General features: G+C 39.5%; 3 protein-coding genes across 10 annotated transcripts; 1 reads left to right on the plus strand and 2 right to left on the minus strand.

The window, feature by feature from the left end:
- Window positions 1–15,024: 15,024 nt before the first annotated feature.
- GCNT3 (glucosaminyl (N-acetyl) transferase 3, mucin type) lies at window positions 15,025–16,884 on the plus strand. The gene has a single exon (XM_005521742.2). It carries the CDS (start codon window positions 15,025–15,027, stop codon window positions 16,300–16,302), a length of 1,278 nt encoding a protein of 425 aa, XP_005521799.1. The 3' UTR covers window positions 16,303–16,884.
- A 5,566-nt stretch (window positions 16,885–22,450) lies between these two features.
- Window positions 22,451–26,954, minus strand: GTF2A2 (general transcription factor IIA subunit 2). The gene is made up of 5 exons (XM_088063130.1): window positions 26,932–26,954; window positions 26,396–26,529; window positions 25,804–25,908; window positions 24,394–24,520; window positions 22,451–22,759 (listed from the first exon to the last, which is right to left on the minus strand). Exons 2-5 carry the CDS (start codon window positions 26,465–26,467, stop codon window positions 22,734–22,736), a joined length of 330 nt encoding a protein of 109 aa, XP_087919256.1. The 5' UTR covers window positions 26,468–26,529; window positions 26,932–26,954; the 3' UTR covers window positions 22,451–22,733.
- A 2,690-nt stretch (window positions 26,955–29,644) lies between these two features.
- On the minus strand, window positions 29,645–44,687 carry BNIP2 (BCL2 interacting protein 2). 8 transcript variants are annotated; one of them, XM_088063024.1, is made up of 13 exons: window positions 44,589–44,671; window positions 42,958–43,027; window positions 41,352–41,489; window positions 40,799–40,929; window positions 40,049–40,116; window positions 39,149–39,316; window positions 37,151–37,327; window positions 36,394–36,496; window positions 36,145–36,276; window positions 35,433–35,519; window positions 35,205–35,303; window positions 33,775–33,810; window positions 29,645–31,850 (listed from the first exon to the last, which is right to left on the minus strand). In XM_088063024.1, the coding sequence occupies exons 4-13, from the start codon at window positions 40,846–40,848 to the stop codon at window positions 31,802–31,804; spliced, it is 969 nt and encodes a 322-aa protein (XP_087919150.1). In that variant the 5' UTR covers window positions 40,849–40,929; window positions 41,352–41,489; window positions 42,958–43,027; window positions 44,589–44,671; the 3' UTR covers window positions 29,645–31,801. The 8 variants fall into 8 exon arrangements, with proteins under 8 accessions (XP_087919150.1, XP_014106737.1, XP_087919149.1 ...); XM_014251262.2 differs by having other exon boundaries at window positions 39,149–39,322; XM_088063023.1 differs by having other exon boundaries at window positions 39,149–39,322; window positions 42,958–43,090; window positions 44,589–44,631.
- Between the last annotated feature and the right edge of the window lie 21,455 nt (window positions 44,688–66,142).

Here is a 66,142-nt window from a genome sequence, read left to right on the forward strand (position 1 = left end):
AACGAGTGCAGCCTACAGGCTAAAAACCTAGAAAGAATACAAGAAATCCAGGGTGGGTTTTGTTTTGTTCTTAAAAAAGCTCCCAATATCTAAGCTGATTCCCTGAGTGGCAGGAGCTAGATAATGCATTGCTTCCTCTTGGCTGACTGCTCCTCAGAATCTCTCCAGAGCAGATGTAAGGCACATCAACAGTTTTACATGGAAAAAATATGCAATGCCACTGTCATGCTCTCTGTATTCAGTGGATATTCTTACTCTTCAGAATACCAATACAGCTTCTCTTAAAAGTCATACTTTTAAAGAGAATATTTAACCTTTTGAACAAAGAAGAAATATTATTTTGTGCACAAACTAGTCTTGGTTTCTCTTCTCTGAAAGCTAAGTCTTCTGCAGCTAAGAGCATTTTGTTTAAGAAGATAAACCCAAGAGTTATGTTATCTACAAGAAATATATAAACACATGTTAAGGAGGAATATAACATTAGGCTTCTTAGAGGAAAGATGATGTTTTATATTCACTTTTACACAGCTACTTGCTCTTAATTATACATGCAGCTGGAATTTAAAATAGAAAGTTAGATTATCTGCTTTTATCTTAGACGACTGAGAGGCTTTTTAAAAATGGTACCACTAGATGGTGCAAGAGTTTAAATAATTCATAAATCTACAGCTAGTCCCCTGCCTCTTCTCCAGCAACAGCAGGAGACATCTTAGCACTGCCAAACAAACAGAGCTTCTGTGATTTCTACTTGGCAAAATTGTTGACTTTGGCCCTAGAGGCAGTAACACACTCCCTTCTTTGGCATCTCTTTCAAAGAGCGGGAAATACTTGGCCATCTGAGGAAAAACTGGTAATGAAATGGCTGTGACCTCCTTAAGGCTCTGGGACTTGGGGGGAGGAAGGAGGTGACCAACCATTGCAGATCAGGGTGGTGAGAATGCTGCTCTCGATCTTGAGAAAAGGCAAATTCAGCTCCCTCCTCTGCTGGACTAGCTCAGCAAACCCAAAAAACAAGTCTCAGCCTCACTGCACTTCAGTTCTCATCTGGAAATAAGTTCATAGGATAGGTAACACTAGGAGTAAGTCATGTAGACAAGTCAAATTTTCTATCAGCCAGTAGACGTCAAAGAGACTATTTAATTATTCAGGCATGCAAGATAACACATGGAAAGCACACGCCTTCATTGCACAGGAAAGAAACCTCCACCCAGCCATGGCTACCCACCATGTGAACCTAAAACACCCCCCAAAAGCAAACAAAGAAAAACCTGCTGAGTAACATACACCTACAGGGAGATTGTGACCAATACGTTAATAACTAAGACCTGAAAACCAAGATAACTGAGAAGATTCTTCTCATTCTGAATACATTCATGGGATAGAATTTCCCCAGGAGATGGCAGGACTTGTGGCTTTCATTATAGGAAAGAACATTTCTTGGATATATAATATGCATTTAACTGTTAAACCTTTTACTGTTCTAAATAAAACTCCACACAATCAGTCAAGTCTGTAACTCTTTACCAGATTGGCAAAGAGAAATTGAACTGACAGTCTCAGAAAGCTAAGACAGGATTTATCAGGAACCAAATTGCCCAAAAGGGATACCAAGAGTGCCCTTTTCCCCTTGCACTGCACTGAACAGGATTGCACAGGAAATATGTCAACAATATAAAAACAAACATGAACACAGCTGTTAAGAGATAGACTGGAAGACCTACAATAATCCAGTAATAGCCTGGTTGTTCATGGAGGAAAATGAAGATCAATAATCCAGTTACAGTCAAATTTTCCTCACGCACCATATAAATTCTTTATACAATGGAATAAGGCAGATATATAGTTATTAAATAGCTTCAACATCGATGTAGCCTCTTTTGGTTGATACTATTCCCACAGGAAATAGAAGAAAATCCCTTTACTTGAGGATGAGCAGAAACCACAAATCAATACTGAGATCACATCTGCACTGCAAGGCCTTTCCCAGCACTGTAGCACTGTGAGGCCTGTATCACCACACCCACAGAGCTGCTGGCCTGTACTGAAGGCACTTCATCCTGAAATGAATGATTATGTCACCTCCTTAAGTGCCATAGGGAGAGCTGACCCAACCACATACTTCCATGCTGGAGGGTTTGCTAAGATAGAGTCTAAACTTGCCAGACCAAGTCTAAACTTAAATCCCCACAAATGCAATTACTCACTATTGTTACTGAGGTGCCACCTTCAATGTCTTCATCTCAGGGTACTGTCTAGGGCACCCCCCTGGCTCAGAAAACTTCACTTGCTCTGAGGTGGAGGATGAAGCCATTTCAGCAAGATCTGTCCTTTGCAAGGTGGTAGATACTCCTCACATCTAAACTGGATGAGAATCCTGTTCTATTCACTCCCTTTTCCATTCCTAACAAAGCTCTTCCACCTGGTTGCAAATTTGGCTTCCAGCCTCTTTGTTCTAATGCTGCTGCAGACAGGGCCACTACACAGAGTAGGGGACAGGTTGGAGAGACACAAGGAACAGAGGCCTCCAAGCCCACTCTGAATCCCAGCATCAGCTAGCCCCAAAATCTACTGTGGGAAAGTCATCTTAGTTATCCTGTGAGCACAACTGCTGGCAGCTCTTTTTTTCAGGTCAAGCTATTCTTTTCATTATCAGCCTCCAAGTGACAGAATTTTCAGCTTAATTTCTCACCACAGGATGATGCTTGTGGCCATTCTAGACAGCAGCAGATATACAGTGTGACCCAGCCTTGCAACCTAAGAGAAGCTGTTTCAGAAAACATTTCATGACAGACTCCAGGTCAACCCACAAGGGTTGACAGCACATTGAAGCAAATAGAGGCCAGGCTCTTGCACTTGTGCTTTTCCTGGATCCTCCCATCCTCAGAACAAACACAGGACAGCAGGAAAAAATTCTGTCAGATAAGCCACTCTTGAGAAATCTTCTGGCTAGTATGCAGCTGTCACAAAAGCAAACAAGGAAACACCAGACAAGACCCAGTTTCCACACCAGTATGTGCTGAAAAGAACAGTGACAAACCGCACAAGAAGGGGAAATGGCCCCAAGCTGCACCAGGAGAGGTTTAGACAGTGACAACCAAAAGTGTTGTCAAGCACAAGAACAGGGTCCCCAGGAAAGTAGTTGAGTGACCAGCCCTGGAGAGAAAAGATTAAATTTGTACAGTAAAAATGTAGATGTGGCACTTAAGGATGTGGTTGAGTGGTGGACTGAACAGTGCTGGGCTGACAGTTGGACCTAGTGGTCTCAAAGGTCTTTTCCAAGATAAACAATTCTATGATTCCACAAAAGAGACTACACCGGGTTCTGCAGGAGGCAGAGATTTTCAAAGCATGTATTGTATATTCAGTGCTCTGATTAAGTTCACAGGTCCTAGTCAGGGAAGACACTAACTGCACATTTTTCAGCAGATCTTTTATATTTACAGACTTGATCCCTCTGGGTGCCCAGGAATATTCATGAACCAAAATGCCAATCTAAATTAGGAAAATTATCTTTATGATTAAGGCTTAAGTACTCACATGGCACCTCATACTGTAAAAGAGATTACACTGAGAAAATATTTAACTTAGGAAAAGCCCTATGAGACATGGAAGATCAGTTCCACAAATGGAGTACAAAAATGAAGATAAAAAAATTACATTACATTGTTTTTCACCAGAGCAAAGTCTAAAAATTAAAATGAATCTCATTCCCAGGCTAGCACTCTGAACATCCTTGTCTTCTCTGAGGCAGAAACACTCTCTTTTCTTTTAGTTTACTTTATTTCTTTCTTTTTAGGCACAGTAATAGCGCTGGAAGAGTACTGAAATATATGCACAGATTCTATCCAAACTGCACCTTTTCTTGAAGTATTAAATTCTGTGAAATGTGTAGGCTTATTGAAAAATGGCATTACCAAAATTTATCTCATTAACTAGGATAAAGCAAGGTCAGACAACATGGCTAAAAAAATAACCTGAAAAGCATTTTATCTTTTAACTGAAAAATATGCAACTTTTAGATTGTCTAAAAGTTCAGATTTCAGCTACATACAGGCACACTTGTGTTTTACTGGTCTCTAATGTGGACTGTTATCAAATTAGACATCAGAAGAGACAACTGAAAGTCTTATCTCTCTCTCTCACACAAACACACTTTTTTCTTTTTAATCCTTAAAACTTAAAAGTTTTCTATTTTCTAATAAAAAGCACCACAAAGTATAGAAAAAGACATGGAAAGAACTGAAAGAATGCATAATTTGTCTGGAAAACTATTTCATTTTAGTTATTCTAGTAACTTTAGAAGAATTATTTTCCAAGTGTAGGCATAAACTGATGAGCTCCCACTAAAAGAATTTCTAGTGTATTCCTTTCTGGAGCTTAGTTAAATTCTTGTGAATGAAAGCATGAGGACTGCAGAGAAAAGACAGCCTGTTGTCTCTGTCACTGAAATGATCTGATAGAGAGAGATAAATTGAAATCTTGGCTTTTCTGATGTGACTGCTCTCATTACAGTCATCCTGCTGGCAGTGACAAGGGACCTTGGAGCAAGCAGAGCCATCCCTCATTCAACCACAGGTGAGTGGGCTCATTGCATGCAGAGAGGTGCTAAACTAAAAGACCTGGTGTTCTTTAGGAAGGAGACATTGAGTTATTCTTGCACTGCTAAGCAGGCACTTGCCCGAGAACACTGTATTCACATATTTTAAAAACATTAAGCTCTTTCTGTAGTGATTTATGATTCTGCAAGGTGACAAAAACTAATTAACTTTGCTCATTTCATAAAATGAATTAGAAATCTACAGAAGAAAAGATAGCTGGTGTTGCTCGAACAACACGTATACAGCAAACAATAGCTTTGAACTTCAAAAGATAAAGTTAGATTACTTTGTGATTTGATTCAAAAACAGTGCTGCACAAACCAAATAGAACCACACAGAACCTGTAATGTTTGAGGAGGGTTTTGACACAGAATTGTTCCTTCTTTCTAACCAGCAGTACAGTCTTGGTGGTTATTTTAGTCACGTTTTATTCATTCTTCCCCTTGAGAAAAACAACTTCCATTTTCTTTTGCTTCCAATTTAATTTAATTTAATTTAAAAATTAAATTTAAATTCCCATTAAAATTCACATTCTCTGTGTCAGTAGGATAGAGATTTGGACAGATGAGAGTATGTGTGTATAGGAAACAGTCATTTCTAGCTGAGGGAGACTCTTCAAGGGTATACTAAAGGTAACAGGCAATGTGCTCTACATACCTTCAGTGTCAGAGGCAGTGTCTAGCTCCAACATTCACTGGGAGACAGAACAGGATTTGTTACTAAGGATGAAAGTTCTCCCTCACAATGCCTTCATGTGCATTTTTGCTTTGTTGACTGCTCAACTCATCACTGGAAACCACCATGAAGCTACGAAGAAACACAGGGCTAGCTCACATTTAACTAATAAGATACATACAGCTTTTTCACCATAAAAGAATGTAATTCTATCAACTATCACATGTGACACTTCTCAGAAGAGGCATATTACCTTTATATGTACACAACATAAAAAACAATTTGCTTGAAGTTCAGAATTAGTAACTGGCAGAATGTTTCACACTCATTATTTGAATCATCTGCTGGAAACAATAGAAGAAGTTGAACTCTACCCACGGTTGAACACCAGGGCTAGTCAATGGAATGTAGCCAGTTCCCTGAGCTGTAAATTAACTTCAGTTTAGTTAGAAACACAGGTTGACAGTGGAACAGTATTAGAGGTAGATCCTGAAATTTACTGGATTTGCCAGATCCTCTCTGTCAGCTGGCAGACAGAAGGTGTTGCTGATACAGCCGTTAATCTGGCAAGGCTGTGTCTACTTCAAGTGTTTGTCTAATTTAGTCCCACTATTGGGGCATTCAGCTGGTATTGAGGGTTACAGAGTCCAGCACTGGCCAATGACTCTGCCAATGTTTCATGGATTCTGAAGTTGGAAAGAATAGCAAACAATGCTGAGATGACTCTGAAATACAGAGAAATGGCTTTTTACAAGTATGACATGCTTCTAGTGTTCCTTTTGAGGTGATTTGAAAACAGAGTTGCTTGAGTTTGGTTGTTTTTCAGTTGTTTTTTTTCTTTTCCTGATGACTTGTATCCTCCCTTCAGTTTTACTCACCTTGCACTAAAAATGCTGGAGTTGCAAAGTGGGACTTGTGCACTTTGCGGGTATTATTTACATCTGCAATTGTAACTTGGCACTCCGTCTAGAAGGCTTTTGGTCGCACAGGCAGTTTTAAGCACACAAAGCAATAGTAGCAAACAAAATTGATGGCCTGCAGATAATCCCAAATTAATCATTAATGGAAGCTCCAAACACAGCTGAAAACCAAAACAACAAGCAATTTACACCAATTCTCTCATGGAGGAAGGAAAGAAAAATGGACTTCTACCATCATCCTAGGAAAAATAGGAAAATCTTTTGTTCTGTCTTACTTAGAAAACTCTATAGACTACCAAATATTTAGCATTTGTTCAGGGTTTTTAGTACCTTGTTTCAAACAAGAATTTTTCTAAGCCACTTTTCAGCTCACCACACCTTTTTTGGAGGCAATAGAACCATGGAATGATTTAGGTTCAAAGGGACCTTAAAGATCAATCAGTTCTAACCCCCCTGCCATGGGGAGTTGGAGCTAGACAACTAGTAATTGCCCAGCTCTCCACATGCAGCACTATTGCCTTCCTCTCATGTGTCTTCTCCAATTAATGCCTCTCCTTATCTTAATTTAGGTCTAATCCCTGAATTCCAATTTCATTTTAAAATATATTTGCCTGTTCCTTCAAAAAATGAGAGTCACTAATATTCAATGAAAAACCTCATGCCTCAGGCTATTAATTGATAGAATAAAGGTAAAAAAGAGAACATGGAGCCTTTCTGCTCCTTTTTCCTAGTGTTCATTCAGCTGTTTGCTCACGAAAACTCTGCTACCAATTCCAGTCGTAAAAGCTCTTTTCTTTTTCTCTTCTCAGAAACTCAATTGTTTGTTGCATATTGCCCAGACTCTTTTGGGGTTTTTCTGCAGTCACAGCTGCAAGTTTTCCTGATTGCTGCTTACCTAGAGATCAACCACTATCTCCTCTATGAAAGTATACAAGGTTATCAAGTGTCATTAGCAGGTGACAAATTCAAAGCCACAAATTCAAAACATTTCCTAACATGCTCATGTGTGAAACTGCACACAGCCCATCCTCCCTCACAACCACCCAGCATTCATAACTTTAAAAACATTATCAATATGGTCATCATGAGTGAGAAAGAGCATCAACATCACCTATTGTTCTCTACCAATATGAGGTGAAAACACACGTCAAAATCCTGTGATTCCTTAAGGACTAGAGGGATGCACCATGATAAAACCTTTTCATTTGGCCACACACAATCTTTTCTGAACACAGTATGTGGTTTTTTTACATTTTTATCTCTTATTGGCAAGCATTTCCTTTACCATTACATTTGGTCACTTCTGGTGCTTCAAAAGCAGGAGAGTCAGTTCTCACTGCCCGGTAAAATCTGTGTCACTTGTGTTCCTGTTAGAGCCAAGCATAATTTCAACATGCTTTACACAGACGACAAAATAATGGCAAAACTACCCAGATACAAAGACAGTAGCTCATATCCTCGTGTGTATGAAGGTTTTGCCTCTTTTTTGGCCAAGAGAGTTTAGTCTGTGATATATATTTTTTATTCAAATGAACACAACCACAAACACCACATTTCCTGGCCCATTTTTTTGCCTCATGTTAAATATTCACACTAGTGAGTATATATGTGTTTGTCAAATCTCAGCAGTAAAAAGACACAGCCATATTGCTAGTCAGATTTATGGTTCCAGTTACACTGACAGTCTTGTAAGAAAAAATATAAATACATGCTTTTAAAAAAGGAAACAACAAGCTACCAAGCTATTGATTACCAATACTCTGCATTTCCCCCTGTCTGTTAGCTTTAGCAATGGTGGCTAACACCTTGTGGCAGCAGCAGGTGGACAATGCCATCTGTATTGTAGGGACTCTGTCCCACACTGGCACAGCACAGGGCATCCTGCCACAGTGTCAGTCAGGATTTTCACATCAGTGCTGGTATCTCACCATTTTAAATGTGGAACAGTGTAACCCTTTTGGCTGTATTATTTCCAAGTAATTTCCAGGAGATCATGAACCATAACCTTCCTGAAATAAAGGAACATTTGTGCTCTTAAAGAACACCTTGTTTCAGTATGTAGTGTATTGTTTGCTGAAATATACCTTTGCAAAGGGTATTTTTGGCATTCTTTTTTGGGCTTTGTTTTTGTAAGTCTGCTTGGGGAAGACAGGAGGGAAGAACAGTTCCAACTTGCCAGCGCGGTGGAACCCAGCCTTTACTGTTCCACAATTAGTCAAATACACATTTTGCAAACATTCTAATTTTTTATGCATTAGCATGTGGCAAAATCTTTCTAGGCTAACCTTTTTTACATATAAACCTCAGGAGTCTGGTATGGTTTTAGTGACAATTCCAGTGTTTGTTCTCTGAAACAACCTGCAAAATTTCATCTAAATTGTGACTAAGAAAAACAGCCTGAATAATTTTTTAACTGAAAATATATTTCATAGTACCATAACTCTTCTGTAAGCTGCCTAATAACTAGAGATGCAAATATTCAAATAGTTATTTTTATTTCATAGCCATAAAGACATTGGCTCTATGACTTTCAATTGACCACACTGAGGAGCACGACCTTCAGTCAGCTAAATCAGTATTTCAGTCTTTGGACAGTAAATGCTCTTCAAAAATCAGCTCCTTCTTTGGCCCTCTCTGCATGGTCAGGACACACTAGCGCATAGTATGTGCCAGAAAAAAGATGCAATTGCTCTCTGCTGCGTCAGCACTGCTTGCACAAAACTCTTCCAGAATACAGGTCCGCATACTGAGGCACGTACTAGCTATAGGTGGGATGCTCAAATACCTCAGTGGTTCTAGACATCAGTTGTTTACCTGCTGTAGAGAAAGCTTCTTGTTTGCTTCTGCTAACTTTTTCCCAGGAGGTAGTTTACAGCAGTGTGAAAACATCCACAGACAGACAAGCTGTGGAGACAAGTTATAAGCATGGAAAGAATGAAGCAATAAGCAGTAAAAACCTAAAGGATTTTCTCTGACGTAAGTGCAGCTAATGTTTCCTCTGGCTTTGTATAAGGAAGCAGAAGTGTCAAGTGTATAGGAGAATTTTAAAGGGTGAAAAATATGAGGCAAATAGATCACCTGAAATAAGAAAAAAATGGTACTACACTCCCCACAACTGCATTTTCCCCTACAAAATAATTTCATATTGACTTTTGCTGTGAACATATGGCAGAAAAAGCAGGGCACTCAAACTATTATGAAATGCTTGGGTTTTTTTGCAGAATTGCAGCCAGAACAAGGGCAGCACACTGCAGGAACCTGAGACAGAACTAAACAGCCCACAACAACAGTTCTAGAGTTCTAGAGTTCTAGTTCTAAGTTCTAGAGTGACAATCACCTTCCCCCCACTGATTCTTTCTGTGACTTCCCTTATAATGCACTCTATGAGTGTGAAGGTATCAATCTCCAAGAATTGAAGGAAAATTTACTGAACTCATCAACTGGATAAAGTCACAGCCCAAAGTATTATTAGCCAGCTGTGGGATAGTCAAGGGCAACTAGACCAGATGTAGGTCTAAACATATTCAGATATTTCTGGGCAGCCACAGAGACATGAAAGCAACAATCTCCATTACAGAGACTTTGGACATGATCTGTGTGTCAGCCCTCACCTTGTGCATGTATCTGTGTATCGTGGCAGACACTCCACTTGTGATCAAGTAGAGCTGCACAGAACATTGATCAATTGATAAAAGTTCTACCACAGAACAGAAACACCTAAAGTTCAGAATACTATTTGGACAGCTGAAAACAAGGCAAAAAATAAAACGAAGATGCTTTTAAGGATAAAAGATAGAAACCTTTCTCAGTAACATTTGTGTCTATTTCATGAAGTCCCTTATCCCTTAAGAAACAATTTCTTCAATAGGATAGTTATAATGGGGTTTTCATTGTGGGAAATGTACAAAATTAAATTCATTCCTTTTGGTTCATTATTCCTATAGCCCCAAACTCCTCTATCATCTATCATCTATCATCATCATCAAAAAGAGTTTTGTTTTCTGTTTTGTTTATATTTCCCATGATGTATGAAGCAATCCTTTTCTAGAAACAATGAAGCATGAGCTAATGTATTTATGATCCCCAGTACCACTGTGTTTTCTTTGTGTTACATCCTTCAAGAAAAAAACAGGTTTTCTTCCCCCAGGACACAGTCCAGTTTACAGTGTTGGGCACCACAGTCAGAAATAGTGCCAGTTTTAAGAGTGGTTTAAAGGAAATTATTTTAAACATCCTTACCAGTGTCATCCTATTTATTTGTCTGTCTCTTCAGCAACCTGTATAAGGTGAGTAATGCCTTATCCCCCTATTTTGCTTTATTATACAAAATGTAATTGAGGAAACTCATTATACCTTATGGCAGTGTTCAGTTGTTGTGTAAAATTTCAAGTAAGCAATACTATCCTATAGACTATATGTCAATCATGGTTGTCTACTTTGGCTTTCTTCTAAATCATACTCAGTTATGCTCTTCAGTCTAACAGTTTTGCCTTGGATAAAAGCAGGAATCCTCTGACTTCAGTAAAAGTGCACCAGAGGTCCAGAAAGGGCGGAGCAATGAGTTTGCAACTGTAAGGTGGATAGCATCAGGCAGTGCTCAGTTAAATAACAGGAACTGGTATACATGCTACAAAAATTATTGTGGCTTGATATTTTACTTACTGCTTTTTACTGCTGCCTTTTGATGTCCTTTCTGAATCAGGTTCAGAGGTACTGGCATGTTGTGCTTTCAAACTCTTTGTCACAAGCCAGCAATGAAGTAGAACTCTGAAAGGAAAATTAACATCCAACAGTTTCTTCAAAGATGAACTTGACCTCTAACTTGTCATCAAACTGACCCAAAATTCTGCTAGTGGGGATGCAATCTCAGCAGCTTATAAAGATACAGCTTGAACTGTTAGACAGTACAGGACCATGACACATAATTCAGTTTAAATTAAGTGGAAGCAAAGAGAAGCTAAAATATATAATCAGAAATTTTTCAATTTCAAAAAGCAGAACCTGCACAAGACCATGTTCATTATGTTAAAGTTTTACAGAGAAAGTGTACGTATACAATATACTTATATTTGCATAAGGTTTATTTATTTTGAAACCTCAGTACTTCCCTGTTCACTTCCTACCTTTGCTTTGTTCACTTTCCCACTCTGGAGTATGTGCCAAATACTCCATATAAAAAGAACACTGAACTTAGGGTCTCTGAAGATAAATAATTAGAAAGCTATAACAAAGTTTTCCAAATATTTGTCAGTAATTTTAAAACTATAAATCTCAGAACTATAAGCCAAATACAATCCTGTTATTTTAGATAAGTATCACAATACCACCAGAGACAGTAAAAATAAAAACCTGAACAAGATGTTTCTAAGAAGTAGAAGTAATTTCTTCTAAATTTGTCACAGTTCAAATGAAAAATTGATTTAAAAAAGAACAGTTCTTTTAAAAAGAGCCATTACTACTTGACACAAATAAGAACATTCCTTATGTGAACACAAATGAAAAAGTGGAATACAGTGGTTCACAACAGTATTATATGTTACTACAAGATGTGTCCTTGACAGCAAATTACATACAAAGTATACCTAGGAAAAAGTTTGCTTAAATAGCCGTCAGTGAGAGTATCACTAATTTTGCTTAATAATACTTTATTACATAACCAAAAATTAAAGAAAGATCAGAGCCAGCCCTAAGTATTTTTAGGTGTGGGCCTGCAAGATATTTTTATAGGCCTCATGCAGTGTTAGGTATTTCTCACATAACTAATCCAAATAACTCTGGAGAGAGGCAGCAAGCTGATTCACCATGGGTTTAGGTTACCTATTACCTATAAACCTGGATATTCATCTGCTCGGCTCTGACACGTTGCCTATACCACAAATCAGGCAGTGACAAGTGGGTATTCAAGTGGCAATCCAGGTTCCCCACTTTCAGCAATAGTCATTCAATCAGAATGAAGCAAAACCCCGGGTTTTTCACGCAGAGGGTGTTTTGGCACTGGAACAGGCTCCTGAGGGCGGTGGTCACAGCACCAGCCTGTCAGAGTTCAAGAAATGTTTGGACAATGCTCTCATGATGTGACTCTTGGGGTGTCCTGTGCAGGGCCAGGAGTTGGACTCGATGATCCTGACAGGTCCCTTCCAACCCAGTGTATTATGATTATACACACTTTCCTTGGCAAAAAAGTCAGTTCTGCTTTGAAGTTTCAATTTCTGTCTGTAAATCATTCCATGTAGTGTCTATAAAATTACACAATGTAATGTTCCACTGCATGCCTTCAAATATGAGAGGAATCGCTGGAGGCTTTCAAGGTGCAATTGGACAAGGTGTTTATAATTTTATTTGTGCTCCCTTTCCCATGAGCCTTTGGCCCAGATTGTTGTGTGAGATCCCTTCTAACCTGGGCTGTTCTATGATTCCATGGTCTTACAGATGTGAAACACACTAGTGGACACTGGGAAGACTAGAGCCATTAGCCTTTCTATGCAAATATGTAGCCAAATGAGGGTGGGAGAGTGTGAATAAGGGGAAGATAAAAGCCAGAAGGATATCCTATTCAACCATTTCCTTATTGATGTCACTCCCTTATCACTCACCTCACTCTCTCCCTGCCATTAGTCTAAGAGGTTCTTACACTGGGCTAACATGGCAATCATTTTGTAAGGAGACAGAGGGGTCTCTGTGGTAAGAGGCCTGAAGCTGTCCCATGTCAGACATAAAAAGCTGAGCCAATCTTGCAGGCACCAAGGTACTGACCTTGGAGGTCAAGAGGAGGGTGGGAGGGTGGGGCAGCTGGTGTGCCTAAAGGGAATCTGCTAAGAGGAGCCACTGTAGGACACATATCCTGGAGGCCATTCTGTGTATCCCGTAGCCTAGGATAGGACCCACATTGGAACAGTTCACAAAGGAAAATGCACTGCTTTCTGATTAGATTTATGCCCCATGCACATACTTCTGTCAAGTTAAGGCTCAGCTATCTAGATGACACATGAAAACCAAACAGCTATGAGACACAATGGTCAAATAACAGTCATTGTGCTGTTAATACAAAATTCCTCCTGTAGACACAAACATTCTGGATAACAAAAAACTTAGCTGTGAGCTAGTAATGCCTGCAAAGCAGTTAAGCCAACACATCACCATGCATACTATGGCTCTGAATGAATGAGCAGGAAATAAGGCTTTCTTCTGAAAACTGAGAAATACAGAAAAGCAGTGGAATGATTCGGAAAACAATGGCCTGAAAGCTTAGAAGTGGTATGATAGCTTCCAGGTGGAATCCTTCAAAATCCCTGCAAGATGGTCTGTAATAGGGAGGGAGGGAGGGAAGGAACTCAGAAACCCTCCCCAGACATATCAACCAAAACAAAAAAAACCCCAACAAAAATGCTTAACACCCAAACCATTTATGACCAAGAACCTAAAACTGAAATTCTTAGCCAACCCCCCCAGATTTTTTTGTAGCATATGCAAGCCTGGTCTCAGATGTCTCTTTCACTAAGTTCACAAAACTTACTACTTCCATATATTTCTTAAATTTCTTTAAATATCCACAACACCCATCTTAAAAATTTTGGCTCATCATTGAAACCGTTGAAACTGTTCCTTTTTTATAAACATGGTACCACATACTATGTTTGGTTCAAACCACAAAGTAGCTCAGGATGACTGCAAAGCTTAGGGAGCACTATTTTGCTCATCACAACACAAGGAGTGTTTTATCACATGCAGTAACTCCTCTCTTTCTTTTATGTGATACTGCCTTGGCCAGCATGTTGCTGCAAATATTCTCTCACTTTCTCCTTTAAGCACACACTTTGTGGCAAATTATTTATAAACCATAGCCTCTACCTTTACCCTCTGCTTCCCTTGTGGAAGCAGAGATTCAACTTTGTCCAGTTATCTTTTGCAGTAATCAAAAAAACTCAAAGTACTCAAGGACAACAAGAAGCTTGTGGAAATTTGCCTTCCAGATTACAGCCCTATCACTACCACTTCCTTGACTTATAAACTGCAATAATCATATAAGGAAAATCACGCTATGTAAAGCCAGTGTCCACAAAGGAGACAGAGGAGTCCTGCAACTTCATTCCAATAAAGGGAGAGAGCCTATTGGAGTGCACACCCGCGGGGTTTTTTCTCTCGAGGTTTTAGAGGAGGCAGCCTCCTTTCATCCTAAACTGCTGGCCGCATGATGCCCTCTTCCTTCCCCACTTGGCTGAGGCACTAGGAAGCTACAGCCTTCCCGAACCGCTTACCTCATATTCCCGCTTGAACCTGTCATTTTACCCCAGAGTTTAGAAGTTCAGACTTGTGCAGACCCTTGTCTGTTTCGGGAGTCAGACAGTCAGGGTTCTGCAACAAACCTGCTGCCTGAAGTTAGTAGAGACATTAGGGTTAAAACCCACATCTCCACCCATCGAATTTTTCGTAAAGACGTTAGCACACATCTTCCCTAACGATCAGAACACTGGAAAAGCAGGTTATACGCCAAAGTAATCTAGTAAAGTCTTTCTAAAAAACTTTATGTGCATTACATAGAGTGGAATTCTAGAGGTATTTTCCTTGCATTACATGCTGGACAGGGTTTAAGATGAAATATCATGTTTTAAATAGACACAGGAGATACAGAACCACCCCCAGTGTTGATAAAACCAAACAGAGCCACGCCACGGGGAGGGAGGGGACTGTTGTTCACCTGCGGTCACACCGGGATCGCCCGGGCACTGCTTCCTCACCTCGCAGAGGCAGCAGGTGCCTCGCTGCCGGGCTGCTCCGGGCTCGGGCCCGCTGAAGGCAGCGCAGCCGGGAGGAGAGGGCAGAAGCACGGCGGGATGCAGTGCTGGGAGCGAGCCCCGGCGGCGCGGCGGCGCTGGGTGCTGCTGCTCGGGCCGCTGGCGCTGCTCGCCGCCGCCCTGGGGCTGCGCGGCACCGCCCGCCCCGACCCCGCCGACCCCTCCCGCCTCCACCGGGCGCTGGAGCTGTCCCCCAGCCGCAGCATCAACTGCTCGGGGGTCGTCCGCGGGGACCAGAAAGCCATCCGGGAGGCGCAGCTCAACAACCTCGAAGTGGCGAACAGAAAGGCTTCACCGACGCCCGGCGAATACCTGAACATTACGAGGGACTGCAGAGCCTTCAAGAAGACCCGGCGCTACATCGAGTTTCCCCTCAGCCAGGAGGAGAAGGAGTTCCCCATCGCCTACTCCATGGTCATCCACAACAAAATCGACATGTTTGAGCGGCTCCTGCGGTCCGTCTACTCCCCCCAGAATGTCTACTGTGTCCATGTGGACAGCAAATCCCCGGCCGCCTTCCAGGAGGCCGTGCGGGCCATTGCTGCCTGCTTCCCCAACGTCTTCGTGGCCAGCCGCCTGGAGAGCGTGGTCTATGCCGCCTGGTCCCGGCTGCAGGCCGACCTCAACTGCATGCAGGACCTGCTGCAGAGCCCCGTGCCGTGGCGATACCTCATCAACACTTGCGGCACCGACTTCCCCATCAAGACCAATGGCGAGATAGTCCGGGCGCTGCAGCTGCTGCAGGGCCATAACAACGTGGAGTCGGAGAAGCCCTCAGCCGCCAAGCAGCAGCGCTGGCAGTACCACCACGAGGTGGGGGAGACCATCTCTCGCACTGCCCAGAAGAAACTGCCGCCGCCCCACAGCTACCCCATGTTCACGGGCAGCGCGTACAACGCGGTCACACGGGACTTTGTGCAGTACGTCTTCGAGAACCCCACGGCACAAAAGTTCCTCGAGTGGTCCAAGGACAGCTACAGCCCCGACGAGCACGTCTGGGCCACCCTGAACCGCATGCCGGGCGTGCCGGGGGGCACTCCCCCCAGCGACAAGTTCCAGCTCTCGGACATGAACGCCCTTCCCCGCCTGGTCAAGTGGGAGTACCTGGAGGGGGACATCAGCAAGGGCGCGGCCTACCCGCCCTGCACCGGCCGCCACCAGCGCGCCATCTGCATCTACGGGGTGGGCGACGTGCCCTGGATGCTGCAGCAGCACCATCTCTTGGCCAACAAGTTCGACCCCGAGGTGGACGATGCGGCCCTCCAGTGTCTCGAGGAGCACCTGCGCCACAAGGCCCTGTACGGCCGGGGGCTCTGAGGGGGAGCCGCCGAGACTCTGGCCAGCACCTGTTGCCTTCCGCGGGCGGGTCTAGCCCACGGCGCCTCGGGGACAGCGGGAGAGGATCCCCTGGGCCCCTGAGGGGCCCACGTCTCGGCGCGGCCCCGAGGAGAAGCCCCATTGGCGGGCGCGGGGCTGCGGCCCCGCCGAGGCCCGGACGGACGGACAGACGGACGGGCCGGACCGGTGTGGAAGGGCGGGAGGCTCAGCCCGGCCCGGCCCGCGGGGTCCCCTCAGAGGGCGCAGGAGCGCCGCTCTCCCCCGGACCGGCTGGAGGAAGCGGGCGGGGCGTTTCACAGTCCCTGCCTGGGTCTATCGGCAAAGGTGAGCCCAGACGCTTGTAGACGGGCAGGGCCGGGTCACGGTGGCTGCAGGTCCGGCTAGGGGCAGAGCTGAAACCATGAGTAATTTGCTTTTCCACAGAGCACCGCCCATTCCTGGCACCCTCAGCGCTGCTCAGCTGAACATCTGGCTGCTGCTTTTGCCTCACTTTAAACTTCGGCTCCATCAGAAGCCGTTAGTCAAAAGTCAACCTTCAATAAAATCCAAGATACTAAAATACATAGCGCTTCGGTGTTTTATATCCCCTGAGGAGAATGGTTTGTGCTCCTGGGCAAAGCATTAGATCAGTTAACCCTTTGTGCATCCACTTTGTCTGAAACACAGACAGAAGGATGCACACAAAGGCGTGTAAACCTACATTTTCTAAGATCTACATCCTTCTTCCCACCAACCTCCCCTCCCCCCCCCCAAAGGATATTTTGGTGATATTTCATTACTGTAATTACCATATCCAGTAATGCACAATGAACAAGCCAATCACCCAACACACTGTTTTTTTAAGTTTCTAGAAGCTGAAAGGAAGACCTGCACACTTCTGTATTTCATCCATGTGTTTTTCTCACCTTCTCATAATAAAGCTAGCCACTTCCCATGGATCCAACAACTTTTCACTACCTGTAATGCTGAGGGATTAATGCCATTGACTTTATTTAAAAAAAAATCAATCTATTAAAGTAACTTCCTTCTAAGTACTGCAAATTTAAGGTCTACAGTGGAGAATTAGCATTATTCAGAACATCTGAAGCAATTCCATAACTCCAGGGTACACTTAGATGAAGTTATGACTACAGTCACACTGATCTTTCAAACGTTGATTTAAGTAGGATGAGAAGATGAAGTAACTGTCTTGAAAAGGTATGTCACTGCAATTTTGTTAGACACTTTAAAGTGAACTTGGTTGTAAAATAGTGATTTTTAAAATGCTATGGTGATTTTACAGACAACAGCTCCAAGTACTGGCAAGGAAAGCTCTCAAACATAAATACCCAGTGTATCATTGGGCATGTGTTTATGCAAAAGAGCAAATAAATAGGATTAGTGATCCTGGAGAGAGCTGTTTCCAACTTAAGTAAGCAGACATTTGCTTGAGCTTAAAGCCTTATGGTAACCTGATGGTAAGATACAACTTTTTAAAATGGTTTCAGTAGCAAATTCAACATAAAATAGAAATTATCTCCATGTCTTGTACATTATTTTAAAATAAAACTTCTCTGATGACTTAGGGTAAGAACTCAAGTCTCCCACCATAGAAAACTGCATCAAACCACTGCTGTCTAACCTGATTTTGCTTGTTAGAACTCTTTCACTTACTTTAAATTTATATGTATTAGTTCAAAATGGCAAACTAGTGCCAAGGGGTTCTTTGGGGGGGCTGGGATATGTTCAAGTTTCTGGACTGAAACAGGCAGAGAAGTGTCACTCTATTGGGAACGGCGAGAAGAACAACACAGACTCTATTGTGTGTTGAACAGGAGAGCAAAGTTTATTATTCTTGATCTTCTTTTATACACATGTTCGAGAAAGTCTGAGAGGTAAAACTCTCACTGCTCATTAAAGCAACACATCACCAGCATTGGTTAAGTGGAACACCACCCCTTGACTGTTTTCCTAAACACCACCTGCAGATTGCTGTCCTTTATCAAGGACTGTTTGGATTCCTTCTCCTGCTTTCTCAGGCCAGAGTGAGAAGCCTGTGACTTAGTTTCACACAGGCTCTGTTCCCTTCTTTTTGCATTTAATATCCACATTTTTCTAACTGTGTCAAAGTGTTGTCTTTTTCCCTTGGAAAATTGAGGAAAAGTGTGCATATTCATGGAGACAAAAAAAAATCCCATAATTAACAAGAAATTGCATCAAAACCAAATCCATCCCTGAAATAAATGTCTGTAAAAACAAAATAATTTATTTCTCAAAGAACAAATGTATTGGGGGGGGGCTGGAAGGAATCCTAGCTTGAAACAGTGAAAGATTCTTGAATGAGGGACCTGTTATTTTGCAAATATACCTGTACAGAAAGATACATACTTACAAGTTATAGACTTGTCAATAGTAATTTTTATCCCCTTTACTTTGTAAATATGTTTAACTTCTTCAGCTCTTTCTTCTCTCAGAAACATGAAGTATTGCTTGTACACACTATAACAACAGTGTTTCATCTGTTCTTGTCACACACTAAAATGTTACAGATGGAGAGAGAGACAAGGATTTAGATTGGGGGTGGAAAGTGCCACTTCAAATCTGTTCCATGGTAAGCCTTTTAGCAAAGTCAAAGTATTTTTTCTTTTAATGTTACTCACTGCAATCTTTGCCCTTCCTGGTTAAACCTGAACACGGAGAATCTAAGCATTAATCCAGATTTGAAAGAGCTTGCCCATAGAATATAAAGGCATCATGTGAAGCCAGCATACCAGAAAACAGCTTGGTGACTCAGTAGGAGGGACAGCAGTTATCTAGCAACACAATCGGTTCAGAGGTCACTGCTTTGGATGAAAACGACTGTTCTGGTGTTATTACCTGCAGAAGTAAACAGCTAGCAAACCTTGACATCCAATTTTCTTGATCCAAAGGAAATTTCCTGTTTCTGATGGTGTTACTACCCAGAATTCCTCTCAGATGATTTGGTTGCAAAAACAAAGGCTATCTTGTGCAAATTTATTTTCAAATCACTTCTTTTAGTAGTGACCTAACTTCTTCTGAAAGAATCAGCCTACTCCCAAATGCTTAAGGTGAACAAAGACAAAACGATTCTTACAAAGGAATGTTCTCAGCATATCCTCTTTCAAAGACATTAGAAATGGCATGAGTGTAGTCATACATCAAAGCAGCAATATGTCTCTGACATTGGAAATAGCAGTAAAAACTACCACTCAACTCTAATACAGAACTTTGCCTTCCAGAGATCTCAAAAGATCTTAGAAATAAGATAGCTGGTCTCTTAGAGCTGGCAACAGAGCACAGAGAAATCTTGTAATTTGCCACAGTTGCAGAACCAAAAAGAGAAGGAACTCAGAATAGAGTAGGACCAGCTCTAGCCCGAAGTAGCACAATCACATCAGATAATAGGACCACCTTCAAAAATAGATTAAACCCCATAGGTAATTCATCAGAAAAATCATGGGCTGTCCGGTTGGAAGTCATATCAGAAATATTAACTTTTTGTAGTAAAAAATCTACTTCTGACACTTCTGTCTACAATCATTAACTCACAACTTGAACTGTAAATGAGCCAGCAGTTGTTTAAGGAGGAAATATGCTGCAAATTTACCTTTCAAGAAGTGCACGGGAAGAAGATGAAATTATAATTCTGGAATTTAATAACAGATTTTTCTGTTTTAAACCTGGCTAAAAATGATGTTTTATTTCCCAGTGGTTTTCACTTTATTTTTACAAGAACAATGTGGCTTATTACATAACCCGTCCATAACAGCTTTTTAGCTTTAGTTAGGAGGGTCTATTTCCTTCTTGCTTTGCATTTGATACTTTATACGATCATCTCTGAGATACCCTTTAATAAAGAGATGGGTCAAAGACAATGAATTTGTAGGAAAACAGGTAACAAATTCTAAAGAAACAAAAAGTAAACATGAACTATATGAACGCAGTACCTATGAAATATTTGCAGTAAATATAAAAATTTATTTTGAGTAATTTTTTTTTTTTTAACCGAGTAAAACTAATTCATGGAGCAGGGTTAGGATGTTATTTTTCTTCTGACTGCAACAGCAGTTCCCATAAAATGTCTTGAAGGATGTGTTCTTTCAGCACAAGATGCAAACCAAAATATTAATATCTGGAAATTACAACCTCCTAGTCCATAATGGCTAATCCTAATAAAGACCACCATTTAGGTTATAGTGAAGAAAAAGTTCATGTCTCCCAGTATAGTCTTACTGAAGTGCTTTGTAACATGCTTCTACTTTCTTCCCCACCACAAAATTTTAGACTACAGAAAAGCAAACCCAGGTCAGTAGGACCTTGACTGAAATCCTACCCCCTAAGCTGCCAAGATCCTTAAACACAAGTATCTGTGCTTTGAGTAACTCTCCTCTACCTCACTGTGCCTAGTCATCATGCAAAGGTACATAATGATCCTGATTAAACTTGTCTTCTGGAAATTCATCATAAATTCTTCCTGCTCTGCACTTTAATTTCTGCCTCTCTGATAACATTTGAATTCAGGTATTGACATCCCTGACTAAGCAAACAGCTTGCATCAGATAACATCCTGGTTTGCACACCTATAGAATCGACAAAATCCTTTTTCTTGGAAACCATGTTTAAACAGGCAGTCATCCACAGCCAGTTCTGCACTGTATTTATTCTTTCCTTCACTTTCTTTACGTTAATTTACTTTCTAAATAGAAGCATCCATTCCAGTTCAATGTCAAATTGCACAGGTATATTTTACTTTCTCTCTGCTGCTGAGAAGTGGGAACAATTGTGATATTCCTAAAGAAATATAAAATAAATGAAAAAGTCTGGAACACTACAGGCAAAGAAGACCCAAGTAGGCAGCAGCAAGTGTGCTGATGCTCGAGCAAGTGAAATGACGTGTCTTCCACTGGAAATTACAATAGCTTAGTATAGCAGAAGTGCAGTTGATGCTTTTAACTGTAAATTCAATCTTCCAAGACCACCAAGTACATTAATCACATTAACTGGGCAGGATTAGGTGAAATTCAAACACAAAAAATAGCAAGTAGCAACAAAGTTATAGAGAGCAAAGCAACAAAAAGAAGAAAGAACATTGGCACCAGACTGCCTTAACTTCCCTTTGCTCCCTGCTCCTTCAGTGAACTGAAACAACCTCCACAGAAGCAGCAGATCCAGGACCTGGACAAACACCATCCCAGAAATGTGGTTAAAGCCTGGAGCAGCAGGACAAGGGGGAATGACTTCAAACTGAGAGAGGGTAGGTTTAGATAATAGGAAGAAATTCTTCCCTGTGATGGTGATGAGACACTAGAACAAGTTTCCCAGAGACGCTGAGGCTGCCCCGACCCTGGAAGTGCTCAAGGCCAAGTTGGATGGGGCTTGGAGCAACCTGAGATAGGGGAAAATGTCCCTGCCCATGTCAGGGGCTGGAACGAGACCATGCTTAAGGTCCCTTCCAACCATGGTCATTCTATGATTCTAATGCACACTTAATTGGAACAAAATACAAGATACAACTATTTGCATTAGGAGAGTCCAAAGGCTACAGAGAACTCAGAATGTGGAAGTCTGCCTAGAGACAGGAAGAGATTACAAGTACTTGGAGGTAGGAAGCGCAAATTTTTATGCTTGTATGGCTTGAAATTCAGTTTACCACATGATTTTTAGAGAACAAAAAAAAATTAAACCTGGAAGATTGAGTCTGATGTAGAACAAGAGAAAACATGGCACAGATAGACATTTGCATCCCTTATGCAAAAACAGACACTTATTGTGCAGTTGAAATAAAAGCAACTTGTCTCTTCTTTTGGTTTCAAACATGGTTACTTACCAATCTGCAGGGTGCAGCAAAGGGCACGTAGCAGAGCTATTTATAGACAAAAAGATGCAGTCACAAACACACAAACGTGCTGCCCAGCAAGAGCTGCCAGGCTTTCACTGATGTCCTCATCCATCATTCTGTAACAGCCATTTCTTGCAATACTTAAAAGTGCAACCACACTCAGAACTCTGTAACTGAAAGACTTTTTCATTTACAGCATTTCTCTAAACACACTTAGAAAATTTTGGGAAAATATGGAATGTTAATGCTAGTTTCTAAACAAAGTTTTCCAATGATCACTCTTTCAAAAGTTTTTAAATAAAAGTTTATTACAGAAATTGTTTTAAACAAAAAAAGGACAACAGTATCTCTTGTAATTAAAAAAAAGGTAACATTGTATTCATGCCCTATAAGGTGAAATGAAGAAATGCTACAGGTATTTCTTCCCCTGTCATTCTGTGATGCTGTCTAGTATGGATTAACTCACATCTGCATCTCAAGAATTGTGTAAGATCAGTCCCTTTCCATGCTGCTTCTCTCCAGAAAGTGCTGCATATCAACAGAAAATATTGCAGACAAACCACAGGTCTATTCATTCTGCAGTATTGGAACCAGTGTCTAGGAAAGAAAACAGAGAACCAAGAGCATTCTCTAATACCTTCCCCAAGTTCTAAAGCATTCCCCGAGCATTTCAGAACATGTTCTGTACCTACCCGATTCCCTCTACTGCTCTCAATGCCATGCATGAACTGTTTGTGCTGTTTCACTTCACTTAGCAACACTGAGAAGAACCAGCACAAAACTCCAGGGTTGTGCATGCAGACACATTAAAAATGCTAAAAGCTTAGCTCTAACATGCAATGATACACAAACACTTCATTGCAGTCAGCCACAAGCAGATCTGGCTATCATTTACTAAGGAGAAAGGTTTTTGCACATCCAGCAGCACAAGCCCCAACTCTGATGGAGTGTGGGCTATAGCTTATCGTGCACTTTGAAACAGATGCAAAAATGAGCATGGTCTTCATAAAGCAACTGAGACCAATTCTCCATTCTGACCTTTTGTCAGAATCACCAATTAACACCAGTGCAATTTTTGATACACTATCATTACTGCTTTCCTGTTTTTAGAGCTGTGGAAAAAGTATGTAACTCAAATCTGGAGAACGACAAGCCAGTGTTTAGTACTGCTCCTTCAAAAAGTCAGCTTCTCATGGGAAAAAAAAAGGTTGTAATGTTAATAGCAACTTCAAGTCATCCAGCTGTTTAAATTTTATCTGCACAATTTATCAAGAATGAAAATGATTAATACTTGGAAAGTAAGGTTTCCTCCACTAGCTATAATAAGCACACAAAAAACAAGCAGTAAGATTATATGCTTGGCTAATACCAGAAGTTGAGAAAACAATAAATTCTGTCAATTCTTTAGAACTACAACTTGAAGTGACTATTGTAAGCATGCCAGGGTCAGCAAGCCATGAAGAACCTATTTCAGAGGTCTATGGTGCATTAAAATAAAGCCTTTTCCATGCTCAGTTCCTGCTTTTAGCATCTCTCTCTGAGGATGAAACAAGTGGCAGCATTTCACACAGCTTTAGCAATACTCTGTCACATTGATGGCTTTAAAAGTTATAAAGCAGCTTGCCACAAAGTCACTGAATTACTTTTTCCAGGAAAGAATATCAAGGGACATGGGCAAAAGTAATCCAGTCAAGCAGACATGGATTGTAAACTCCCACAAGCAATGTACATACAGAGGATCTGTTAGGCAACAAGTCAGTCTTATGACTTGCAAATGCCCGCATGCTTTTCATGAGTTTGTGTCCCCAGCTATCAAATTCAGAGAATGACTGCTTAGACACTTTTCTCAGACAATTCCTTGCTCAGACAGTTGAAGCACTCTTCAGATTCAGTAACACATGGTGCTAACCTAACAAATAGATTAGCACTAGAAAACTCACCACACAAAAAATAAAGATTACTTCTGGCTTTCTAATTGCTCTCGTTGTTATGTACTTCCCAACAACAGGTGCACAGTAGTCCCTAACATGGTTCTGCCTCAGTGCTTATGAGTCAGGGAAGCATTTAGCTGGCTTTTGTTTCATCTCTCATCAGATGTAAAAGGGAATGCAGAGCCCTACCTCTGTCTAAGTCATACAGTCAATCTGGCTTTAGTAAGACATTTGATCAAAGCTTTCTATAAACTATCAAGTCTCACATCTCAGCCTATTTATATCATATTTCATACTTACTTTTGCCATCACATGCTACAATTTTCACTTTATCCACTTTCACAAGTTCGGTGACCTCCCTAAATTCCACGTCATTCAGTACAAACGTCCATACATTGTCACAGAACCTGTATGTGTTCAGAGACCCCTATAAAAAAACAAGAGACATTTGCTATAGGACGCATCTCAAAAGCAACAGAAAACACGATGAGTATCTACTGAACTATGTCCCTTCTTGAATAGATGTGCTACAAGCCAACAGTGGACCTGAATGCATACAAACTGGCAAGCAAGCAATTCTGAGGAAAACTGGAGTTTAAATGCCCTCCAGTGGCTGAAATTCTCAAGACCATGGAGTGACATTACAGGATATCCAAGGGGAGGCTCCTCAGGTAGGCAAAGTTGTTTTACAATTTTTCTAATGTATACAAAGGATCAGTAGCAAAAAACATTTCTTAAAATACTGGGTCATAATAAAAATCAGATACAGCAGTGATCACAAGATGTGAATTCTGCAATTGCTTAAACAAAGTGGCAGCTGGCAGCCTAAATAAAAAATCATGACAAATATATAACATAAAGGGGTATCCCTGCTATTTGATGTATTACTGAGGATGTCAATATGGAAAACTTCTGACCTGCAATTTTACGTATTTTAAATTTACATTCTTGAACTTAGAACTTAAGCTCCAAGTAACATTTTTTAAATTTATCCACTAAACACATACTAAACTTTTTTTTATACCATGTCATATATACAAAACAACTTAAGAAAAATTATGCTATTTTTAACATCTCTATATTGTTTAAAAATCTAGTCTCTTAGGAACCCACATCATGAATGTGTTCTACATAGACTGTAGAGAAGTATTATGACAAAAGTTAACAGAAATCTGGGTTTTGTGTTTTTTTTCTTAACATTACATTCAAGTTAACATTTAACTTGCTGGCTATCTAACATCAATTAGGATGGCTGATTTGGAACACCCCCCAACTTATTTTTCTATGATACCTACAGAAAATAGCTACAAAATGATCCAGTGAAAGGGTAGATCTAAAACTCTCTAGTCTCTCTTCACATTACTCATGTGGCTGAAAATCTGGCCTCATCTCACTTTTGCTAGGGACAGCTGCGAGAAGCAAAAGACTCCCTCCTCATCTGCAAGACACTGAGGATGGCAATGTTATCCATCAAAAAAGCATTTCCCTCTTCCCTGTTTTCATCATCTGCTTTTTGCATTCATTCCAAAGATCCCTGGCAGAACAAGGTAACAAGCCTTACAGCTTCATACAGAATATACACGTGAACAGTCATCAGTAGAGCCAAAATGAACCCTTGAAAGTTCTTGCTTATCACACAGCTTTTAATGACATTGTGCATCAACACTTATGCAAACACTTATGTAAAACTTTAAGATATCATTTCCTTACCCTGAAATTGACTCTGTTCCTGACTCGCTGTGCCAGTGCTGAATTTATAGCTTTATCAAACTGAAGTAGCACCTGAAGGGCCAACTGAGGAGTGATTTGCTGTGACTAAAGTAGTTGGAAGAAAAAAATAAAAGTTTTGAGTTGTTTCAAAGTAAGCTCAAACATGCAGTATAAGTTAAAAACATTAAAGCAAAGTTCATTCAATGAAGCAGATCTCTAGAAGAACAATCTACAAAAAATTATGTTCCTGTATTTATTTCCATTTTTGTACTTCAATTCTGTACTATACAAAGACCTTTTATAATAAATATTTGCTGTAAATAACCAGAAGAACAACAGATTGACTGCAATGTTCCACCTTACCTGGCTGTTCATTTACTGAGCCACATGAGATTATGCCATTTACACGAAACACTTCCTTTTACCCAGAACGTAAAGAAAAAACCATCACAAGCGAATGGAATACCAAACCCTTACGTTTTCAATCAGTAAGTTTCCCAAACCTTGGCCGTAAGTACCCTGATACAGGAACGACAAAGCCATTTAGATAAAAATTGCTGTCTTTATTAAGCTACTCGCCCAGGCCCCCAACCTGTATGAGCTCATCCAGGCTCTCCTGAAGGCTGTTCCCCAGCGTGGTGTTCCTATACAGCTGATACGCCATGGTTTACCGGGAAGGCTGGACACGTCCTGCTCATCCGCGGCTGCGCGCCCGTGCTGTCCTCGCTCTCATTGAAAACAAACAAAGGGAACAATAAAACCCCCTCCGCCCCGCAGCCGAACCCGTCGGGCACACGCACGGCAGGGCACGCACGGTCTGAGGCCTCCCCGCAACACCGCGCGACACTCGGGCGCGCTCCCGGCCGCGGGGCCGCACGACGGACAGCCCGGCCCGGCTCCGGGAGCCGGCCCGGCCGGCGCTATTCCGGCGGGAGCCGGGCACTGCAAGGCCCCGCCAAGCCCCGGCCCCGGCCCCGGCCCCCGCCCCCGCCCCGGGCCCGGCCCCCGCCCCCGCCCCGGCCCCCGCCCCGCGCCCCGCCCCCGGCCCCGGCCCCGGCCCCGGCCCCGGGCCCGGGGAAGCTGCCCCGGCCCCGGCGCTCCCCAGCCCGCGCCGCCATGGCTCCTCACCGCGCGCGGCCGGAAGCGCGGCACCGCCCCGCCCGCCGCGGCCCGGAAGCGGAACGGCCGCAGGGCCCGGCCCAGGGGGGCCCCGCCCGCGCCGCGGGCACCCTCACACCGCGGGCACCCTCACACCGCGGGCAGCCTCGCACACACCGCGGGTACCCTCACACCGCGGGCAGCCTCGCAGACACCGCGGGTACCCTCACACCGCGGGCAGCCTCGCACACACCGCGGGCACTCTCGCACACACCGCGGGCACACTCACACTGCGGGTACACTCAAACCGCGGGCACACTCAGAGGTAGGTTAAGAGTCTTCTACTTCCATCTTTTCTGTTAAAGGGACAAAGGAAAACAGTCACATCTGCGAAGAGTGTTACTAGCCCAGTTAGGCCAGTTCTATTGTCTGTGACTCTGCAACCTGTGCTTTTGCATTAGTGCAGCTTTACTTTGTTAAACACGGCATGTTTCCCGTTATCAAAGATAATAAACCTTACAGACACTAATTGACAGCGTAATCATTCTATCATAACCCTTCAATCTACCATTCAACCATTAGAGCACCTTACTGCTCAGGTCTTTTTTTTTTAAATTAAAAAGGTTTTGTTACATTATTAAGAAACATTGCAGAACCGCAGAGCCACTGGTAAACTAAACATCTGTCCTTTATGAATATTTATTTGTAATTATTAACCTGGAATTCCGTGCTACCAGTATTAACTAGCAGTTGAGCAAGCTAGAGTAAGGAACATGGTAAGATAAGGACTTTTGGAAAACACTCCGATGACTTCTCTTCAGATAATTTTTAATACTTTCATGTTTTTATATTTTTATTTTATATTTTTAATATAAAAAAAACATGTAGATCAGAGTAATCTGGGCAGTTCAAGCTGCAAAACTGAAAAAAAAAAATCTTGTTCAGCAAAGGATAGATTTAATTTCACTGATCCCATTCATGCTCGAAGGGAATGATGAAAAACTAACACGACTGCACCCTCTTCACAAATGCCCTTTTTTCATGTTAGTTTAATATGGGTAATTAGATGTGATAAAAGAAACAGTGTAGTTCAACTTAGAATTTTGAAGCTAGGAAAGCTGCAAGATATGTCTTTCAGAATATGAATATTTAAATATTCCTTACATTTCAGAGTATTACTCTCAATCCAGGTGTCCTTAAAAAGTATAATTAAAGCACTTGTTTCAAGTGTCTCTGACAAGCAGTCAGTGGAACAAATCCTCTAGGGAATGACCTCCATCCACAAGGACTGAGTAATAACTTTGACTGCAAGATTTGTAAGGCTTCTGTGGTTACAAAAAACATGCAAACTGTTATTTCTATCCTCTCCATTCCTCATATGAGGCTTTTGAGGGAGACTGGAATGACCTGAGAATTCAAATAATTTCCAAAGACAACAGCTTTTGAGAAGACATGCATTTAAACCATCTTTCTAGATACTAAATACTGTATAAATCTGTAGGATACACTGACAAAAATTTGACACTGAAAGACGTTTTTAACCAAGAAACTTTATACCTTGTGACAGATTTAGTTAATAAAGTGCCTGCTCACAATGTAGTTCAATATTTTTCAGTCGACTACAGATTTTTCAGCAGACAGCATCAGTGAAGCTGATGTGACCAGGCACCAAGGACACCTTTTCTCCTCCCCATGACACATTTTGAAGCCATTTCATAAAAGATTTCATTGCTACCACATGTGATCTAACCTTGAAGTATGACACAATTAACTGCTGAGAGTTTTAAACTGTCATTAGAGAATTTAGGGTATGATGCAACAAAGTTGCTGGAACAGATACAGGTGCAATGTTCCTCACAGCAGCTGGGACTGTTTTTCACTGGCTTACTAAAGGAAAAAAATACACCAAACTATGTTGTTATGAACAAGGTTACTAGTTATTCTAACTAGTTTGATGCTTTTTGGAATAAAAGTTCTTCATTTCAACATCCCAGAACCTCAATGACTTCAATCTGCTTCAGCACTAAATCATTATACATCCCTTCCCACTACCCTCCAACAGAACATGGCTCTGCCATATTACACAGATCAAGAACATTCAAGCAAATCCAGAGTCTGCTCACACCAGTTTTTAATGACATTTTCTCCAGAATCTCTTTGCCACTTCTGGATTTACCCTGCAGAAATCATTAGGAAATGTCACATCGAGAGGCCACTGGCCCAAATGTCTCTATTTCAGTTGTGCACAGCAATAATGAGATAGGTAATGACTTATTAACTACATGTATAAATATATATAAATTAATGAGACCTCCAAATCAGAGGTAAATCAGTGGCTCATGAAATTTTTTCTTGTCAGGGCTCACCAAATTTTAGCAAAATTACTCTTAGTTTTAGAAGGAAGTGCCATTGAAAGGTGAATTCCCTACAATACTGTATCTTATCACAAAGTGATTCAAGTTTTGAAATAGTTTTTATTAAAGTATGACATTCCAACTTTTCAGGTTTTTAAATATGAAAATATATTACATTATATTATAGATTTCAAAAAAGTTAAGTTTGACAAAACATTATCCATAGCTTTGGGACCACTTTGCTTTTTGTAAACACCCACCTCACCACTAAATGATGAGCTGCAGGAAGTCAGAGGGGAGTAATTCTTTAGTACACTTCTTTCTCAAGCTACGAATCTTTAGAGACAGAACAACTGTTGTGCTGTATACTCATTCACAACAACTTCTACTAGAGAAATAAACCATTTATAAGCACATACACATTTCCAAAAGAAATCATATTACTGCAGCAGGAAACTGCAGAATCCTTGGTGACCAGGAAACACAGTAACAATCCCATCATTTGGTAAATGTGGCATATACAGAGGAACTCTGTGCTGCACTATACACACAGGAAGGCACAGGACATAGAGAATTACAGTCCCTCCACTAAGAATATAATTTTATCGAGACTAATCTTTTTATCAATTAGGAGAAAATGGAAATGAGATAATCAGAATGCTTCCTGTTTAGCTTAGGACACATGCAAACCCAGTAAAAATCAGATTTCTTGGTTGTACAGACCACACTGTGAAAGTATCGGAAGTAAACAGGCTGCAAGTGCTCCATGTACTGACTTGAACTTTACATTAATTTGAGTCAACATCAAAATTGAAGCAAGACATAAGACAGCCCCAAAGAAAGTGCATTTGTCTTCTGCTTTCAGAGCAAGTTTCAAACCTGATGGAATGGATGCAAGGTAACCTGGCATTGGTATTGTTGTGTGAACACACCCTGCCTGTCAATCTCCTTGAAACTTTGATACAGAAACTACTGCAACAAAAGGACTTAAGAGCTTGAGATGAAAGTATCTGAACTGCAGATTTAAATAAACTTCCAGAGACATGAGCGGATTTCCCTCACCTGACATCCACATACTCTCAGTCTATACAGGTATCACTGGAGACAGTGGATTAATTGTTACTTGGTAAGTCTTGACCATGGAATATCTCACAACTGCTGTTTATCAGTTTCAGGTAGAAATCTGGTTGAACATAACTTTCTTTTTTTTTCTGATAAGGTAACTGAGTAACATTAAATATAGTTAAAAAGTGTTACTTTTTTGGCATTGGAACAAAATTGTGAGCACAATAAACACCAAAAGCAAAGATTTAATATACTTGCTACAACATTATATTGCTCAACTCCTGAATGAATTTATTTGCATACACCTGCCCTTACATGAAAAATGCAATGTTTATCAAAAGATGTTACAAACTTTTACAAGGTATCAACCAGTGCATTACTGTTATCCCAGTAAACCTAAACACGCTAGTTGTGTGTCCAAGAAAACCTTTTACAGACACGGATTTACCACCATTGCGGGGAATGAAAACACCCCAACCTTTAAAACACATCTTAAAAGTTCAATTAGTGCTGGTATCATGTGCCTAACAGCTTTAGAAATGGATGTTTCATCTACAAGAATGACGCAGGTAGCGTAAGACTTCTCATATTTCTGCCCCAAAAAATGGTATTGTGGCTAGAATACCTGTGTAGCTCCTAAGTACTACCATGAACCAGAGAGCATGACAGAGTTCCTATCAGTAACAATCAAGATTCATCCATGAAGAACTGCAATGAGCTAATTTCCTACTGCTAGCTGAGACAGTCTTGACATACTGAAGCAGAATCTAAATTCACAACTTCAACTGTAGAAGGTCTGGTATCTTACCAGTCAGTTCAGCTTTTGTGGCTTAGGCTTAAACCTCATGGCCAACTGCCACCCACAGAGCTGCAGTTCTGCATCCTGAATGATGGACTGAAAGACACCAAAGTTGAAGCTCACTCTAGTGAGGTAAAGGAGTGAGCTTCTATAAGGTTAAGTGAACAAAAATAAGGATCTCTGTATTTGTGAAAGCCAAGTTATGTGATTGTTAACATCCAAACAAGTTTTCATGATAACAAAGAAATGCACTTGACCATTTACAGCAAAACAGATTTATACAATAACAAGTAATTTATAGCCTTGTCTACCTGCAAATGAATTCCTTCAGCAGGTACACACAATATATTGCTCAGTCATAAAAATATATATATTATCTCTTTCCTTTAACATTTAGGTATATAAATATTTTACTGAAGAACATGCATCATTTAGATAAACAGTTGCAAGAACATCCTCTGAAAACATAGGGTTCTTTGCCATTTAGCAGTATAAAACGATTACATAAACAGCAACTAAAGTCAAGACAAACCAATACAGCAGTAAGCAGTTCATTGGGTGCTAGTCCAAAGCACCTTTTGCAACAGATTATACAATACATAGACACAGAGAATGCACTGTAATGGAGCACAAATGGCTTTGTTCCATCTGCGTATTCTTCAGTCTTGTTTGGACTCCAAACTTACTGTTCACTTTTCTGCTCTTGCTTTCCATTCAGCTCTTGGTCAACTCTGCTTAGCAAAGAAAGCAGTGAAATTAAACTATGTTAACATAGTTTGATAGCTGATATTATTAAGAAAAAACTATTAACCTTAACAGAAAAACACGAAGCTTTTACATGGAAAAGGTTTTAGTAAATAAATATTAAATTAAGGTTTTTATTTAATGTAGTCATGATGTTTGGGTTCTTTTCAATACCTATTTTACTACCACCCCCTAAAAATTAATTTAAATTGTTAGGAAACCATTTAAGTAACTAGAGCACTTGAGAGGAAGCATTTAGAAGTGCAAATGAAGTCTGACCACCGAAGAAGAAAACATGGCCTGTGCTCATAGCAACAAATGCAAGCAGAAATACAATACAGGTAATGTGACAATACTGGCAAGCACTACCACCCTGATGACTGAATTACCTTTAATGTTACAGTAATTAAGCCAAGAGGGTAACAGTACTAGTTGAATCAACAAAAGTGAAGAGGCTCTTTAACTGCAATACTTTTTCTATTATGTTCTAAGACTCTTGCAATTACCCTGGAAAAATTCACCATCATGCTGATAGAAGTGGGTTTGATTTTGTACCTTATTTTTTAATATCTGCCTTGGAACCAGCAAACAAAATACTGCTTTGCAGAAACCAGGGGATGATTCAAAGCCCTGCACAAAATGTACTTCTCGTCTTTATAGTAAGAACAAGCTACAATCTTGATAACATCTTCTGGCAAATAAGTTGTGCATGGAGGCAAATTAAGTTTAAAACCAACAGCAGTTCTAAAGTGAGAGACTAAGACCAAGTTTGTCCTCTAACAGTCTAACATACCTGTCCTGTCTCTCAAACTATAACTAGCCAGGTTTTCAAAATGATGGAAACAGTGACAGCTGCTTTGAGCCATGAACCCATAAAAAGGAGCTGCTTTCTACCTGATTAAAGGCTTAGTATCCAATTCTGCCTGTGATCTCTGTATCTAATTTTCACTGAAGAACATACTACTTTTATAGAAGTGATGGTAGTATAGGTGATGTTATCAACAGGGGCACTAAAAACTGTGCTACTGGAGATTTTTTAAATTATCACTTAATTGGAGTAATTCCTAAGTAATTTCCTAAAGAATGTTCAACACATCACTAGGTTTACATCTGAGCTTCCAGAAATAATTTAAATTCCTTTTATTTCCATCTCAGTGTTCCTCTACCCAATTTAGACAATGTCTTCCATAATAGTTAGGCACACAAAGGAAAAGTAATTTTAAAAAAACAACAGTTAGTAGCAAAGTCTTTCAGTATATTTGTTAGTGAGTGAAAAAATAACATATCCATTGAAAAAAAATCATCAGCTGTGGAATAGCTTGAATAGTTAGCAGGAGACTGGAAATTAACGAAGTGAAAATCCAGTATTTATTAGGAAGGAACGTAGGCACTGCAAATACAAACAGCACTAAAATACTAATTTAGATTGCATCTATGTAAGTTAATAACTAAAAAGGTAGTGAATACCAAAACCACAAGATTTAATATTAGAACTCCTTACAGAGTTGCATCTCTGCTAATGCATAGCTACAGCTTAGCACCTAAATAGATCATCTCCAGACATAATTCCTGTTAGAAACAATGACATTTGATTTAATGGGTTCATACAGAAGCACTACTTTTGCCTCTTAAAGACTTCAAGTTGAGAACCCATGTACCCCCTTAAAAGTGAGCATCTCACATAAAAGTGTAATAGAAACTATTCACAAATAGCTGCCTGAACACCCAGGGTGAGTTCTTAGAGATTCCATACTGCCTGCAAGTACAGTATAGTCATGAGTGAAAACCTGGGCACTAGTGCGTGTTTATATTTACAAATGCTTATTCCTTTATGCAAGCCCATCAGCTGGGAGTTAGTTGCAATGCAAATTATCTTATCTAGATGCAACCCTAATCAAAATATGGATATACCTTTTCTGTTTCTTTCTAAACTTTTCTTCTTCATACCTTGGTGAGGAAAAGTTTTATTTCAGTAAATATAACATATGAAGGCCAAAATCAACAGAAGCTGCACACCAGTATTAGTGTCAATAGAATTTGCAAAAACTTACCACATTTTGAAACTGATATAATTAAGAAAAAAATACACTGTACCTCCAACATTTATTTGCATTAAAGAAAAACCATTAAGATTTAGTTACTATGACATAACAAATGAATTCAATACACTGCACAGCTCCTGTACAGTGTTAGCATTCATCACTAAAATTTAAAGTCTGTATCCATAACAGTTTGAAACCAGATATAATCCTCCACAGAAATCTGAGAATTAAGTATTTTAAGTAAACCAAGTCCAGACTTTGCAGAACAGTTAAAAGTTCATCAAGACATAGATGAGTCTGTTAAAACTCAAAATGACAGTCTGAATATTCATAACACACCCATAAAAACCCAGTTAAAAAAAATTTAAGACAGCACAAGGCTGCCTCAGCTTTGTGATGTGTTTCTCTCCCATGCCATGAAAACAACAGCTGCATGTCTGTTAAAATAACCAGCTATCTGCAGGGGGCACAAGGCTTTGTCCAGCATGGATGTGCTCCTGTGTGTGCTCAGTGACACTGGGCCACCTTCCCCCTGTTTCTGCTCACCTGTTACAATGCAGACAACACAGGGTTTGTGTGTTACACCTCTAAAAGGCTGTCATCAGGATTGTTACTGTTGTCATCTGGTTTTCTTAAGACCCAAGTTTATGGTTTCTACTCTATTACTGCATTCACAAATGCTTTTGACAAAATGATCATCATCTTATTTGTGAGCAGATCTGTGCTGATGTTAAAATGGGTATTTGTATCTGGATGGGAAGGGAAAAAAATTACATTGATGCTGTGTTATTTCTTTACCAAAGTAGTTTAGAAGGGCAGGGGGTAAGGATTCAGCATTTTCCCATCGCTGCTTTTCTTTAAATGAAAACCAATCCAAGTGATATTTCAGCACTTAAATTGTTCCACATTTTAATTAAAATGCTTTAGAAGACATTATAAATAACTTCAGTGTCAACATGCCCACAATTTCTCACTCACAAGCCAGTTTCATATACACACTAAGGTGCAGAAGAACTGGAATGAGACCTTCTCTAGAAGGCTTAATTCACACACCGTAACTAAGCAATTGCACAAAGCTCCGTGGAAATGACTATACATTAACATTCTGGCTATCCTTGCTACTCCATACAAATCTGCCTTTAGAAATGAGGTCAAACATGGACACTCCTCCCAGAGACAGCAGTGATCTCAGTGAAGTCATTATGTGCTAAGTGTTACATTCAAACCAAACACTGATTACGACATCTCCCAGTCCTAAACCATGATCAATGCAGAAGATGTTGGAATAATAAAACGTACTGTTTTATGCATTCTGGGATGCCAACGTATTCCATGGGGATCAGTTCAGCTAGTTCTGCCAGGGTGAAGACATACCTAATTTTTTGGCTGAATTTTGAGCTGTGGAAGAACAAATGCAGGGTAGTTACAACTCCAAATGTTTTTCACTAGGTTAATATTAAAACAGTCTTTTAAGTTTAGATTAAACAGTTATCAGAATTATTTATGAAAAAGCTTCCAGAGTATTACCTGATAAAAGGTTTTGTGATGGCCAGGAGTGTTCTGATGAACCAGGAAGGATGAACTATGATCAACGATTTCAGATTTTTCTTTAATCTGAAGGATTTAAACAATGAATAATTACTAGAACAAAAAGCATGACCAGGGGTTTTGGAATATATAAGTTGTGCTTTTAGAAGCACAGCTGTCATATAAACACAGTGTTCTGACATCCCATTATTAGACCTCCATCAGAAGAAAAAATACTACACAACTGTAAAACAAAAACTAAAGATTCAGTATCAATTTGACAAGGAAATAACATTCCAAGGAGAAGCTTCTTTGAATCTTTTTACATAACTAATGATGAAGTGGTTCACAAAGGGCTCCCCTTATTGCCTTATGTTAATACATTAAGTGTTAAGGATATACTACAACAGTAACAATTCTATAACAATACTCAGTATTCTAAGAGTACTATTTTCACTAAAAAAAACACCCTGAGAACAACAACAAAAGTGTACACAAAACCCCCAACCAACCAAAAAAATTCACCACACAACACTACCTAGGCATGTTTGTAGCACATTGTCTAGCATAGGAAGAGGTTTTCAATGCACCAATTTCCTTCATCAAATCTTAACCAGAAGGGAGCAGACACCACATTAAACAGCAGTTTTTCCTAAATATGTCTATGTCTGAGCATGTGAATATTTTAAGAAAATATTGCAGTGCTTCTCACCTTCTGTCAATTTGCTGGTAACATTTCCTAAGCCATCCTAAACTTGGCATTTTTCTCCGTGTTGTTGCACCATTCAAGTAAACTATCATATAGTTCTCTGCTACTAACAGCTCTAAAGTGCCAATTACATACCTGGAGAGACAAAAAAAGAAAACTTTAATATCCACAACCTTAATCTGAAAGTAATTCCTAGTAGTGCTCAAATATATTAAAAATAACAGAAACCCATAAAGGCAGATAATGACTTACTTAAATAGATTGTCCATTAGGTATCTATAGTTAGGCTGGCTGCTCTCAGGCATGAAGCAAACAGCAAACACAACAATGGCATTTAACCCATCACCATAATAACCTAAAAACAAAGAAATAAGTGGTGGTAGTGACAAAGGTGACAATACACTGATTATGTTTACACCAAGTCAAACACATTCAGTAAGCTTTTTCATTATTTACCTTAAAGATGTACGAAGATCCATATGGACGCATTCATACAGTTACAGAAAACATCAAGGTTTCTTTTTCAAGATTGTCTACTTTTAAAGCAACAGCTGAAGCTGATGTCAATCAAACATTGCATCTATAACCAATGTTTCAGTGTAGAACCTCAGTATATTTAAGAATATCTTATGTTATTGAAGTTTAGTCAACTTTTCTTCCAACCTAAACTTCACAGACTGTTGGATAGAGTCATGAATTGATTTCTGCCTTGGTAGATCCACAGTTAATGTTTTCAATAGTCTAGAAGCCAAAAAACTAGGTAGCAGTGACACTGTAGGATGAAGTAAATATATCTTATTCCATAGATGCATTTTAGTACATGTGACCATGTGTACATTTTGGAACTTTAGTTTAATAGAGAAAAAAAATATTATATCATCCATGTCTTAACACTGCAACAAATTAATTACCGCAAGTCTTTATGCCCAAAGCTCTTCCTCTGCCTCCCCAACTCAGCTTAAAGAAGTAGTTGCTCAGCAGTTCCCCTGAGCACATCACCAATCCTTACCACCATGACTGATAACTTTTTTGTATGGTTCAATTGCCTTCATGTCCACCCTGTGGTCCTGTTCCCCAATCCTAAACATTCTCCAGCGCCGACCATCATCCTTCTCCTCTGCCACAGCATACTCAGCCAGTGATCCTTTCCTAATGACATCAGTAGTTTTTGGTTTTGGAAGATCATCTGTGAAAATGAGAACATGTTGAAGACCCATTATGAATACCATGAATAGTGACAGTCAGCTACAATACAAGTTAACCACTTTGCTATCTAATCTATTTTGGTAATCTTCAGCCAGTCAAACACAAAGGCTGATGTCATAGATATTTTCTTAACATATTCATGTTGACAGTTATCTGTTGACTGTCATTTTCTCTATTACAAATATGTGAAAAATCTCCGTTCATGGAGGAAGCCTAATTAATTGTAGGCTTTCAGAACACAGACCTCAGTGAATTTCACCAAAATAGACAAAGTGGTTAACTCTAATGAGAATTAAAGAGATTAATCACAGATTTACATGAAGCATGATTCAAAACATTGAGGTACCTTGCAAGCAGACATGCAGGCAAATCTACTGAAAATTAAATGTAATTCACGTGTGCAATCACAATGTATGAAATTTGTGCTGACAGCAATCTGTAAGACAATTTTCTCCAATAAATAATGATTCTTGACTTTGTTGCATGGACCTTACCCAAAGCGAGAAAAACCTACTGCAAGTTAGTTGTCTGTTCCCAAGACAAAGCTGTTAATTGAAACTATCCTTCCAGGAAAGTGAAGGCAGCAGCATTAAAGGAAGAAAAGACAGAAACCCTTTTCAGCCACTTTTAAAAACAAGACACAAACATCTGGAACATTTCCTTCGCATCACTGCAAAACTAACCCTAAATACCAGTTTTTCTTCGTTAAAACAATGAAAATCCTTTTACAAAGTTAAACATGTAGTCTCTGTTAAGAAAATATCCGCTGCAATATGCTTTTAGCTATTTAAAAACCAAAACCCCCTTATTCTATAGGGTGTTTCCTTCTCCACAGCATTTCAAACATAACAGTGAAAAGAGAACTTCCTGTTTATTCTGGAATTAAAATTATTTTATTTTCAGGATGAGAAAACAGTAATTGACTTTACATGTTTACTTATTAGAGACATTCCTAAACCATCAAGTTCACAGATGTTAAAGACCCCAACAATTTACCCAGCACAACTGTTCTTGCTTCCATAAGAGGGCCTTAAGACATGATTAAACTCCAAGTCTAAAATTTGTGCTTTAAGTCCTACACAAAATGTTTATCTCAAATAAGATCTGTCAGAATCTCCAGGTTTTGCCTGTAAGATATAACACTTATTAATGTCTTAAAACAGAGATCATTACTAGTGTGGCTAATGCATTACTTTAACTTCCTATGAAGTCATTTCAGAATTCCTTGACATAAAATAGAGGCTCTTCTGCTGCCTCTAGTCAATCTGGAAATATGCATACTCTAAGGCTACTGAGCTTTTGCCATTCTCACCACAGGAAGATTTGAGACCAGGTGTTACTCAGTATTTTTAAAAACACTATTCAGTCCTCCTTAAATTACAATTTATCAATTTCTGAGTAGCTAATCTAAATCCCTTTGTTTGGCTCTCTCTATTTAAAACTCTTTTCTAACACACATGTAAAACACCTTGGCTACTTCTTTCTGTTGGGCGGTTCTTGAAAACTTACTGCAATAGAGGATTTTCCACAGCTTCAAATCTTACAGATGTATATGTAGATGATCTTCCCCTAAGTTTATCTGCAACTACAGCTATTAATTGTTTGCCTATATACTAATCAGATGAGGTCTGATTTGCTCTTTAAAAAGTCACTTCACCTATTTCTAATTCCTCATCCAATCACTCCCTTTGTATTTCTCCTCCTGTACTATTGAGTCATAGCTATTTCTTATGAGAGAAACAGTCAACCTGCACATAAAAAAATATTTTAGAGCATCAGACAAAAGGACCAAATTACTCACCTTCCCATTCAAATTCATTGCTGTTTTCTGAAGGAGTATCTAAATCATCCAAATCAATCTCTCCACTCTCATCCAAGTCATCAGAAAAAACAGATTCCCCACTGGGATCCAAAGTTAAGCTAATATCTTGAGCCATTAGTTTCTTCCTCAATTTGGTTCCATTACCCTCTGTATCTAAAGAAAGGAAATTATTTATTTTCAAAGCTAAAGCAAGTTTAGATAAGCATATTACCAAGACAGAAGAGCACAGTCCTTTTTCATAATGCATTATAAATTAATGCCCATAATTTAAAGAAGGTATCTTTGGAGTAAGACTTTAACAGGGGCTGGAAAGAACAGCAGGTGAAAGTTCTCAAGTTACCCACTTGCACATGCACAATCTGAGCAGGGTGCAGACACCAACCATACTGCTTGCAGCATCCAAGTGTCCCAGGACATTGAATAAACCTTGTATATAATGCAACAGATTCATGTCCCTAGCAATTACTATTGTTAGGCTTCAGTGACATCATAACCATCTTTGATAAAATAGAAAATAATATATAAGCTGAAAAAAAAAAAAACTACTGACAACAGCAAGGATGGAAAATTAAACAATCTGTTCTGTGAATACACAAAATGCTTTGAGGTACAAGGCAAATTCTGGCGTGATTTAGACAGGAGTTGAAAGCAATGAATAAAATCAGATTACCAATCCAGCACTGGAAATGCCCCAGGTAAAGCAGACAGACAAAATCCAAAAAAATGTTAAATGTAAAAACCTCCAAAACCCCAACTATCAAAACAAAACAAAAAAAAACCCCACCCAAAACAAGCAAAAAAAAAAATCTCCCTACAACACAGAGCTTTAAAGCAGCCATTTAAGTAGGAAGCAGCTGGACTGGAGTGGAATTTTCTTACCGGCTTCACTTTCTGTTCCAGCTGCAGCCAATGCATCAGACTCAACAGGATCATCCTCTGGCAGGGGCCTGGGACACAAAGCAGAAATTATTGTTACAAACCTGCTTTCGCTTTTTTTTTAATACCATATATTTAGACTTATATCCTACTACAAAACCTACATATATATTACAGCCTAAGTTCAAACTTTCAGTTTGAAACCAAGGCAGCAGAAAATTCTTTGCAGCATTCAAGTGACTATCCCTCCTGTGACAAATACCAAAACACTGACTACTACCAGTGTGTCATCCTTAACAAAGCTTGTCATGTTCTTGCATGACAAAATTTGACTTGACATAAATTACAGAAGTTTAGTCATGTTATCACAAATGCATCTAAAGCTGGTTTAGTTTTTTTGTAGGCTCAAGCATCAGTAGAAGCATTAACTTTGAAAAACTTTCCTCAAAAATTTTGCTTAAGTAATTGTTTGGGCCATGAGGCATTGGAAATAATATGCAAACAATCTAGTTGCAAAGTATTACCTAAGGAAATAAACAAAGCCAAGCTTACAAATCTTCATTTCAGAAACAGTGGAAACTTCAACAGTGCCAATCCTGAAGAAATCTGCCACAAAACCTTTTCAAAACTGCTAAATTAATGGAAATCACTCCAGGATTATTACTGAGTATTAGTTCACCAGGAAGACAAAGAGGTAGCTTATTGCTGATGTTATATGTTTCATCCAAATTACTTTAGAAAAGAATTCAAAACCTTGGAAAATCTTCATCTTGCCACTCTTCCTTAAACTCAACCCCTTCCATTCTCCAGCCAACTTGAATTGCTAACAGAGACTCCTGATGAGGCAGAACCTCTGGTCTTCAGCACAATGGGCTAAAAAGGAGCTGCAGGAACATAACAGAAGGTGTTAGTTCAATACTCTGGTAATTCCCATACTCGCAACACATCCTTTAACTTATCAAATTGAGGTATTATGCAGAATAAAAACCAAACAAGACTGCTTGTGGAATGGTTTATCATAAAATAATTTAGGCTGGAAGGGATTTCATGCAGACAAGAAGGATCAACCCCTCAGTTAAAATTAATTCCTTCAGCAACCTAATCTATCATTTATGTTACACCAGTTCACTTCAAAATGTAAGAAACCTGTCTCTAGATTCTATAGGTGGTAATTAATAAGTGTGTATTTTGAGAAAAAGTCTAGATGTTCAGATCTAAACTACAAGCTATTTAAAAAGAAAAAAACCCAAACAACCCAAACACTTTAAAAGATAACTTTTTAAGACAGTGTTTTTGGAGAACTCACCCTATGATGTGCAAGTAAAGCTGTATTTTTTCAGGCTCACCCATCACCAGCAACAAGGAATCCTCAGTAACAGAACATGGTAAACCATTCTGTTGACATAAAAGTCCAAACCAATTGAAGCTCTTGGCTGTGTTGGCTCTAAAGATTGGCAAAAACAGGTAAACTTATCAGTGAAGGTGTTAAGAAAACCAACATTCATCAAGGCAAGAAACCATGGTATTTTGCAAAGAAGAAATCAGCACAGAACACCAGTAAGTACAAAGTTTGAAGGCAACCAATTCTGCTTATTAACTGAGAGATATAATTTCTTTTACATGGCTGAAACCCAAATTACACTTACTGTTCTGTAGGATCAGCTTTCCTTTCATGACAAATCCAAATTTTTCTTCTGAACTAAATGTCTTGCAATGCTTAAAGCTATGCAAGCTGATTAATAAAGCAAAATTAAGTAATATTTTTGTAAAACTGCAGTTCTACAAATTAAACACTAATGATCTCAATTTAAGCCTATTTTACTGACATTTCCCTGCTTCCCTCACCCAGAAAATGGAAATAAAATTTCTAGAAGGTAGCAACCTAGTTCCTCTTAAGGCCCAGACTCTCCTTGTTTGAGGCATTCAGCACCTGCACCTCTCAGCTGCTCTTCAGCAGTGTGAAGAAGTTGCCCCAGCAAGTGCTCTCCCAGCTCTCCCTGTTTGTCCTGACTAAAGCACTGCTTGGAAACAAGTCCTGCCTCTCACCAAGCTGATGATACTCTCAGCATACAAGGTATGGACACTCCTGGGCACCAGCCTACTGGCTGAAACAGTGGGTTTGAAATATTTGCTGGGAGGGCAGATCCCATTTGGATCAGTGGTAACAGTGAATGTGTGCAGAGCTCGATATGCATCTGTTTCAGGACACTTAGATGAAGCCCAGGGAGTTTCCCCAGGGGCCCTCAGCAGTCAGGAGAAGGCAGTGGTTACCAGCAGCATGGAACAAACTGATGCAAATATGCAGGTGACTATAAACCCGGAGGAAAATCTTAACTCATGACTTCACTTCTAAAGGACAAAATTGGCAGTCAAAACACCCAAATATCACCCCCCAAAGCTGTCACTGTGCTGTGGCTTTAAGATGCTCCTCTTCAGCTCACCTGCACTGCATTCCCTATACAGTTCTCAGACAGTTTAGAGCAGGGGTTTGCTCCAAGACTTGAACAGTTTTCTTCCCACACTTTTGAAGAATACCAAACACCAAGTAACACCTATTCATTTCAAATGGACAGCCTTTCAGTGAAGAAGCATTTCCACCTGCACTTACTTCATCACACTGGGATAAACCTGCTGTACTTAGACAAGAGTTTAAAAACAACTCTGCTGTTATCTAAGCTTAAGGTGCTTTTATGGAACACTCCTCACACCACTTGCAGAATTCTCAGCACCTTCTCACTAAGAAAGCAATAATTTGCATTAGTAATTTAGTACTCTACAACTACTTTTATATTTTTAAATATCTCAACAGGCAAGATATGGTATTACAGAAGAGAACACATCACTCAAATCCACTGTTCTTTCACTATGGCTAATGAACAAATTTCCATTTCAGAACAGCAGGTTAAACCTACTTAAGTTTGCATCTGAAGAATATCACTGCTTGCACCAGAGGTCAAACATCAGTATTTCCATCCTTTTTTCCTAGAAGAATAGATAATTTTCAGAGTTCTCCCATTAATACAAAGCTGCCTTAGCTGGTAGGTTCTGGAATATCAAGTACAACAGTGTTAAGAAGCCTGTTAAAAATTGCCAGTTATAAAAATTTACAATACAGCTAAACAGAGACTCAGGTCAGTTCCATATGCCTAAAAAGAGGAGTTGGCAGCAGGGGTGGGACAGAAGGACAACAGAAAGCATAAGATAATTTTATTCATTAAGTTAAAGGTTGCTTGCAAAAATTACTATTTAGGTTTTCACCTCTGAGTTCTCAGGCAAACACACGTATAATTACAAGCCAGACATTTCCATGGTTGTATCTGCCTATCCAAGACAAAGACTTATTTTCAGTCCTTGTCCAGTACCCCTTCATCTGAAATAGAATAAATACCAAGTTTAACTTTGCAAGACAACTGCAATGTCAAACATTTTTACTGAACAATGTACTTGATTTGCAAAGAACAGAAAGCTGTTAGCATCTCAAAAAGTCAAAATCAACTTCAAAACAAGGTTAGCCTACATTTCCCCCCCCCCATTTCACCTTCCCTGTGTCAAACGAAACATTAACTGAATGTCAATTCCAGCTACCAGGCACTAAAGAGGTGTTTTTAAGAGTAATTTTCACATTTGATTTTATAGCAACCCTAAAGCAAGGAACAGACACATCTTCTGGTACACAAACCCACAGGATGCAGCTCACTGGAATTTCTAAATGTTTCTATAATTCCAATGGTTTTTAGAACGTGGCCAGATTAGCCATAAATCCAGGACAAATTTCCCAAACCTGAGGATGGACCTCCAGACTTTACCATTTGCATGTTTGCAAAATGAGACTATGCAAGCACTATAGTTAATAGCAGATCAATTGTCTCCTTTTACTCCCTTCTCTCAGCATCAAAGCACAGAGAAATCAGACAGCTAAAAAAGAAAACTTCTGAAAACTCTTGCTTCCCTCCCGAGGACACTACTTTAAACTCCACATCCAGCGCAACAGAAAGGTCTGTATTTCTGCGCCACTCAAAATTTGTTTAAAGGTAAACACTAACTTCTCAAAACAATCCCAAAGAATTTGTATCCGGCCCAGATATTCCTTTGTAATACTTAAATATGCATACAAATCAAGCAGAACCAATCAACTACTATTTAGAGTATTGAGTTAGTAGCAGGAAATCAGGAGGACCTAAGACAAAAGGCAACTCGCGATACTTCCGCGACACGGCTCGCTGCTGCGCGGAGCTGCTCCCTGCGAAACCCCGCGGGGCAGGGCAGGGCAGGGCATTTTCCCCTCGGAGATTTACGCGTTCAGAGCTCTTCCCCCTGCGGCGGCAGCGGTGCGGGGGAGCCGGGGGCGCGGCCGGGGAGCCGCCCGGCCGCGGGGTCCCTGCTCGCCGCCACCGCCGCCCCGGCCAGGCCACAGCGCGGAATCCGCCGTCCGGCGCGCACCCGCGGCCGGGCCTCGACGCCGCCTCCCTCCGCGCCCGCCCCGCGCGGCCCGGCCGCGGCTCGTGGCTCCCGGCCCGGCGCTGCCGCCCCTCCGCGGCCGTACCTGGCGGGAGCGGGGCCGCGCTCGGGGCCGCGCTGCGCTGCGCTGCGCGCCCGCGCTCACCCGGAACCGCATCCGCCGCCCGCGTCACGTGACAGCCCTGGCCGCACGGGCCCCGGCCACTCGCGCGCATGCGTGAACAGCCGCCGTGAGGGCGGGAGCGGGGCGGGGCGGAGCAGCCGCCGTGAGGGCGGGGGCAGAAGGGCGACGAGAGCGGCACTTGGCTGCGCACGGACACCGTCACAGTCACACCGCGTGCCCGAACGGTCCTGCAAGTATCAGCGTTGGTGCTGCGACCACTGCCCTGGGGAGCCTGTTCAATGCGCGACCACTCTCATCAGTGAAAAGCCTTTTCCTCATACCCAGTTGTGCCCTGCCCCAGTCCCAGCTCCAGCTGTTCCCTCGGGCCCTATCCCTGGCCGCAGAGCAGAGATCGGTGCCTGTCCCTGCGCTACCCCTGGGAGCAAGCTGCAGCCCACAAGCGAGTTCCCCGGCCAGGCTCCTCCGGGCTGAACCGGCCAAATGCTCTCGGCCGCCCCTGCTGTGGCTGAGGGACGGCGCCGGGCCGAGGGCCGCTGCCTCCGCCCGGGAGCGCGGCGGTGACGGGCCATGCACCGGGCAGCCCTCGGCTGGAGGTGATTCACGCTAATTAGCTAATTAGGTGTTGTCCCTGACCTCGGTACCTCCCTCTCCCACTGCTCCTGCCCTTGACTGACTCGAGAGGTCGAGCCTTGGGTCGGCCCCCGCGGGACGGAAAATGTCAAATCCACTTGCTGAGTTGTGTGTGCGGGGCTGGAGTGCCGTGCCTGATGCTTCAGGAGCCCAAGAAGGTGTAAGATGAGTGTCAAAAGCACGAGGGAAACCTCCTGCGTGAGGGAAATGAGCACAGAAAATGTCAGCATTAACACAGCGGTAGCACAGGTACCGAGGAAAACCTCAGAATCGCCACATCATTTGCAGCTACAACTTCACCTGTATAAATATAGTACCCAAAAGGCCGACCTTCATCGCAGGAAAATCATGGGAAGGTACATAAATCTAAATTTTTTTTTATCTCTTTCATGTGCTGAATGGTAATGGTCCTATTTTAGAACTAGAATTAAATTTTTGGCTAAGGTTCAGAACTTGCCACTAATATAATATACAGTCAGCTACTGACTTGATCACAGCTGATCTATTGCTGGATAGACACAACAATAGCAGCCAAGTTTGTTTCATTATAGGGTACTAAATGAACTTCGAATGAATGTGACTAATATGCAGAGGTGCGTAAGGAATTAAAACGGGGTATATATAAGGGTGCAAAAAATTCATGGAGGAAAACATGAAAAAGAGAGATACCAGTAAAGAAAAAGCAAGCACCACCAATCAGCCAAGAAAAAAAAATATAAATAACAGGTAAAAAACCCACAATTATGAAGGTATAATAATTAGAATATCGAAAATATATTCATAAAGAACTAGTATCATGCACAGCAGATGGCCTGAGGGCAAACATTACCCATATGTATATGACATTACATTGTCATATAAAAGTTACAAGTGTAAAGGAAGAGCTAGCTTAAGTATAAAGAAATAACGTTTTAAGAAAATTAATTGTCATATTGAATGATTTTAATACATTTTAAAATGTACTTCAGGTGCTAATAAACTGAAAAGCATATTCAAAATGTACAAATACCATCTGCAATGCCAAACTCTGGTCTCAGTGGTCAGAAAGTTGTGTAATTTCCCATCTCTTACACGAGGTGGCACAAGATAGCTGGAAATTCATCAAGTGTTCAAATTGAACCAAGAAAACAAGCAAACAAGAGGTCAGAGCCGACTGCTAGGGATTGTTGAATAATTCTATTTTTAAACATCAGATAATTGCAGATATAAGCAGTTTCTGACACGAAAGCATTACCAAAGAGAACAGGCTTGAAGGAATAATGCTCTGTTGTATGCGTTTTGTCCTGTGCATGGGGAAAATCAACTGTTACACAGTTTCAGGGTCTGACATAATTGACAATTAATCTTTAAATAGAAATTTGTCATCAAAATTAGCAGAATACAAAACATTCCCCTTTTTTATAGTCCTTCCACGTTTTACATATTAGAAAAGTATTTTCTAGTAATCTAAAAAGAACCCCATCAACTAGACGGGAAGTGCTTCCCTTTCAAGCGGTTCAAGCAACAGCTCGGAAATGCTGGAACTTGAAAACATTAATTTGAAAGTCTGTCTCAGTGGGGGTGGATGTGTAGACTGCATTTGTGCAGAATTCCTCCTTGCCATTTTCCCTATACAGGGAATCCAGATACTTTTGTGTGGTTTCTTTCTTTGCAGCTTTATTTTGCCCTTTTTTGATGGTAAGGTTTTTGGGTTGTAGTTTACCTTGCTTTTGTAGTCCATGAAAATAATCTGGCTCCTGCCTTAGACAACAGTGATATAAAATGACAAGATCAACGTTACAGAGTAGCAGCTTTCAGATACGTGGATAAGAGGTAGGTAGTGTATAATATTCTGCTTCACTTCTGATATTTCTATCATCTCCTCTTTAAAGCCATTGTGTTGCACTCAGTTGTCCCACAGTCTTTGCATATCATGAAGTAAATTATTGATCCAAAAGTGACCCTCACGCAGTCTGTGTCCCTGTGTTCTTTCCTCCCAAGCTTCCTGAGCTACTTCAGATACAGCTCACGATGCTGTAGTGGATTAGTTCTTAAGCAGACTTTCACTTCACATCCCCTAACACACCCCTCTGGTGTTTTGCCTTTTTTTGGCAATTTGTCTCTGAACAAATGCATGGTTGTTGAGAAGAAGCCAAGTTCTAAGTCAGGTCTACGTGAAGAACTTGTGTTTGGAATTCAGCTACCGAGGTACCAAAACAGAGAATGTGCAACCTTCTAAGAGTCAAACAAAATCCCACACATTTGCCGTTTCAAGGACATAGCTGTTCCCTACATACAATCTATTGATCCTCTCTGTGTATGATTTTCAGGGGGTTTTATATCTTTTTCTCTATCAGAGAGCATCACAGTGTGTTGTCTACAAACAGCCATGCTGGTATGAGAGGAAGCAAGAGCCAGCTTGCTACCCATGAGGAACTTCCTGTCTGTTTGGAAGGGAGGGGATGTATAATGATTATTTTGTAGAATTTGTTAATGTTTTTCATTAGTCTTAAAATAAGATGGCTGTATTGCAAATGAAAGGTACTAAATACATGGCTATTCATACCATATTTGCTAACTTCTATGTCCTCAAGAAAAGTGAATATTAATCCTGAATTTCATTTTGGCTGAAAACTGAGGGATCTATTAATTGTGAGAATAATGCAAAAAAATAAAAGCAATAGATCTCTTGCATCTCCCTCCAGGTATGTACCGCTAGATAATTCCAGTACAGCAGTAGAATTGCAGACGAATGTGTTATACCTTTAACTCAACATTCCTAAATTTGTACTGGCAAGTGTGCCTGTCTCAGAAAAGGGAAATAGTTAGATATAGATAACTTTTGTTTTCTGAGGTTATTTTCTGCATATTTATTTTTTACAGGTATTTTTCACCTTCCTGTGCCTAATAAAAAATGTCTGATCTTTGTCATTTTCACTATTAATGTCTACAATAATGCTGTGTTAATATTATAATTTTTATCATATTGTGGTCTAAATCCAGTATCAATTGTGGATGAATCCTACCAAGCATATATTTATGCATAATCAAAAAATCTGCCTCTTCCTTGATATGAAAGAGTTGAGCTCTCCATTTGCGTTTCTGTGTGCTCCAATGGTAGGCTGTTATTTCTACCTGCATGCCAGATGCATTCAGTTCAGCTTGCTTCCAACAGCTCCTGGAAAAAAACACAAAACACATGAAGTACCCTGTTACACGGACAGAAGATATCTTTGCTGGCTGAGCTTGAGGGGAAAACTGGGTACAATTATATATTCTTTCAATTATTCATGACTTGGGTCTGAAGTGAATGTGTATACATTTTTCACTTATTCACTTTATAAAATTCAAAACTAAGCCCAGGAGCAGTTTTATTCTTGGCAGCATGACAAGTTTCCTTTCCTCAACGAACCAGTCAAAGGAATTGTTCCTCAGAGAGTTTGTCATCCTCACATATCCCAGAGAGGCGGGAGGGAAGCTGGCATTCATTACGTCCCTCGTCACACGCGTGCGTGTGTGTGTGTGTGTGTGTGTGTGTGTGTGTGTGTGCTCTCTCTCCTTCTCTGACTGTGACAACAAGCCCATCTCAGAGGACTGTGTTTATCTCTAGCATGTGGTTTCATTTGTGCAGCTGATTTGCAGTTCATTAATCTAGAAAGCATTGCTCAGTTCTGGTAAGGATGATGCATCCAGATTCTGCTTACTCCCCCCTCTATCCCTGATGCAGCTCAGTTCAGAGAGAGAGAGAGAATTTGTGCTGTTTTGCAGAGCAACTACAGCTAAAGCAGCTCAGAAGCCAAAAGCTGATGTAAACACACACCAGGAAATTGTTTTGATCTGTCCTATCAGGCTGCTGGCAATGCACTGTGCTTCCTTGGGAGACATGCAAATTTATGGGACACGACATGATTAAGGCAATGCATACAGAATAGGTAATTGCCCTTTGGCAAGAGGATGATGTCAAGAGCCAATGATTCTTTACATTCTTGGCAGTGCAGGTAGGATCATGAAATTAGGGGCCTCTTAGAGATTCATTATAATTTAGGTGTTGGATTAGGTATTTTTTAAACTATGTTTTTCCAACTTTTATGAGGTATTACTATTTATTGTTTGTCTCGCTAGGGAACCTAAGAACAACAGTAAATTTGTAGCCTTCAAAAACAAATCTGTATCTGCTGATATTATGACAGCTTATGATAGTTGTTGAGTTTGGAGATGGCAACAACAACAAAGACGAGTTAAAACAATGCTGCAGGGAAACATCAACTTCTGCTGCTCACTCACAGCAGTGGGGTTCTTGACTTTGAAATTTAATTATCAGAGATACTGACACTTCTTGTTGACAGACATGTGCTCAGAACTCATCCACATGCTTGAGTGGAGCTGGATTCAGCTTATGTCAGGGTTAATGAGAAATTACTGATCACTACCTGGGAATTTGGGGGTAAGAATAGTTGAACTTAAGGTAAAAGACTCCATATCATATTACTACTCCCCTGAGCCTGCCTAGCAAATAGCTAACTGTAATGTCTTAATTAACCATGTGCTAGAATCAACCTTATTCTCCCTTGCAAGCTGTACACATTGCTAATTACATTAAGTAGGCACACAGGAGCACAAGGGAAGCAGTCTGGGGCAGTTGGGTTTCCCACTGTACTGTAGAGCAAAGCGAGTCTGGTGGCATGGGGAAGATGTTGGAATGGCATCCTTTTGTTTAATGCAAATGGGAGGAAGGAAATCACACTGTTTGCTGGACCTCATGGACAAGGCAGGCCCAGCTGACTCAGGAGACTGTCTTGGCCAAACTTAGCAGGGGAAAGCAATGCAGGGGAACAAACTCGTAGCAGAGGCACAAGTTATGGAGCTGTGAGCTGTCCCACGTGTGCTACACAGAGCCTGTGACACCCAGGTTCTGCTGCTCTGAATGCTCACCAGTGCCAGTGCCAGCACAGCCTTGCTGGGCCGGGCACACAGTGAGAGGAGAGAGCAAGTGTGCTTGGAGTGTGTTGTGTTCTGCCTGTGAACAGCTGGCACACGATTCTTCAGGGACTTGTGCCATCTGGTACAGACGAGAATCTGTCATGTTACACAATGCCTTTATCAGAAACAGGAATTTAGAAGAACATCAGAAAGCTGTGATTATTTTGCTGGTACAAATTTGACTTTTGAACTACAAAACTGCTTCTAAAAATCACGTCCTCTGGTTTGTCCAGTACACAGTTGATAAGTACTTAATTTACCAGGTTCTGCTTTTTGGATAACTGAAAGTGTGTAACTAAAAATATATTTGAGATTTTTTTAGATGTAAAAAAATACAATATCAAAGTTCTTTTTAGAGCTAAAATGCTACAAATTTGTTTTTTTGCCATGCTTCTCCATTAGTACAAAACTTTGACTTTACCTCCACTGATACCTGTCATGTTCTTCTTTAAATTCATTTTCAGTTCTCTGTTGCTTCACGTATTAAATGCAATTTTTTGAGGTAATTTCTATCTAAGCTTTCTGCATCAGGCCCTTCGTGTCCAAGCTTTTATTCAGGTAGAATACTTGGATTTTATCCTGGCCGTTAATTTTAATTTTCAAGCAGTATTTTTTGAAGATTAGCTAAATTAAATCATTTTTGCAATTAGTGTCAAATTAATCCATAATGGAAGGTAAATAACAGTAGAGATGAAGTCTCTTAGATTTTGACAGATACCCTCATTGAGTTTAATGTTTTGTATAATATCTCCTTAAGTGAAGAAAGCTCGCCTTGATGACTTCCTTCCTCATGCCCAGGCTGCTGGCCACAGAGAATAACTCTATTTCTCTGTTCTAAGAGGGAGTGCTGTTAACCCTGATTATATTAAAAATCATTTTTAGCTTAATCGGGCCTTATCTCTGGCACTTGATAGCTGATGGTTGGTGAAGCTCCATGGATTGTAACATAGGAAGTCTATCACAAAATACAACAAAAACAAAAAACAAAACAAAACCCACTCAAAAATTCCCCTCAAGCTTGATTTCATAGGGATAGGGGAAAAAAAAGTCAGATGATTAATCTGACCAGTGGAAACTGGTCATCTCCAGTAAGTAATCTCCAGTAGGCAAACTAGTGGAGAAAAGGAGGCTGGAAATGGATTAACAAGACCAGCCATTTTAGGATCAATTCCTAGATCAACAAGAGTTGGATCTCAAAGTACCTGAAAATCCTAGGAGTTTGTCATTTAGACTGACCAGAAGAAAAGAAAGTAAATACACTTGTACTTACATTAAGGTCACTGGAGAGGGGACATAGTGTTACATCTGTGCCCAAAGTGTTGTAATTTGAGGTACCTGATTCTGAGCAGCCCCTCTGCTCTGTCCTGGGATTGAATTTAGCTTCAGTTTCTCCAGTGATTAAATGCTTACTCCTGACTGCTCAGGGTCCTCAAACACTTTAATTTTCTAAGACAATTTTTTTTGGTTTTTTTAATAGGCAGGGACATTGATGCAATGGATCATTCATTCTGGCATCACTTAAATGACTGGTTCAAGTCAAAACTTCTTTTTGTGCCTGATCTAGCCACCCTGAATTCAGTGGTAGTTTTGTTTAAAGTAGCAGCATGTTTAGAATTGCTGAGATTGAGGAATGGATGAATATTTTTTAGGAATTATCTGTTAAACTTGAGAAGACAAGTAAGCAGTTCTGCTGGGGTAAAATTAATTATATTTTTTTACTGCTTTTGGATGAACATTCCTTGTGTACTCTGTAAACATACTTTGGACTTAGTTATACCCTACTAGTGTAACAGGATTCTCAGAGAACATTAGTAGAGCTGGTGACCAAAAACCAAACAAACATAAAACCTCAAGAAAGCAGTCCATCCCCCAAAACCCCAAATATTACTTACTGACATCACAGAAAATGGCCAAGCTTTGAGGTGCTAGGGCTAAACATACCAGAGATGCATGGGTAAAATTAAAGAACTGACGTACTTATGCTGGGGGTTGTAAGACCTTCAGCAAGCAAACAAGATTTTACCTTTCCAAAGCTATAAAGGCCCCAGTTTGTGCTGTACCTTGGCTGTTGCAGCGCTGGCTATCGAAGTGCCCCAGCTCAACTACACCTTTCGGGCATAAGTTGCCCTCCTATGACACAGGGTGCAGAGCAGAAAGTTGGCTGCTTCTCCTCTACCACAGTTTACAGCCTGTCTTAGCAGAACCAGCTCAAAGTTGTGGCAATTTAAATCAAATGGCTACATTATTAGGTTAATGAGTCAAAGCTGTCTTTGCTGGTTCTAGTATGGAAGCAGTGAGAGAACAAGGGCTCCTCATATCCACTCCTGAATTGGGGATAATGAATCAAAACCTTTTGTATGCCTTTGAAATTAAGACTGATGTGGAAAATCTGTGTGTAGTTTTCAGTTCTGCTCTTTTTGTGACCTTGGCCAAGGAAGATCACAATCTGCTCTGAGGTTCCTTATTACCTCAATTCACAAACCAACAGTGCAGACTATAAATTCTTCTGTGTAGGATGACGTTAAGCTGTTAGTTTTGCACAGTGAAGCCTTGGCTTTCTCTGGAGCTATTTAATGTTATTGTAGCATCAACCAACAATGCCAAACTATTGATTTAGGGATCATAGGGATAATTTAAATTCAGTGTTAATAATACTTGTTCAGCTTTACTCTGCGTATGAACCCCACAAATAAGGAGTATTCCCAAGTCCTTGAAACTCCTTCCATGAGTATCCTCTGGAATATTTAAGCCTTTCAATTTACTTTGTGTTGAGCTGAATGTGTGAGCTCTGCAATTAATGAGACCTCTGAGAATGGGGATATCTCCCTCAAATACTGCTTCTTGTAAAGTTCACACCTAAGTGCTTGCAGAGACCTAATTGTCATTTGTAGGTATCAGTTGGTTCTCACAGACATAGAGTGGATCTCAAATTCTATAAGGAGATAAGGAATGCTGTTAGGAGAGCAGCATTTTGCAGCCACGTGTTCACATAGAAAATTTAATCAGTTCTACTTATTGGCTAGAATATTTGGGAGGAGGAGATTTTTCTTGAAAACAGAACTGAAAATCATTTGCCTCACTGCTATTCACTCTAGGTAAGCAAAAATCAAAACAGATTTGGCTAGAGGTGAATTTTGTTAGATTCATGGTCAAGTGAAATGTGAAAAGCACTGTCAGGACAATGTTGGGGTATCATAAGCGCCATAAGAAAATAGAAAGACAGTAAGAAATGCGTCTGTTGTGTCCCACAATCTTCAATTTATCCCTCAGGCATGCAAAAGAATTGAGTAAACCAGAAAGAACTTCATATAATGGAGCAATCTAGAATATTTGCCTTAATTTCCAGTACATTTACAAACTGCTATTACTAACTATGACTCATCAAGATTAAAAAAAGGAAATAATTTAGTCAGGGCTGTTGTCAAGTCAGTATTTAATGTTACTTTTTGTATTTGCTGTGATAAGCAGTAAAATTTGCACGCTCCTTGATAAATCATTGTTTAGCAATGTCTAGAGAGTCCAGTAAACGGTTTGAAATTGCCACAATGTAATAAATGGTTATTTGATAATGAATGAAATTGTTTGAAAATACTGTTAAAATGTCAAGTTTTAACATATAGAACATTAGTCAAAAGGAGTGCAAACATGGAAACCATAGTGACACTATAAATATACTGCAACAAATGCATTTATTTGTACAGGGCTGTATTTGTAGTAGGTGCTGTATACAAACCAGTATTAATTGATATATGAAGTTAATTTCAATCTGTAAAAGTAATTGCATTGATTTAACTTATTTAACTCTCCTTACAATAATATTTATAGCAGAACAAGAAAGTAAAGAAATAAATTATGATAAATAGATAAAATACATAGGAAATGGGAATTGTTTTCCAGTTTAATTATGCTGTCACATAAAATTATCACAGAAATACACTATGCCAACAAGAAGAATACATTAAAATCCCATTATGCAGTGCAGAATTGGCTGGTTTGTGTTGCTGTTTATTCCAGAAACAGCTTTTCATCTTTTCAATTACCATGAAAAGTTACACTGTATAAAAAAATAAAGTGGTGCAGAAAGGACAATGAAGGCTGTGCCAGCTGATGATTGACTTGTAGAACAAAGGTGGGAAGCAAGAATATCACATCTTTGTCTTCAAGAATAAATGTGACTACCCACAAAATTTGAAGGAAAAAACCACCACCTGCTCAAGACAAATAATTTTCATTCTTTTTTTTCCCCTCAGACACAACTCCAATTGGAGAGTTTTCCATGGCTGTAGTCTCCATATAACGTGCTCACATACTGTGGTGATGGAGCATTTTTAGTGCCGTACTAAGAGCAGGAACAACAAGCAGTCAAAACAATTTTTTTTAACAATAAAAAAACATTTATGTTCTTCTTCCATGCCAGATATTTGTGATTTCAAACTGAAGTTTATACTATCATTTATTTTCATGATGCATTAATACATGTAGTATTTTTTATCTTTTTGCTTTCAAACAATAGTCACAGCCTCACCAGAGCCAGAAAAATACATAGATTTCTTTGAAGGAGACTTGGTTTTTCTACTCTATTTTTGTATTTTTTTCAGAACATTTGAAGCTTAGTTCACTTGAAAATAGCTATATGCTGGTATGTAGGTAAAGAATACTATAATGCTGTAGTCAATGCTAATAATATGCTGCATTATTTTGACCTCTCAATTGTATAGCAAATCTTGATGTGTTTTTTAATTTGCAACTTCCAAATCTGAGTGATTAAGTAGGAATTGGTGCTTTACTTAATTTAAAAAAATTAAATATTACTCTTTAGGATTCCAGTTAATATCTGGAAAATATATTCTTCGGAGATTTGAAATTCATAGGAAAGTTTTTAATAGATTCTTCCTTAATTTTTTTTATCTTATTTTTTTAAACATACCAAATCAGGTCATACCAAATTATTCATACCAAATTTGCACACTAAATCTTTAGCCTCTGATTGATGAGTTTGATCAATGAGGATAAGCAATACCCTAAGTAGAAAGGAAATCTCTAGAATACGAAATACCTGGGAAGAAAATACTATGTGCAAAACACAGTAGATAAGGCAGCTTTTTGTGTAAAATGAGATTTAGGCCATAAAAGATACTCCTAGAACTTGCCATACCTGTGTCAATTAAATGAATGGACTAGCTCCAAAACTTTATGCCAGCTCCTTAAAATTATGTGTATGCAGCAAGAATGATTTTTTAAAGCTGTCTATTGCTATAAAAGAATGGCTGTAGCTAAAGTAAGCTATCATTAGACTTTGGAAAGGATCATTTATTACACTTCAAAATGGCCTGTTATTTACAGTTCTTATTAAAAAAAATAGAACGTGGAATGCATTCAAATTTCAACGAAGTTGTAATACTGTTAAGTTACCTTCTGATAGCAGCAAATGACATTTTGGCTCAGAGAAATGATTTATACTCTTTACACTACCACATGAGCATTTCAGAAGGACAACATCAATGCACTTTTACACATCTTTTTGGGATGAAATGTTCAATGAATTGATGAAATGATGAATTAGCTCAAGCTAATAACTATTAGTAATTAACATTAGAAGTATGAATGAACAAGTAACTGTTACAAAGACACACAGAGTAAAAAAAAAACTAATTACATTGATCAGATTGAGTTATCAACTATTTTGCTTTACACAGGACAATATTTATCATCAAAACTATTCAGAAATACTTGACAATTATGTCCTAAATTTAGAGTGTTCCTGTCAGGTCCTTTGCCCTTCCTCCTTAATTATGGCCTCCTGGACTCTGGTGTGCCCTTAGCGGAGTCAGTAGAAACACAGCACAAGCAGAATTCAGGACCTTATGCTGCATGTGAGACTCCAAAAATCAGTAGCTTCCAGGAATAAATTGGTGTTTCTTTTGAAATCCCAGTAGTGGCAGTTCTGTGCCTCTTCAATGGTATAACAGAAGTAGTAATTGACTTTAAAAGCATTTTCTAAAGTCTGCATTTGTCACCTTCTTATGGCAGGGTATTAATGCTACTTTCCATCAGATATTATATGCTTATACCTTCAGCAAAAGCACCAAGGCCCTCTTGTCTCTGAACATACTCCTCAAAACACAAAGAATTAAACAGAGGTATAAAACCCGTTTCTCTTGCCTTTTATTAATTTTTTTTTTATTATTTTCTAGAAAATTAAACTATCTATGTAGAGAATCAAGAATTCTGTAAAAGAAAGGAAAGGCACTGTGATGGCTGTGGTATTTCAGTTTTGAAAAATTAAGAAATTTTTAAATGGCAAGTGTTATTAGCCAGATAAATGACTCAGGTAGAGACATTTTAATTATGTGATTTAGCCAAAGTGCAGAAAAAAAAATTTGCATCCCTGTCTATTTGAAACTTTCACCATTATATAGCTTTACACATACACATACATAATATACACATACAAAATATTGCAAATTTTGACAGCTTCACTAGGTCATTTTGTTTGAATGGCAAAGCAGCAAACAGGATCCTAAACAAAAGGATAATTTGATTTCATTGCTAAAATCTAAAGCAAATTTAATGTTACTTTCTACTTGTGAATAACTGCTATCTGAAAATATGAATATGCTGTATGAAAATATGAGTGACCACTCAGTGCTTAATAGGAACGAGCAATTAGTGTATGTAAATCAGCTAAGCAGTGTCTCAATGGCTGTTCTGCATAGAGAAATAGTTAATTTGTAGGAGTACATGTTTCCAGTCCAGATTTTAAAAAGTCACGTTTTCTACTGCTGAAAACCTCAATACCTGTAACATTTGTTGTGCATTTTATGATTATTCTTAATGCCCTTGCAAACAGATGTAATAAAATGCTAACAAACCATCATCCACTACTTAATTATGTTTATCTAGATGGATAAAGTTGAGGTGGGGGAAGCCTGTGGTAAAAATATTGTTTCCCACTTGGCAAACAGAGACTACATTTACAGCTTAATTATTCCTTGTAATGCTGTAAGAGAAATCTTCCTGTTAATCATACTTAGGAGCACAGTTGATTAAAAATAGTGGTGGGTGGGGTTTTTCTGTTTGGTTTTTTTGGTGTTCTTTTTTTGTAGTGAGGTTTAAAAAGTATGTTGACTCACAGTTAAATCCACCTCCCCTCCAGCAGGGGATTTAAATGTTTGTGAAGCTTCATTGGGAGCTACACAGGGAGCTTCTCTGAGAATGATGAAACACTTTATATAAGAAAAGAAAAATATCTCAAAAAACGAATGCTATATTGCCTTCAGAAACTGTGCCTATGGAAAATATCAAAATAATTTGTCTTAATTAAGAGAAATACTTCTATGTTTCAGCAACCAAGTACAAGAAAAATAGAGGTCAGTTCTAGAAAACCATTAAATTCCTACAGATTATTTGTGTGCACAGTGATAGCTATTTGATTAAAGACTGCAGTTTACATCTACTTGTATTTTTCAGTGCTCCATTTGGAATGTTTTAATAGTGTTTTTTCAAAGCCAAATCTATGCCAATTGCCACGGACCACTAGACATTAAAAGCAAAAATCAGAAATTGTGTCTTGTAGTACAGTTGGCTCTCATTGCAAAGATAGCCTAGGAAATGATTGCTGAGAATCATCATTCAGCCTTCATAATTTATTCTTTAGCAGAGACTGCAGAAGCATTCAGTGCAGTGAATGTATTAAAACCAGTCACACTGAATTTGTGGAGTAACCCATGGAAATGCCTCCTTTTAATGCTGCAGGTGTCGATCTCCATAGGCGTGAGATACGTCAATCCATACGTCAGTCACTGCATTTGCAATGGACAGCTTGGCAAAAGAGTGTTGGCATATCTGTCTTGGCTCTAGCCCGCTGTGATTTGATTAACTTCTGTGTTAACTAGCTAACAAATTGCTATCTGCTGCGTGTTTGGAAGTAGAGACTATGAAATGTTACTCCCAGAGTACCTTCCAGTGATGACACAAAATCTGCCTTCGTTGTATGAACACAAAAAAAAACCACATCAACATTTTAAAGGGTGTCTGAACACTGGGTATGCAGTGCAGTAATAAAATACTTTTCCTTTCTCCCCAACCCCCCATATGGAAATAAGCTGTAGTTTGTTAAGCCCTGGTAAGAAAAATAAGAAAAATACACTTTATGTACTAGGGTTGAAAATCTGTTCAGTGAAGATATAAGTAGAAAAAGCTTAATCCAGAATTCCATACAGAGATATTGCTGAAATCTCATTTATCAGCCTAAAATGCTACATTAATAATTTTTGGATGGATTCAAACTTTTACTACCAGATCATTTATGAAAACTTAGTAATTTATTACATTAATAAATACTTTTTTAATACAGATAATACATTTGCTTTCAATTTTCAGGACATCGGTGTAGTTCTTGGGTAGCCTATTATAAAATGTTAAACAATTACATTAGGAGTTTTAACAATTAGACTACTAGTTAAAGAATGATGTTAGTAGTTCTTGAGGGTATCTTTGTGTTGGAAAAGACTATACTTTGAAATACCAGCTGGAAAAGTTTTTGTTTTCTTCTTTAAAAATATTTTTTGAGAAACAAAGCAAATATTTATTTATTTATAATATTTTATATATATATATATATAAAATAATTTTTTCATTTATTAAATATCTAATTATTTATTTCCATGTTTCTCTATGGATCACTAGGCTGAAGAATCTGTAACAGAAAAGATGTAATAATCAATACTGACCCATCACACCAAGGTAGTTACACAACAGGCTGTGACTTGTTTTCTGATATCATGCCAGCAAAAATTTTGGCATACATGAAAGTACAGTGATTTAAAAGGTGCTTTTAAAGACTTTGAAGGATTTGTGTTTCCTTCATTGAGAATTTGTTTTATCAGTGTAAAAAAAAATTCGTACTGATCCCTATCCAAATCAAGGAAACTTTTAAACTAAACTTAAACAACTATAGTATAAATATTACAGTTTCTGAGTTTAACTTATCTATTGACTGCAACAGCTTAAAAAAAAAACTGGTGAAACAACATCAACAAAGGTTATCATTGAAAGCTAGATATACAATCAACTTATCAACAATATCTGCCTTAAATTATAGACATTACCTTTTGTTTTTCCACTTTTGTCTTTACCCAGACCAATTTTCCATTAATTTAATTGATATTTAACAATTTAAACACAAAATAAAACTTCAGGATCAAGCATTTGCTCTGATAAATCCTACTACTAAATCCCACTACTAAATTAAATTAAAACACTTTTGTTATTCTAGATCTAGATTAAAGGCTCTGACACCAAAAGGCAGCTTTATGCTTCAGTTTAACCTTAGGCCTACAGTCATAATTTTGTTGAATTTAAAAATGGACACTGCATTATGGTCTAAAACCCAAAGTACCTTTTACTTAGGGTGTAAGTACAACACATGGCTGTATCAAATTCTGGTCTAATTGCACAGGTGTTACATGACATTCATGTAGGCTGTATTTTTACATTTTCTAACTCTGTGCAATGGTAATAGTAAGAGAGCAGAAGCTGGTATAATGGGAACCTTCTGCTTTTTATAACATGGATTGTTGTAACATTAATGTTATAAAAATGCTATGGAGAGACTTAGTGAATTTAACGTCTAATGTCAAGCTACAGTAATGAGAGGTGTGATCCAATATTTGCAAATAATACGAAGTCCTTAGCAGTAAGCTTTAGTGAAAGCTTAAATACCATTATAAAAAAGAATCCCTTAAAAAATATTTGTCTAAGTTTAGAGTAAAATTTTGGTTCACAAAGTTGTAAGTCTAGAATGTCTCTCTTGGTAAGGTCTTGTCTCAGTCCATTGCTCCCGAGACAAAAGTTCCTGTTATCACCCACACATGACTGAAATTTCATTGGCAGAACTTAGAACTCTGAGATTCCCTTACCTTTGAAAGTGATTTATATGTGAGCAGGGTGAACACAGTGTTATTTATGAACTAGAATTTTTGATCTTGCTACAGCTCTACACTGAAGACCAAATGGAAATGGTCACTTCAGGTAGCAGGAAATTCAGAATCAAGGTAGGGGGAAAAAACAACCAACTTGCATTTGAGTGATTTGCACAAAACCTAACAGAGAAAAAAGTGCCCATCACTCTCAAATGAACATTCTATCAAAAGTGCAGTCACATTCTGTTCTATTGAGATTAACTTTATCTGCTGAATGCTGTGAAATTTATTTCAGTGGCCTATGACCATCATATATCAGCATCCGACCCCTATCTATATGAAACAATAAGCATCATCTTAAGGCTGTCTTAAAGGCTGTCTGAGAGATGTATATTTACTGACATATAACCTGACTAAAGCCAAACATCATTACCCCTGTGACTGATTGGAGGGCAGTCATAACGTAACAGTTTTATTTCCCTTGTACAGCTGAGCTCCTTGACCATGCTGGCTGAGTTGACATGGCATTTCAAGTCTTGTTACCAGCTCAATGGTTCTTTCATTTAGAAAAAAAGAGGCAGGGGGGATGCAGGGAAGGCTGGAAAACAAAAAGAAAAGGCACTTCTTCATTTAGGTTCTCCATCTTGATCATTGCTGATGGACTATGAATAATTTCAACTTGGTTAAGCAGCTGCCTGAAGGTTAAATAAATTCTGCTTGTTGTTTGCATGATCATACCTGAATTCAAAATTTTACTTTGAAGCAAATTTCCTTTTGGTTGCTCCTTGGGAGGTTCTTATAGAGTCCAAAATAGGGTAGAAAAGTTATTTTTGTGGAGAATTACAAGAACAATATTAAAGTCAATGGGGCAAAGCAACTATACTTTGAAATCTCTAAAAGGAAATGTAAAGGTATGATAAAGGCCTCATATATGTATATACACATTCCCCAGTTCAGATGAGGACAACAGGAACAGAGGTCATCAGTAATCTTCCAGTGAAAAGGATTTTTCCCAACTGCTTTAACAGATTGTTAAAATCTAAGAGCTGTCCACTGATTCAGGAATGAGTCATGATTTTAAAAGAAAATTAAGTGGCTCTTGCCATTTTGCCTGCACTGGGTTCAATTATCTTGTGCAGTACTATTTTGACAGGCAGGGAATTATTTACAGCATGCACAGCTACCTACACGTCTCAGCCAATGTGAGTACTAATACTCTGTTAATAATACATCTGTGGACTCAGCATTCCTCTTATTTGCATCAGCATTATCGTTTATTTACGTATTTACTTCTTGGGAGTATTCCTGTTTTATTTCAGTAATGAAACTCTAAGCCAAATATGAACCAAATACACATGCTCTCACATTTAGCTGTAGTAGGGTGGTTTTGGGGCAAACACACTTTGTTTCTTAGGCACAAGAAAATGCATGCTGAAATTTGTCTAAAATAATCAGAATAGTTATTGACTTAAATAGCAGGTGATGTCCTGTTAGAGGAAGAGAATTATGTTTATGTTTTGACTCATATAGCTGCTTTGCCTTATACAGGTTTAAGTGTATAGTCTACTTTTACACACAGGTTGATTTTTTCCCAATCAAATTACCTGCATTTTCAGTAGTTTACTACTAAAAGACAGTGGAGTGATTTAGAGTGATTTAGATTTAGAGAGAGGAGTCAGATTAAGATTGCAAAAGGGCTGCCAGAGAACTGAGAAGGACTTTAGACAAGGACATGGAGAGAGAGGAAAAAAGGGAAATGGATTGAAACTGAAAGTGGGCAGGGTTAGACTAGATATTAGGAAGAAATTCTCCCTGTGAGGGTGGGGAGGCCCTGGCACAGGTTGCCCAGAGAAGCTGTGTGGATGCTCCATCCCTGGAAGTGTTCAAGGCCAGGTTGGATGGGGCTCTGAGCAGCCTGGTCTGCTTTCCCTCCTCCTCTGAACTACCTTTTCTAACTACAAATTGCATCATGCATGAAACTCTACCTTTTGCAGCATACAGGTGCTTACTCACCGAAGTCCAAAATTACATCATTTCTGCAATTTGATTCTTACAACAAATTAAGAACAGAGATGGGATTCAGCCTTCTCTGTAAGCTTTCTATAGGGCTTCTCAAACCACCATCTGGATTGTTAACCTCCTGTTTCTTCTCTGAAGGGAAGGGCAGCATCCCCATGTCACACCAGAGGAGCTTGGAGTCACTGGCTCCTACAAGACAATTTTTTGACCTTCAAGTGAGGGACTTGAAGACATAATAGTCACCCTAAGTCAGATGGAGATTGCCTCTAAAACAGCATTTTATAGCATAGCTTGCCCTCTCGCTTAACATTTTGTAGCTCCTGCTTCCCAGTCCTACATAATGATATGTTTCAGGGATTACCGACTGCATAGCCAGTGGGTTTCATTGGTTTTAAGATACTTCTTTGGCTCTGCTTTGTCCTCACACTTCTGAGAACTTTAAGAAACAGAAGGAAGAACTCAGAGAACTGTGTGAGTTAAACAAATAGAAGTGCCAAAGTATTTATTTTACACCTCCCTCTTTCACAAAAAGCTTGATATTGATCTCTTCATTCAAATTACTTATGGTGAGTTAGAGTCATAGAAGAGTTTGGGTGGGAAAGGACATTATTCACAGATCTAGCCCAACACCCCTCCAAGCAAACTGGGTCATCTCTACCAGATCAGGTTGCTCAGAGCCCCATCCAACTTGACCTTGAATGTTTCCAGGGATGGGGCATCTACCACCTCTTTGGTGAATGTGCTCTGGTTCTTCACCACCTTCATCATAAAGAATTTCTTCCCTATATCAGGTCTGAATCAACCCTCTTTAAAACCATTACGCTTACTAAACTTTAAACTGGGAAAAAAAAAATAGTTTCCACTACAAAAATAATTTGTAAGTTCAATCTAAAATTGTTAGTTTGTTCATCACTGTCATTAATTTATTTGTCAATAGCTAAGAAATTAGTCCAAATAAAACAGTAGGCTGCAATCAGCTATTAATATAATTCAGTAACTTGGCAAAAGCTGTGAAAGTTGCTCATTAACTCACATATTTTTATAAGTTACAGACCCATTACAGCAATCTCACAACAAGGATATTAACTGGAATAAAGTTATAAAACATTTTATGGCAGCAAAAAGTACACACAATTATGTTTTATTAACAAACTCTTAACCTTTGAAATTTCAGTGTCCATATTCGAATGCTACTGCCGAGCTGACCATAGCGCTGGCCTCGTTCCTTCTCTAAGTCCAGTGGACTTGTGCCAGGAATGATTAAAGCAGGATAGTCAAAACAACTGGAAATTTGGAATGTGAAATAGGTCTGTTACCAATTGCCTCTGTTGATTGCCATGAAGGGAGGGGAAAAAAAAAGAAAAATGTTGTCACAATCTTCAAAGTTTCATAAAGAAACAGTTGTGAGTTCTCATTCTTTGTATAGCTTTGATAAAGCATCAGGTTTGGGGTTTTTTTAAAGCCTTAAAGGAGTTAAAAGCCAAATATTGGTATCATGTCAGTTCTATACTGACTAAACATAAATTCATTGTACGTGTTATAGAGATACTGGAATTCCTGTGAGTTTTCAGGACATTGTATGTGTGTGTAAATATATGTTCATTATATATATATATATATTTATTTTATATATAGATAGATAAATATACACACACATACAAATACACACAGAGATTATCAGTATTGTCCCACATAAGCAATTTGCCGTAGTGCCTGACTGGAAAAACTACCACTGCCAAAAGAAACCAGTACTGAGCAATGGAACACAAGATGAAAACACCTCACTACAACTACACAGCTTACCTGGGTTTTTGGGTTTTCTCCTTTTAGGAAGGCTACTGTGGAGCATTGATGGATTTCTGACATATCAGCTTTTATTCTGAACATTCTTATACTTCTATTACATCCTGAGTGATTTTCTTTCAAGAAATCTTGTTGATCATAGAATCACAGAACGTTTAAATGTTAGAAGGGACCACCTCCTTGTTCAAGCTGGATTGTCCCAGAGGACATGGCACAGAATTGTGTCCAGAGGGTTCTGGAATATCTCCCATGAGAAAGACTCCTCTCCCTCTCTGGGCAGCCTGTTTCAGTGCTCAGTCATTTGTACAGTGAAGAAATTCTTCCTCATGTTTAGGTGGAACTTCCTGTGCACCAGCCCCTTCATCACCTTTGTGCCCTCTGCTGGACCCCTGCAGGTGCTCCACATCTCTGTGTCCTGAGGAGCCCAGAACTGGGCACAGCACTCCAGAGCGGCCTCACCAGGGCTGAGGAGAGGGGCAGGATCACATCCCTGGCCTGCTGGCACTGCTCTTCCTGATGCACCCCAGGATCCCATTGGCCTCCTTGGCCCCCAGGTCACTGCTGGCTCAGGGGCTGCTTGTTTTCCACCAGAACCCCCAGGTCCTTCTCCACAGAGCTGCCTCCCTGCAGGTTGGCCCCAGCCTGTGCTGGTGCCTGGGGTTGTTCCTCTCCAGGTAAAGGACCCTGCGCTTGCCCTTGCAGAACTTCAGCCAGTTCTTCCCTGCCTGTCTCTCCAGCCTGTCCAGGTCGCTCCCAAGGCTGCACAGCTCTCTGGGGGATTGGCTGCTCTTCCCAGCATTGTGTCAGCAGCAAACTTCTGAAAACATTTAGAGAGATTGTATTAAATTAGAATTTTTTTTTTCTAGTATGTTGACCACTTTAAAATAAAATAAAAAACTATTTAGCAATACAATTTATTGATATAGCTGTAGACAATTTCTCTCTTCTGACTGAATGTCATTTCTTTGGGTGTTGACACCAGATAAAAACTTGTAAAGGCTATTAGGAAGAAAAAAAACCCCACGTACACAAAATACTTCTTTAATTTCCCATGCCCAGAGGTTTTTTGCCAGGGAAGATGCTCTAATTCTCACCCACATCAAAATTAGCAATACATCCTACAAAATCTCTACATATAAAGAAAACTGTTAACCCAGGAGGCATAAATCAGATTTATTGCAAGAAAGAAGAAACCCTGTTTCTTGATCAAATTCCATTTTTCTCAAACAGTCTCTCAGCTGTCAGTTTGATAATGGCTGCTTGATTCTGCAGTCATTTAACTGGGGAACTTGCTATTCCAAGCCACATTATGTTCATCTGTTCATCTGATGATAGAATTTATCTCTTCAGACAACAAATTTGGGGACCAGAATTTATCCACCAAGAGATTTCATTCCACTGAAGGGTAAATTAAGGTGGATTTGTAATGTCTTTGTTTATCCTAAAAATTTAAATATATTGAAAGAAGCTGAAAGCAGATTTAATTTAAAAGAAAAGTAAGGCCATTATATAAACAGCAGCAGATCTCATCCAGAATATGTCACATAAATATCATACTATCAAACAAGAAATGTAAATTATCATACATAATCTATAATTGAAAAGTGTATTATACATTAGTGAAGTCACCCATTTATCTAATCATAATCAGTTCCAATAAAATCTCATTTAGGAAAGTTGAATGTAGTTCAGGGTGGATGGTTATGAGGATATCAGTCATGTGAGTATACACCGAAACAGTTTTGAAAGATAGTTCATACACATAGAAATCCAATTATTGCCTACCTCATCTGAAAGGAACTTTCTCTGATAAGGGCTAAAACTGTGGCATTCAGAACTACCATAAAAGCAAAGCAAATATACTGAGTAATAGCTTTAAATGTTTTTTTTAAAAATCTTTACTCCAACAAGACATTTGCAAGAAGTCATTACAAGAACAGCATGGTGTTTTAATGTGAGAGGCTTTAAATGCAGAGGAAACCCCCTGATATGTCATTAGAAAGCTCTGATGATGTACAGCATCTTGGATCCAAACATCCAAACTGGTTATAAATCCAACCTTTCAGCAGTAGAAGTTCTAATACACCAAACATATGCAAGTCTGTTGCAAAAGGTGCTAAAGTGCAACAATTTTCTATCACTGCTGCCCTTCTGCTGTAGCATTTTAGATAAAAAGGTCTC

This window comes from Pseudopodoces humilis, chromosome 16, assembly GCF_049639895.1.
Source record: "Pseudopodoces humilis isolate 2021_Gansu_Grassland_sample_001 chromosome 16, ASM4963989v1, whole genome shotgun sequence".
Taxonomy (NCBI): Eukaryota; Metazoa; Chordata; class Aves; order Passeriformes; family Paridae; genus Pseudopodoces; species Pseudopodoces humilis.

Bases quoted from the DNA above. Each gene is read 5' to 3' on its own strand.
- GCNT3 (XM_005521742.2), top strand. From the start codon at position 15,025: ATGCAGTGCTGGGAGCGAGCCCCGGCGGCGCGGCGGCGCTGGGTGCTG.
- GTF2A2 (XM_088063130.1), bottom strand. From the start codon at position 26,467: ATGGCGTATCAGCTGTATAGGAACACCACGCTGGGGAACAGCCTTCAG. The intron at 24,521-25,803 runs GTAAGGAAATGA...GTTTTTTTATAG, and splicing joins GGAACAGAGTCAATTTCAGG to GGGTCTCTGAACACATACAG. The intron at 22,760-24,393 runs GTAAGTATGAAA...TTTCTTTCCTAG, and splicing joins TGTAGCATGTGATGGCAAAA to ACACTGGTTCCAATACTGCA.
- BNIP2 (XM_005521441.3), bottom strand. From the start codon at position 40,848: ATGGAAGGGGTTGAGTTTAAGGAAGAGTGGCAAGATGAAGATTTTCCA. The intron at 40,117-40,798 runs GTTTTGAATTCT...TTTGTGTCCCAG, and splicing joins CAAGATGAAGATTTTCCAAG to GCCCCTGCCAGAGGATGATC. The intron at 33,811-35,204 runs GTACGTTTTATT...TTCCTCACCAAG, and splicing joins ATCCCAGAATGCATAAAACA to GTATGAAGAAGAAAAGTTTA.